The sequence below is a fragment of the Pinus tabuliformis genome, chromosome 1_2 (assembly GCF_031772625.1).
Source record: "Pinus tabuliformis cultivar Carrire ecotype Pingquan chromosome 1_2, CPIR1, whole genome shotgun sequence".
NCBI classification, from domain to species: Eukaryota; Viridiplantae; Streptophyta; class Pinopsida; order Pinales; family Pinaceae; genus Pinus; species Pinus tabuliformis.
In genome coordinates, this window is record NC_142298.1 from 1,282,042,134 (window position 1) to 1,282,114,222 (window position 72,089).

A 72,089-nucleotide genomic window follows, 5' to 3' on the forward strand; every position below is an offset into this window, starting at 1 on the left:
TTTGGTGTGACTGTCTATTTTCTTTATTCATGCTCATTGTTTTATGGTACTGATATGCAAGAATATTTCAAAAGATCAAATAAGGAAGATTTGGTAAATTGCTAGATAATACTGATTCCCCCCCCCCTCAGTATTATTTCCAACAAGAGTTATCATTGTCGTTAGACTCGTTAAAACATCAAATAGCGACAAACTTGTCCATCATGACAAGACCGAGTTTCACCTTCCCTAGACTCGTTAAAATGTCACATAGCGATGGATTCACCTGAAGGGTGGAATTATACAACAAGCATATGTTATCCTCCTCAAACTTGATAAAAATAAAGAGGTACTTGTTAGCAATGACTAGGAAAATGGGAAAAAGGGTAAACCACTTTATGGCAGTAGGTCGCTCTTGAACATGACACTTTCACTTCATCATTGTGACTATTTGGGTTGGGTTATTTTCTTGATGGTCATCATACCTTGGTCTATCATACCATTCATTACTTTTGTTTTGGGTCAATGTTGCCAATCCATTCAGTGTCATTGACATGTTCAAGAGAAGTAACTTAGTTTAAAATTCATCCTTTGAAATACTCATAAAACTTCATTTTCATGATCGCCATTCCTGAACATTGTGTTGTCAGTCAAATTCCATCTCCAAAATCATTACACTCATTTCATGTCATTGATGTGGGATACATCAAGGCCCTCCTGCAATGAGTCGCTTCTTGTTGACATTAGCACATTATCCAAGAAGTTGACTTAGAAACACCCTTCCAGTACCTTGAGGCTTGCATCCATCAATGACAAGTTTCTCACTTCTGGTGTTCAACATCAGAACATCCATTCACACCATGCAAAATGGACTGTAGTACCTTGAGGATCATTATCATTACCAGTGATTTCTCTCGCGTTTTTCAACGACTTACATCATTGGATGGTAATCAGATGATGTCTTCCCATGTTCGACTTCAGATCACATATTCACATGGTTAGACTCATACTTGAGTGAATGTTTGAACGAGATAGAAGACCTTGGATCTAGTTTCATCCATCCAGGCTGCAATTTCAAGAAATGTACCAAATCATTCATATAGTGGCTTTACATTGATAGTCATCCTATAATGGGTATATATCTATAGATGACTATCTATGTACTTGTAATGAAAGTTTATATACTGAGCATGGGTATGCCTTCCCTTAGAAATTCATGAGAAAAAATAAAAAAATAATGATATTATGTATTGTAATCGATGCGAGTCACCATACACTTTGGAACCTCCTCATCACATCGTAAAGCATATCACTTGACATTAACATTTTTTACTTCATGCTTTAGGGGGCAGCTATTATAGATCCATTTGGGAACATCACTCCCATCATCTAGGTTAATACTATTAGGGCTCATCAAACCCTAATTTAGTTGCTACATGCCCTAGACAAGTCAACACTTTGAATGCCTCCTTCCCTGATAGTTTCATGGCTTGAAGACATCCTGAAATGACTCCTTGAAGGACCAGTGCAGGTAGGCCCATGTAAGGGTGCTCTGCAGAGCACTTAGGCCCACTTTGACCTGCGCTGGGCGAGATTGAGCGAAATTCACATAGGATTCTGGGAATATTCTTATCTTCTGGAGCCATCTAGAAGATTCCCAGACTTATCATCTCCTATGAGCTCGAAAATGGATGAGGAATGAGTTAAATAACTTCCTATCCTCTCATCCCTTCCTCCATGGAAACTAACTCCAAGTATGGAAGGCCATTCAATACCCTCATTTATGACAAAGCCTCCTCCATCTGCCTATAAATTGAGCACTCAGCTAAGTGATCAGGGGCTGGACTTTGAGAATTTGTAAGGAGATGCTGTTGGTGTGAGAATTGAGAGTATAAACAAGTAGTGTTATGCTGCTGGAGTGCTGTGCTATTGATGTGATGTTGGTTGGAACCCAAGCTAGAAGAGTGGAAATGGATCAGACTTCATGGTTGTAATTCTTCCTTCTACCTAATAAAGTAGTTTACACCTTTTTCCATATGCTTATCTTGATATATGATGTTTATATGTGTGAATGTATATGATTCCATTTACTTATAGTCGATAGATCTCTTGCTTTGATTGGTTATATGTCTTCTGTTTATGCTTGCAGGTACTTTTTGAGTGAGTTAAGTTTGAGAAGGAGCGACGACGGTCAAACAGAGGAGACAAAAACAAAGTGAAAGAACATGTAGGTCCTTTGATTCCCTTTGTCTTATTTATCGTCTATAGAAAAAGGATAAGTGCTTTAAATATGTTGTTCTAGGTATAACTACCTACCTAGGGAATTAGTATTTATTTGTAGATGAAAAATTCATCATAACACCCAAAGTGAAAAGACTTTAGCCCCCAACCTAACCTTGACTCCTACTACAGGTTTATTGAAGGAGGTAGGGTCATACCTCAAAAATTTGCTATTCCACTATTCTTCGAGCTTGAGAAGGAGAGAGCTAGAACTCACCGATGGATGCAGATTGCCAAATCCAAGGGGGTGGAAGACATTGGGCACATGGAGGAGAAGCTCAAGGAGATGGGCAGAGAGCTAAGTAGCTTGAGAGACAGAGAGGCCATAATGAAAAATCAACTAGAGATAGAAAATACATGGTTGAGAGGACAACTGCAGGAAAGAGAGAATCAATTGGCATGTATTTCCGGTCTCCCTTTGGAAGCAATCCAGTGTAGGATGCCAGCTAAATCATATTCCCTATTCCTCAAGGAATAATCGCTGCATTTCCAGATCAAGACCCTAGCATAGATAGGCACCATGCCATTTCAGGATTGCAGGCATTTCATTGATCTATGTGATCATAACACACTAGAAGATAGGGCCAAGATGTCTGAGTTTTATTTGAACAACATGGCTGTTACACAACAATTTGTCACTGCCTTCCTGTCAGTCACCCTGCTGTGCCAATCACTAAGCTTCATGCCTTCTGAACTGGCCCAAAAACCCATTTTCCTAAAGTTTTATTCATCAGCGCGTCTGTTTGCAAAATACCCGCGATGACTGGCGCTCCATAGTGTATTCCGTGCGCTGCCAGCTCGGAAGGACATCACTTTTCCGCGCTGGTCGCCAGCGCGCCTTTCCCGTGTTCTTCCGCGCTGACATGACTGTCCTAGTTATGTAGACGCGGCGACATCGCGTCAGTTGCCTCATAATCCGCGCTGATCCAGTTTGGGCGAATTTGTTCGAACAACCAGCCTTCCAGATAACTCCAGGCTTGGTTGTTAGCTTTGTGAATGTCGACTCCCTTCTATGGCATGTCTGTTCGACCCTTTGCAACCATTTCCCTCAAGGATAAGCTCATCCTTCCACCCTTTTAGGAGGCTCCTTCTCCTACATATACTTCCACCATTACCATGAGCAGCTGGTTAGACATAGCTTGGATTGCATAGAGCTTATAGTGCTCAGATTGCTGCTACTATAGGTGTTTGGTGTGCTAGGTGTGGAAGTGATTGATTGCTTAGGGAAGGTTGTTTTGTGTTGCTTGTGTGTGAGAGAGAGTTGTTTGTCTTGGGAGAATCATCCTCAAAGGTGAATGCTTGAGATACATGCTGACTGGCCCCTCCTGAGAAGGTTACCGACGTCAGAACATTTGGTTGTACTCTTCTCTATTCTGATTAATAATAGATGACTGCTATTATTGTTCCATTCTCATTTGTACTTGCAATGGTTAAATGTGAATTACATCTTTTCTGACCGATGTATGGCTGCTTTTACTAGATTTCACGCTTGTGTTTGTTTCCTCTTCGTGTGTGCAGGTATCTATTCGCAGAGATCGCGGAGGATTGTGACCAGCCAAAGCGAAGGAGCGAAGGCAACATCTCTTCGTCAAACAACAGCGCTGGAATCCAAGTAGGTGCTCTTTACCTCTTGTTTAATTGTAATTAGGAACATGCATAACAACATTGTTTGATTGTTGCTAGACCCTTGCTGGGCTAGTAGGGATCGCCTCTATCCGTAGAGGGGATTTACCTCTCCAACAATTTGGCGACTCCACTGGGGATCAGCCTTTTTGTCTCTTGAGTCCACTTTTGTGTTTGACTTTGATTGGTCTTTTTTCTGAGATTTTGGGATTGTCTCTCTGCTTATAAACTTTTTGGGTACATCTGGGAAGTGTCTTGATTGTTAGAAGGTTTTTGCTTTTGGTTTGGGAAGTTTTTGCTTTGGCTTTGCTTGTTTTTATCCTCAGCGCGTTTTAATTCAGAACAGTCGCGCTGACATCGCGCCCCTGTTCCTTTGGTATCCTTTTCATCGCGCCCTTACGTCTAACAGTCGCGCTGACCTCATTTTTAGAGATAGCGCGTTTTATTCGTGTCCTTCCGCGCTGGCATCGCGTCCCCGCTTCTTTGTGATCTGTGTCATCGCGTCTGTGTGGTTTCTTTCCGCGCTGACCTCGTTTTTCTGAGACAGCGCGCTTTATCCTTGTCCTTCCGCGCTGACGTCGCAAAGTTGCTACAGGGCTCCTCCTGTCAGCGCCGAGTTGCTGAAGGCTACCCGCGCTGGTCCTGTAAAGTTCATTTTTGACCAAATTAGCCTCCTGAACCTCTTGCTTTGACTATCCCTTCTTCTCTCCACCTGCTTTGTGACTTGCTTTTCACTGTCTGAACTCTGAACTCCTTGATTGCGAAGTCTGGATCCATAGGGTTCCGTTTTTGCTTAGTTTTTGGTTTTGCGAACACCTTCCCTTTTGCTTTCGCTGCTTGGTTTGTGTTTACACCGTCACTTTTTCGATTGCTGAATGGTTTTGAGTCTCTAATTGACTGGTTGTAACTCTCATCCTTCGGGTGTTTGCCCTTTTCTGTTGATTTTGCACTCTAGCCCTAGGGTATCTAGTGGCCGTGTGTGTGTCAAGCCTTCCGTAGGGATCTTGTTTGCTTGTTTGATCAGCCAACTTCAGATTCGTTTGTGCACTTGTTCAGTGATTGTTGAAGTGCTTTGGGTTGTGTTTCCGAGTGTTTTTCGCTTTCTCCTTGCTTGCAATCCTTGCTTGACTTGCCGAGCTTAGATCACATAGCTCGTGCAGAACTTGATTTTCTCGTTGATTTGGAAATCTTTGTTGGGTGTTTTGGGAACTTTGTGTGCTTTCATTAGGCAATTGCATTTTGCTTGGTGTTCTGGTTCCTCCAAATTATTTTAGATGCTTTGTGTCACTGAAAGAAAATCAAACTAGTGGCTTTGCTTTTAAAAATTGAAAAGGAAAAGAATGTTTCATTGATTTGCATTTTCAAAAGAAAAAGTTCCCTTTCCTCGCTTTTAGTTGCATTAGGCTGTTTGATTGATTGATTGTGTTCGTTTTGTTTGATTGAAATCTCTTTACCCTTCCATAGCTAGAGTTCATCGAATAAAATGATTTTCTTTGGCATGTAGTTTGCATCTAGGTAATTGTGAGAGAACATACGATAGGACCTGAAATCGAAACTTAATCTCAAGATCAACTGTAAAATGAACCGAATGAATCTAAAAACGCATTGGAACTAAACGCAAATATCTAGAGGTCTAGGTTAGAGACGTGTTCCGGCGTCTTTAAACATAGTCACTGTTGTTTCACATTACGGTTGGGTGATTCCTCCTTCTGTGACTCGATAGTGGTCTAACACGGATTGTGCTCCCACGTACCGTCGCGTATATAGGGAGACCCCACTAGGCTTTTATCCTTGATCCATAGGAAGCTGAGTCTTCCGCCTTACGATTCGCAATGCAGTGAACACAGCATTCACGAAGATTGACCACCCGTACCCTAAAAAGTATTCTGTGGTTTTGCGAAAAGTCTGGCACACCTTTTACCTAGAATCTCCAGAGCAGTCACTTTTGATCCTTTTCGGACTCCCTAAATGAAAAGGTGTAAGTGAGCGTCTTGTCACTTCGTTCTTATTAAACATTCGAAGGAGACTGGAGTCATCTTTTCGTCCTTTTCTCGACTCCTGAAACATGAAAAGGTCAAGTTTGGTTCTTGTGTCTTAAAATTAATTCGGCCACGATAACATCACCTAGTTAGATCTTGTGTGCGTTAGCTTGAGTAGGTTTCGTTTTCGTTTGCTATGGCAACTTTTCCGGGATTCACTAACCCGGGTTCCCCCTCTGATGGGAATCCAGGACACTTCCCTCCTCTTGGGAATGTTGGTGCTCCTTATATGGCAACATTATCCCTCCCAGGTTTAACTGTTGGGTTGCCTGTTTGGTTGTTTCCAACCTCTTTGGTCCCTACCGTGTCGGCTGTTAATTCATCAGTCCCTCCACCTGAACAACATCACGTTGATCCTAAGGTGGACCTCTCCCCTTCGACACCTACTTCCACGTCCTCATCTTCTACTTCGCCTGGTGAAAGTCATGATTCGACTAGTCAGGTGACTAAGAAGAAGAAGAAGAAGACCAAGAAGAAGAAGTCCCTTAAGGGCGAGGCTTTAAGCACAACTGTTATTCCCTCAAGTACACCTGAAGTCGGGCCCCCTTCTGCCCCTCCGCGGAAGGTTAAGTTTCCTTGTCGATTATGCAAGGAAGACCATCTTCTTCGCGATTGTCCTGGCATTCCCAGGGTACTAGAAATATGGTTTCGTGATCCGGCCCACCCCTCATCGTCCTCTGAGGCTCACGACGATGCTCTCTTATCGGTTGGGAAGGGCAAGGGCAAAGGGAAGCTTCGAGTCCCCTGTAGACTTTGTGAAGGCAATCATCCCCTTCACCTTTGTCCGCTCATGGATAAAGCCTCCAGTGTCTTGGAAAGTCTCCCAGCTCCTTCACCCCAACTCCCCGTTGGATATCAACGTCTTTCTGCAGCTGCAGATCATCCGCCTCCCGACAATGAGATTGATTCACATTCTTCTCTTGTCCAGGCCCCTCTTCCCGAACCCGACTATGTCCAGCCTGTTCCAGACCAACCATTGGTCGGAAAGAGTGTCGACTCGAGTCCATTTCCTGTCAACCACTCTGTTTCGGAAGAGCAAAATTCTCATGTTCTTCTCGTCTCGTCAAATTCTCCTGAGCTTGATAATGGTTTTTCCACCTCACTCTCTCCGGAGAATTCTGATTCGTTTCCTTGTGAGCAGGGGGGCAACCATATGTTTCCCCCACCAAGTAGTTCGGTCATTTCCTTCGATTGGAGTCGTTTGACTACCCCTCCCCTTCCATCCCATGTGCCTTTCTGGGTCACCACCTATGCTGCCCAAATGGCGCTGCCCGGCACTGTGTTGGATGAAGGTGCATCGGTTAGTCTCATGCCCGTTACTACTTGGCAAGCCTTGGGTTCCCCATCGCTTGTACCTGTCGCCCCGAATCTCACTGCTTTTGATGGAGGAACGAGTCAACCATTAGGGATCCTTCCACAGTTTCCTATCACTTTGGGAGGCAAGACAGTCTATATAGACGTCTCGGTTACCCAAGGTTCTTTAGACTTCAGTCTTCTCCTTGGGCGTGATTATGTGTATGCCATGGGAGCCCTTGTTTCTTCACTTTTCCGTGTGGTTTGTTTTCCACACGATGGAAGAATAGTGAAAATCGATCAATTATCGTTCATTCGTCCACAAGCCCCTCCGGCACAAGTCTCCTTCCCTCTTGGTTCTCATCCACCAGTTGCATCTGTCTCACCCTAGATCAACTACGTGGCCACCTCTCCCGTGCCTATATCCAGCAATGCCGCCGTCGTGCATAGTGTCCTGGGGGCATTGGGTCCTGACTTCCGAGACATTGACCTCCCACCGGGAGCGCCACTCTTGGAAGCCCCGACTTCCTGTTCATTATGATGAAGTTCGATGGAGCATAGTTCACTTTCCTATGTCAAGCTCCCTAAAAAATGAAATTAGGTCTCGATGGAGCATAGTTCACTTTCCTATGTCAAGCTCCCTAAACAATGAAATTGTGTCTGTCTGGAGCGCAGTTCCTGGTCTTGTGTCAAGCTCCCTAAAAAGTGAAACATGGAATCCCGAGGATAGTTCTGATCTTGTGTCGACCTCGTTAAAAAACGAAACAAGGAGTGGAGCATAGTTCCTGATCTTGTGTCAAGCTCGTTAAAAAATGAAATAAGGGTTATGAGGATAGTTCTTTTACTGTGTCAACCTCATTAAAAAATGAAACACCTCCATTTCCAAATCGAGTCTTTTGATTAAGATCTCGTAAAATACAAGTCGAGTCTTTCCTAGATCTCGAGAGTGAACCTTCATTCCATCCACTTTGTTGAATGCAATGAAGCTTGGGGGGCATGTACCTTGATTTGCGTTATTATGCTGGGGGCATGCGAACTTATAACAAGCATAGTTTTTCGTTTCAAGCTTGTGTAAACATGAAACCGAATCCAAGCAGAGTTCTCCATGGTTCAAGCTTGTGTAAAAATGAACCCATACCCGATTTACATCTTGTGATTGCCATTTTTATCTGCTGAATTCTTCTAGATGAGCCTTGGTTGTTTCATTCCATTGCTACCATCTCTTTGGCCGATCATATGCTCTCACTTGGTTGTTTATCCTTTCCTGAGGAACCGCAGCGATGAGTGGTTTTGTTAGCCAGCCTCTTGACCATTACATGTTTTGAGCAATTCCACCATTGCCGGAACCAGTTGCTACCTTTTATACCACTCGTTCCTCTAGGATGAGTCACCTTTAAGCTCTTTTCTGACTCGTAAAATATGAAAAGATTGCCGAGTATTTTTCTTTTTGACTCGTTAAAGAGAATAAAAATGGAGGTCTGCTTTCAGCTCTTTTCTGACCGTTTAAAGACGAAAAGATTGCCGAGTTTCCCCTCTTGACTCGTTAAACGTAAATAAGAGGCGGTCGCCTTTAAAGCTCTTTTTTCGACCGTTTAAATTAAAAAGATTGCCGGGTGTTTGTCGTTTCGCACTCGTTATTGGCTCCAAAACGACGTACTTCTGACCGCCTTTCTACTTTTTCGGGTCGAGGTCACTATTTACGAAAAGTACTCCTCGATCGTAATGGTCGGGCGGTTCTTTCGAGCATTGTTTTATACTTTTTCGGGCTCGAGAGACACAACTGTACGAAAAAGAACCCCCCTGGAGTTTCCTTTTCCGCTGTCTTTTCAGACTCTCTAAACAGGAAAAGACGCCGAGTTCTTCCTTTGTTAGGCTCGTTAAAACTTAATGACATCGGATATCGTCGAAATGACATTTTCCAAGCATATGCTATCCCCGTCAAGCTTGTCACCCAAAAATAATCGGGGTACCTGTCAGAAATGGTGGGGAAAATGGAACTGTAATCATAGTCGTGTCGGCAGTATGTTGCTCTTGAACATGGCACTCCTCTGCTTCGTGTCTGGGTGGGACCATCTCATCTTGCTTTTCACTGGCCTCCGTGGGTTTGGGTTATCTGATTTGACCTCTCATTCACTCATTGCCTCGTCATCATGACCTTTGATACATTGATGTCAAATACTGCCAAGTCCACTGTTGTGCCGCCGATCTGTTCAAGAGAAGTTGACCTCTGCAGAGTTACAATCTACCCCTGACGTCTCACATACTTCTGATTCATCACACTAATCTTCCTTTGTCTCGTGTCGATGATGTGGGAAACATTATGGCCCACCTTCGATCAAGGTTGCCTCCTGTCGACTTCAGCTCATTATCCAGGATGGTGACTTAGAGACCCCTTCCAAGTACCTTGGAGCCTGCATGCCTCAATGGCAGGTTCTTCGTGTTCGACGCGAGGTTTTCATCATTGGCCTCCGATCGAATGATTCCGCGGGTGTTCGACGCCAGCTCATTGATTCGCATGCCGTGGATTGTACCTATAGTACCTTGAGGACCATTGTCATTATTGGTGGCCCCTCTCGCGTCTGTTAACAGTTTTCCTCATTGACTGGTAATCAGACGATGTTCATGCATGTTCGACTTCAACTCATGTATTCACATGCTTGAACTTGTACTCTGTTCGGATTGGGATGGAGCGCAAGACCCTGGTTCTAGTCTGTTGTGAGCCAGGCTACGATTTTTGTGGATTGATATTACATGACTCATTGATGGATGGCTGCGATCATACCTGAGTCCTTTAGGATGGCTGCGACCATACCTTGTTATCATCATGGTCTCTTCAGCTGGGTGGCTACGTCCATACCACAGACCTTTCTTCATATGTCTTTTGGATGGCTGCGCCCATGCCTAGACTACATGTAATCAAGCTATCAGTTGTACATACGTGCAGGTCCTTCCTGGTGGTGTTCCAGTTCGGCAGTTTTGTAAAGCATTTCACCCCTCCCACTCTCTCGGGCTTCATGCTTTAGGGGGCATCTATTACACAACAATTTGTCACTGCCTTCCTGTCAGTCACCCTGCTGTGCCAATCACTAAGCTTCATGCCTTCTGAACTGGCCCAAAAACCCATTTTCCTAAAGTTTTATTCATCAGCGCGTCTGTTTGCAAAATACCCGCGATGACTGGCGCTCCATAGTGTATTCTGCGCGCTGCCAGCTCGGAAGGACATCACTTTTCCGCGCTGGTCGCCAGCGCGCCTTTCCCGTGTTCTTCCGCGCTGACATGACTGTCCTAGTTATGTAGACGCGGCGACATCGCGTCAGTTGCCTCATAATCCGCGCTGATCCAGTTTGGGCGAATTTGTTCGAACAACCAACCTTCCAGATAACTCCAGGCTTGGTTGTTAGCTTCGTGAATGTCGACTCCCTTCTATGGCATGTCTGTTCGACCCTTTGCAACCATTTCCCTCAAGGATAAGCTCATCCTTCCACCCTTTTAGGAGGCTCCTTCTCCTACATATACTTCCACCATTACCATGAGCAGCTGGTTAGACATAGCTTGGATTGCATAGAGCTTATAGTGCTCAGATTGCTGCTACTATAGGTGTTTGGTGTGCTAGGTGTGGAAGTGATTGATTGCTTAGGGAAGGTTGTTTTGTGTTGCTTGTGTGTGAGAGAGAGTTGTTTGTCTTGGGAGAATCATCCTCAAAGGTGAATGCTTGAGATACATGCTGACTGGCCCCTCCTGAGAAGGTTACCGACGTCAGAACATTTGGTTGTACTCTTCTCTATTCTGATTAATAATAGATGACTGCTATTATTGTTCCATTCTCATTTGTACTTGCAATGGTTAAATGTGAATTACATCTTTTCTGACCGATGTATGGTTGCTTTTACTAGATTTCACGTTTGTGTTTGTTTCCTCTTCGTGTGTGCAGGTATCTATTCGCAGAGATCGCGGAGGATTGTGACCAGCCAAAGCGAAGGAGCGAAGGCAACATCTCTTCGTCAAACAACAGCGCTGGAATCCAAGTAGGTGCTCTTTACCTCTTGTTTAATTGTAATTAGGAACATGCATAACAACATTGTTTGATTGTTGCTAGACCCTTGCTGGGCTAGTAGGGATCGCCTCTATCCGTAGAGGGGATTTACCTCTCCAACAATGGCATTAAAAGACATGAATGTATGAGACCCTAATGCCAAGCTAGGAGATTTACAGTTGATGGCTTTGGCATCATGGATGAACCATGAGGAATCAAGGGCTGCAGAGATGAAGAAGATATTAGCAAGAGAGAAAACTGAACCTCTTATGATCAGAGCTGAACAGTCAGATCCCATGGCCCTCATTAGTACCTATAATTTGATTGTAAATGATCCTCAGCTTGCACCTAGATATCTTGCTACCCAAGGGCAAGCAATTTCACATTTTGAGGACATGTTCAGGCCATTAGGGGATGGTAGAATACATGCTTGACTGAGGAGATGGAACACATTTCCATAAAACTTAAAGATAATAGAGTACCACTCTCCTCAAATATTGAGAGAAGCACTAAATAGGACACCCATGTACAAGAAATCTATGCAAATGCTGAAAGTTGATTGGATTAGCCTAAAAATCAGTCCACCATTACTCTTAGGAATGCTATAAGGAAGGAAGGAAGAAGAAGAAAAGAGGTAGAAGGAGAAGGTAGAAAGGAAAGCAGGCTTCTATGAACAAGAAGAGGAAACCACAACAGATGCATGGGATCAGGGAGGCCACTAGAGCTATGAAGGATATGGATATTGATTGAGTTGCTCAGAGGATGAGCAACACTTTCAGTAGGGGGTGATGATGAGCCTCATCATTGGGTAATTATATGGGCCTTAAATTCACCTCCTATCTTAGTCAAACCGAATTTTATCACAACTTATTACATGTTTTTGATTATATTTTGTTTATGAGATGAGTTAGAGTTGGATATTATGCCTAGTGGACTAATATGCATTGAATGTAGGATTGAAGGAGAAAATTTCAAATACTAAGGTTAAAACTTGAATGGGACAAGGGAGAGGGATTGTAGAAGGTATATCCTCCTCATTTACTTATCCCCCATTCAAATATTCCTCCATCGATCACACCATGTTAGAGTGCAAGCAGCCAAGCCATGAGGATTAGAAGGAAACCGAGCAAGTGAGAGAAAAATATCTAGTTTATCTCAAGTTCGGGAGTCGAGCCTCCCTAATTTTAAGGAAGCCGTTGGGGACTTCATTTGTATAAGTAGAGAGGCCTAGAGCCTCACTAGGATTCGAATTTTTGTTGAAAAACTCTAAATTATTTTCGAGCTCCAGACTTGTGAAAGTTTTATTGATGTAATTTTCTATTTTGGTAATAAGAATGAGTTTTGTTTTGAGCCAGCACTGAATTAACTCAGAGGGTTGAAGCTCTTGGGCTAGGAACCAACCCTAGCAGCCAAGGCTCCTCTTTCTTGTATATGTATGTTTAGTTTAGTTTCATAACTTCATTGTTAATTTTATTTTCGATGCATTTCCATTGCAAGTAGTGTAGATTGGATTGGTTGTTTATTAGTTTGCTTCCATTTGTGCCTTACTTCAGTAGAAGGTTAGTAGGGATAAAAGGAGCACCACAAGGTTGTTAGCAGGTGTCTCGGCCTCACTTCCTCCCTCTGGGATCATGAGGTGAGGAAGGGACCTTTAAATTAGCATTTGGTCAGTTTTGCAAAGTAGGACTTCATTCTCATCTTTTTCATATTCATTTTTGCAGTAGATCTCATCCATGCTTTCATTCCTTTCAACAACTTTCCTCATGCATAATGTAGGCAGTTAGTTCATTAATTCTGCTTTTCTAGTTTATGAGAATGTTTCTTGTTTACATAGATTTTTGGAAAATATACATGTTTTATGCAGAGCAGGTGCTTTAGGAGGAGACAAAGACTTATAGCTAGCAACCACCTTCCACTCCATCCACCATAGTCATTCCTTGTTTTCACAGTCACCTTCACTAGTTTTCATCATTTTTCATAGAAATTCTTCCAAGCACATTGAGCGAATCCAACCATCTCCTATATTTGTTGTTGACTTCTGAGTGATCCTAGACCTTCTCCCACTACATTCCACCCATCAAACACCTTTCCTAAGCCTTCCCTTACCTCCAACACCTCAAATTTTTCTCTCTTCTGTATCCTATAGGTTTACAGGGAATCCTGTAGGTTTTTAGTACATCCCGTAGGTTTTCCTGAAATGGCCTATTTTGAGGCCGAATTGAGGGAAAACCTCTATGAAGTCACCAAAAGCCTCCCAAGGGTCTCCCACATGATCCAACCATATCCTAACGCTTCCATCCATCCTCCAAAATCCTTAATTCACCTGCCACATCAGTAAAAGAAATTAGTTTGCATACTTGATTTTGCATGAAAAGATAAAAAGAAAAAAACAACTTTATTTCAGTCCCTTTACATGCAAATTAGTGATGTTTGATGCTTCTTACTTCCATGCTTAGATAGTAGCATTTGGTTCATGATAATTTAGCATTATTGCAAAGCATAGTTTCTTGGTAGTTAATTAGGAAATGGTGTGATTTCGCATTGAATTTCGGTCTTTTCCATTATTGTAGTAGAGTAGCTCTCCCTTAGAGAAGATTTCCATTTCTTCCATCAAGAAACCAAGCTTCTTTTGACTCCATAGAAGTCTTTCTTGAAAACCCCAGTGGTCTCTCACTAGTTGAACCATGGCAAAAGGCAGAACCATCACTGTTACTTGTGTATACAACACTACCACCTCCAAGTTTGTACGAACCCCGGGTTGATAAAGTAAAGCTGGTAGCCCAGGAGTTGTAGCATTCTTGCTGCAATATAGGCGATCATTAGCAGCACAATGCTATAAGTGTGGAAGCTAATTTTCTTATCAAAAATCTAAAATAAAACCACAAAAACATGAGAAGAAAGTTACTATTAAGGAGGAGTCTTATTCTTCTTCTTCTAAGGTAAAGCTTGACACTCTCATCAAAACAATGGAAAGAATGATGGACAGGATGAATATTGTTGATATAAAAGTGAAGCCTTTAATAAGGAATCCAAAATACAGGGGAAAACAACAATCACAATTCCGAAACAGAAGAATCAAGATCCTCAGGGACAAATCAGAACACCATTTCAACAAAACTACAAACAAGGCCTGAATGATGAAGAAGAAATTGCTGAGGATAATCATTTCTTTGAGGAAGATGAATTACCTACCTTTCTGACAGAGGAAGATTAGTTTTCTCAAGAATCAATAACACCAAGTGATCAACAACTTGCCCTTGCCAATGAGGATTCATGGGACATGCAGACCAACGAGTATCAAAGGGCATATTAGAATGCCCTCAATCATTTGCAGAAACAATACAAATTGAGGAGCAAAAATGTCCCAGTCACATTACATTAGAAAAGGCAGAATGTTTATAAAGATACACTGGATAAAGAAGCAACCCCTTCAGATCAAGAGAAAGAAAAAGAGATTGTCATTTTAAGTCGCAATAAAAACAATGAAGCTTCTACCAACAATGTGAGGAAGGAGAAGGAGGTTCAAATTGAAAGTCAGAAACAGGAATCTCAAGCCAAAGGACAACATGAAAAGAAGGACATCGCAGCAAGAGAGGTAGACAAACAATCAAATCTGTTTAGCTTAGAGAATGAAATTTCCAAATTGAAGGTTTCAATTCCTCTAACTGAACTAGTAAAAAATGAAAAGTACAAATTCCAGATTGCTAAGATGTTGAAAGTAGATCAAATGTTAGATACTGTCAATGTTGTCGATGATGAGCCTGCAATTTTATTTGGTCCAGCTGTAGAGGGAAGCCTTGAGGATAATGAAGTTCCCCCTTTCTATCTTAGTTTGAAATTCCATGAGTTTATACTCCATAATGCCATGTTAGACTCTGGTGCCTCATATAAACTGATGCCAAAAGCTATTATGGACAAATTAGGATTAGACATCACTCGACCCTACCATGACTTGTATTGTTTTGATTCAGGGAGAGTCAAATGCCTTGGCCTTATCAAAGATCTAGTAGTGTCCCTCGACCAAATTCCAACCAAGGATGTGTTGATGGATGTAGTGGTCATCGATATACCTCCACGGTTTGGCATGTTGCTTTCACTGTCTTGGGGAGAAAAGTTGAAAAGAACCTTGCAAATTGATTTTTCATATGCTACTATATCGGTATTTGGGCAACTTAGAAAACTATATTGGGAGAAGAAGATGAAATTCATGATTAGTAGCAAAGAAAGACCAAATAACCACCCTATCCATGTTGTACATACCGATCTAGAGTCTTTCATTTTGTATAGTGATATAAATCTAGTTGATGATGATAGCCAAATTGTTAAGATTTCATAGGTTTCTGATGTCATAAGTAGTGTACAGGAAGATTTGATTGCAAAAAAACAGAAAAATGATGTAAAAAGTTTGCAGCTAGAAAATTCACCCAAAGAGATTTTGAATCGACGCTAGAAACTCAGGTTGTTGAGAGAGTAAGTCCAAAATATCATAAAGATCAATCTTCCAAAATTCAGTTTCCCGATGAAGAAGAAGGTATTTGGACCATGGAGTTTGATGGTGCATTGGGGAAAGAAAGAGCTGGGATCGACATGTGGATTCATGGCCCCTTGCATCAGTTATGTAATTAGGTGGAGTACGAAGTTCTGATTGCTAGCCTTAAAATTCTGAAAAACCTGGGAGAAAAGAGAATTTCAGTTTATGGTGACTCCGAGTTAGTAATTAAACAGGTAAAAGGGGAGTACCAGGCCAAGCATCGAAGGATACGAGTTTATTGAAATGTTGTCCTTGACATTCTTAAGACTTTTTCAGAATATACTTTGTCTTGAATCCTAGAGCTCAGAATATTATGGTTGATTCCCTTGCTACTGTAGCAAGTATGGCTAAGATTCCTACCCGTTCAAGTAAGAAGTATTCAATTCATGTCAAGCACCACCCAACTATCCCTGACAATCTAAGATATTGGCAGGTGTTTTGGGATGACAAATAGATTAATAAATTTTTGTATATGGAGGTTGAATTTCTAAATTCTCATATTGATGATACATGTGATGAGGATGATCAGGAAATTGAAGCAACCGAGATGGAAGTGTGGGAGTTGAAAGATAATAACATTCCATGAGGTCTTGTACCTTTTGAAGAGTTATTTGATCATGATGATGTCACTAAAAAGCCCACCATGGTCCCTACAAAAAAATGTGTTGAAGATGTAAACATTGGTATAACAAACAAGCCCAAGATAGTCAAATTATGAAATCAAAAGTGAGTATATTTCTTTGATGACAGAATTTTCTGATGTATTTGCTTTGTATTATTCAGATTTAAAGGTGTATGATAAGAACATCATTCAACACACTATACCGGTCAAACCTAATCAAAATCCATTCCGCTAGAAGCTGAGGAGGATTAATCCTAAGTTGCTGCCATCCATTGAGAAAGAGGTAAATAGGCTTTATAAATATGGTATTATAGTTCCTATTTGTTTTTTTGAATGGATGTCAAATCTTGTGCCAGTGAGAAAGAAGACCAGGGAGATTCGCCTTTGTATCGATTTCAAAAATTTGAACAAAGTGTCCTTAAAGGACAATTATCCCTTGCCAAAGATGGACCATATCCTGCAAAGGGTAGTTGGATCTTCCAGGATGTCATTGCTTGATGGATACTCAGGCTACAATCAAATTTTAGTGCACAAGGATGATTAGTTGAAAACAACCTTCACAACACCATGGGGTACATTTATGTATGCCAAAATTTCATTTGGATTAAAGAATGCAGGAGAAACATTTTAGTGGGATATGGACATTGCTTTTTCCAACAAAAAGGATGTTTTTCTAGTTATTTATTTAGATGATCTCACAGTTTTTTCTAAATCTGATGAGGAACATTTACATCATCTAAGAATTGTCTTTCAGAGATGCAGAAAATTTGGCATTTCGATGAATCCTAAAAAGAGCCTTTTCGACATGGAGGAAGGTAAGCTACTGGGGCACATCATTTCCAATGGTGGCATCTGGATTGACCCTGCAAGAGGTTAAGCCTTTCAACAGTTAGATTTTCCAAGGAATAAAAAATAAATTCAGTCATTTGGGGCATTCTACCACTTATTATCTACAAGGAAATGGGTTGGCTAAATCCTCTAATAAATATCTGATCAATATCATTAAGAAAGTTTTGGAGGTCAATAAAATGAACTGGAACAGAAAGCTCATTAATGCTTTATGGGCGGACAAAGTTAGTACTAAGAAATCCATAGGAATGTCTCCTTTCCAGTTGGTGTACTAGGTTGACACTGTTTTTTCTTCATCCCTTGCTGTTCGATTCATGAAACTTTTGTAGGAAGTGACCAATGAACTAAATGATGTACATCGAAGGATAAATCAAATGATCCATTTACAACAAACTAGGGAAGAAGTATTTCAAAATACTTCCAAGCTTCAAGAAAGTATTAAAAATATTTATGACCACAAGAACAAAAAAGATAACTTCAACATGTGTGATGTGGTTCTTCTTTGGGATGCACGGAACAAAGAGAAGGGCAAACACGACAAGTTTGAAAACCTATGGAAGGGACCATATATATTCTTAGCCTTCAGGGGGAAGAATTCTTATCTATTGGAAGAAATGAATAGCCATAATTATTTGGGAGGAGAAATCAATGGTAGGATTCTCAAGCACTACTATACCTGAATAAATTTTTTCAATTTTTTATGATCATTTTATATACCAATTTACATTTCATGTCATAGTTTGTAGCGGCTATTTTAGGAGTTTTAAGCCCAAGGAGAAGGCCATAAGGCTTCTTTGATCTGCTGCTGGTTTAAAGTTTTTGTTTTCTTTGTTTATTGTTTGTAAAAGTCAGTCAGTAGTCAATTTTTAGTTTCAAGTTAGTCTTTGCATTTTGACTCCAGCCTCGATGAATAAGGCTACTAGGTCTACGGTGTTCTTGACACCTCCCATGGAGCCACCATCCCCAGCTAGAGCCAATGTTAGTGTCAGTTAGTTTTTCGTGTCACCAGTGATCAAATGTTTTGTTTCAAAATGTCCATTAGGGTTTAAGGTCAAGTTTTTATCATTTCACTAAGTCTTCCATTCAAAAACTTTGGTCACTGGTTAGTGCGTCTAGGTTGTCAATTATTCCTTTACAAATTGCCATGTTTTGGTCAATGTCATTATGCATTTGGATGTGCCATCCATGAAAATATTTATGGTCATATTAGTCTCATTATCATGATCATCATCCAGTTTCACTATCATCCATTAGGTCACTAGGGTTTCAGTCATTGAATTTCTCATTCCATTCATAAAATTGGCATGTAAAGGAAAAGTGTTACAAAATGGTTCAAGAAGGTTTCATTTCAAAAGAATATTTTGTAATAAGTTTTAAATAGTTTCAAACTATATTCAAAGGGTTCAAAAATACATAATTTCCAAAATAAAAGTAAGAAAAATATATTGTGGGCCACCCCACTTCTCAAAGCTACAAAAGATCACTTTTCTTTTATTTCTCTCATTTATCACTTTGCTAAAGAGCTTTCATCCATCATCCATCATTTCCTCACAATTTTAGTGCCATAAAATCTCAAAAATAGTATTTTTCCCCAGTCACTATGTTTTTTCCCTAAGTCGTTGCGCTTTTCTCAAGTCGTTGCGCTTTTCCAATTGCAGGTTATGCTTTTCCTTCTTTCACTGCGCTTTTTGCAATAGTGCTAAGTTTTGTGGTAAAGGGCTTCTAAGCGATTGCAGAAGGCCTCCAAGCCTGCACAATGACCAAACAAGTAAGTTTAATCCTCTCACACTCTCTTTGACCCAGTTTATCAAATTCTATGGTGTGGAAACTTCTCATTGGCTCCTATGCTATGATTTTCATCAAGACTGTCTTTCTCAATTTTTAAACCCTAGCAATCCCTCTTGTCATGCCCCCAGGCCAGCGGTAGTCTTTCAAACACGCTTGGCGAGGTGCGGCACCACCGAACACTTTCTTTTCACCAATACTTATGTTCATGGACTACGCCTAACCACTTATCCTACTTAGTTTGTGGTTTCACAACCAAGTAATTATTAATGTTCCTTTATACCAATGAACACCCATACACATTCATTATCATCAACAATTATACATGAGAACACAATTGCACAGTGTAAAGGGAGGGGCAACTCCCTGAACAATGAGTTTGCTCGAATAATATATTATACAGTCTTTCAATATTACAAAGCTTTACAAGTATACTTGGAAACACCAAGTTTCATACTTAGCCAATTTTACAACTTTGTCACACCACCATGTGACAACCAAGATTTCCTTGCCCAAGGCAGGTGGGCGCGCCCTGACATGAGCTGCCTTCCACTCTTCACAACCGAACCTTGTTCTCATGCATGATGGGCCAGTGACTCCACCAAGTCACCAAGACACCTCCTTTGCACAACCGGCTTCACCGTTCACCAACTTTGCACCGGCGGGTGACTCCACCAAGTCTCCACCATTTATCCTTGTATGATGGGTGGGCACTCACCTGAGCTACCCGAGAACCCGTGCATGCCTTTGCACAACTAGGCACCCGACGCCTTCACCGCGTCCTCAATCAACAACCAAACTGGTGCCGTGTGCCTTGCCCAAGAATGGGTGCATCTATATCTACGCCTTCTTCTCAATCTGCACCTCACACTTTTTACCTTCACATCAACAAAGAGCTCGTTCGTATTGCTTGATCGAATGATGATCCAAATGTCTCCATGCCTTGCTTACTTATACGCCTCCATGGAATGGTCGTGCCACCTCTCGACCGACCTTCGTTTTACTTCAACCAACGCCTTTGTTTATGTTTGTGGTTGGTTGGCCCATAGACCAACGCCCCAAACACAATCCTCCATCGTCATCTTTGCTAAGTGAATGCCCACACTCATCCACCACATAAACACATGGTTTGCCTTCATACTGTAGGAATTTACAGGGTAAGTTCCTCAGAAAGAACACCAAAAGGACACCGCTCACAACCAGATCACAGATCAATACACCAGTATTTTTGACGTGGTTAAAACCCTCAAAGAGGGAAACAGTCCACGGCCTGAGCCAACGCGGCCACTTCAGGCAATTTATTAATCAAAGAATGAAAATTTACATAAGCTTCTCTCATGCACGGATTACCCTACAAATGACCCTCCATGTGCTTTAAATAGAATTCATGGACCAATCGGGTGTCAAGCCACGGATCAAGTGTCAGTAATACCGAGGAGAGAATGAACCGTCGGATCACTACATATCATGACCGTCAGATTGTAAGTTACAAAATGTACAACGGTAAAGAAACACACTTTACCTAACTCTATACCTAACTCTACACTAGACCAAGTTGTACTTAACTATTTCCTATGTGTCGGAATATCATAACATCCCCCCTTAAGAACAACTTGGGATAGGATTGAAGGATTTACAAATATGACACAATAAGAGAAGGAAGGAGGCACATCCCCCCTTAGTGACAACTTCCTGAACTCCAACCATAAATCGAAGTTTAGTGAACTTCGCCTCTGTGAGAGCCTTTGTGAAGATGTTTGCAACTTGATCATCTGTTGAACAATATTGCACGTCAAGAACATGGTCGTGAATGAGCTTTCTGATGAAGTGCATGTGCAGTTCAATGTGTTTGCTGCGCTGATGTTGGACTGGATCTTTGCATAGCTGAATGGCACTTTGATTATCACACCAAAGTGTAGGCGGATGCTGCTGCTGAAGGCCAAATTCTGACAAGATTTGACGAAGCCACAAGGCTTCCTTACTAGCTTCTACGGCACCACGATACTCTGCTTCTGCTGATGAAAGAGAAATGGCAGCTTGTTTCTTACAAGCCCATGTAATAGGTCCTGAACCAAGAGTGAACACATAACTGGCAGTAGACTTCCGATCATCAGGGTCAGCAGCCCAATCGGAATCAGTGAAACCAACCAATAGAGGAGATGCTTTGGCACTGTAATGAATCCCAAACTGAACTGTACCTCGAACATAATGAAGTATTCTTTTAGCTGCTTTCCAATGACTTTCACGGGGGTTTTGCATGAACCGAGCAACATGGCCAACAACAAAGGAAAGGTTAGGACGAGTATGGGTTAGATACAAAAGTTTTCCTACAAGTTGACGGTATAAGGTAGCATCAACTTCAGGAGAAGTACAAGTGACTGAGAGTTTGACTCCAAACTGAAAGGGAGAAGGGGCTGGCTTACAGTCTTCCATGTGAAAATGACGTAGAATATCACAAGCATACTTGGACTGGGAAAGGGAAATACCCTCCTTGGATTGCAAGACTTGAAGACCGAGAAAATAGTGTAAGTGTCCTAAGTCTGTCATTTCAAATTTCCTTTTGAGGCTAGACTTCACATGGTTTATAAGGTTGGGATCACTACCAGTAAGGATAAGATCATCAACATAAAGAACAAGGATGATAAGAGAGTTTCCCACTTTCTTGGTGTAGACAGTATTGTCAGAATGACACCTAGAAAAGCCAGATTCTAAAAGAAAGCTATCCATTTTGGCATACCAAGCTTGAGGAGCTTGCTTGAGACCATAAAGGGATTTCTTAAGTTGACAAACAAGGCTGGAGTCTGTTTGTATGAAGCCAATGGGTTGTTCCATATATATTTCTTCATGCAAGTCCCCATGCAAGAAGGCAGATTTATCATCCATCTGATGGACTTCCCATTTGAAAGAGGCAGCAAGGGAAAGAACAAGGCGGATAGAGTTCATTTTGGCAACAGGGGAGAAGGTTTCAATGTAGTCAATGCCTTCAACCTATGAAAAGCCCTTAACAACAAGACGAGCTTTATGTTTATCAACTTTCCCATCTGGTCCATACTTGGTTCTGTAAACCCATTTGCATCTAACAAGTTTTCGTCCCTTTGGTAAAGGAACAAGATCCCATGTATCATTTGCCAATAATGAATGATATTCTTCATTCATAGCTGCTTCCCAATATGGATGGCCTGAAGCTTCTGCAAAGGTGTCAGGATCATAGTTTACTGGAGCTTGAGCCAGTAAAGAAGAGGCTCTCTCGAACTGAGAACGTGTGCGTCGCTGATTTGTAGGATCAACGGCAAGATCACCTGCTGCATCTCGAGTAGCACGAACCCATTTTGGAAGCTCAGGAGCTGAAGGAGGATCCTGAGATGGTGGAGGAGGATTGTCATCCTCACTTTCATCATCTGAAGAAGAAATGTTTTCAAAGGTAGAAGAGATAGGGAGAGGTGGCACATCCGCCAGACTAGGCTCGCAGGCCGATATATTTTCATCAAATTTTACATCTCTTCTAATGATAACATTTTTGGACTTAAATGGAATAAGTCTATAGCCTTTGACATCTTCAGAATATCCAACAAAAGTACATTTTTCACTCTTAGGTTCTAAAGCTTTATGCTTTTCATCTGGAATATGGGCCCACGCTTCACTTCCAAAAACACGAAAGTGACTTACATCTGGTTTGATTGAGCTCCATGCTTCTTCTGGAGTGATATTCTTTAAAGCCTTAGTAGGAGTGCAATTTATTATGTAATTTGCACAGTTAATTGCTTCTGCCCAAAAACTAAGACCAAGTCCTTTAGATTGTAGCATACAATTAGCCATTTCCTTTAAGGTGCGATTCTTCCTTTCAGCTACACCATTTTGTTGTGGAGTATATGGAACAGTATGTTGCATTTGAATTCCATTCTCAGTGCAATAGTTGATGAATGTGTTTTTAACATATTATCCGCCATTATTAGATCTTAACTTAAGAATTTGATGTCCAGATTGTTTTTCAACAAAGGCCTTGAAGGCCAAAAAAGTGTTAAATACTTCACTCTTGAGTTTTAAGAAGTATACCCAAGTGCGTCTGGAGAAATCATCAATGAAAGTTAAGAAATACTTGTAGCCAGAGAATGAAACAACAGGAAGTGGACCACATAAATCAGTATGCACAAGCTGTAAAGGGGCTGAGGCGTGCCAAGAGGCACATTTTTCAAAACTGTCCCCATGATGTTTTCCGAGTACACATCCGGAACAAACACCATCTCTTCAAGATACCATAGGAAGACCTGTCACCATATTTTCTTTACATAGATGCTGAAGGGAGCGATAGTTTAAGTGACCAAATCGCTCATGCCAAAGTTTGCTCACTTCATCGTTATGAGCAACAAATACTGAGGGAAGATTTGATGACCCAAAGTTGTGAAACTTATACAACCTTGTAGAATCATCAGCAATGCCAGTAGCCAAAATCTGTTTAGGATCTTTTAAGTCCTTGATTACAACATCATGAGGTGAAAATTCAACGATTTTACCTTCACCTGAATGAGTTATCTGATATACAGATAGAAGGTTGCAGGATAAGGTTGGAACACATAATACATCATTAAACTGACCATTGTCTAGATGAACAGTTCCAGTCCCTACAACATTAAGAGATCTATCATCACGAACATATATATTTTTGGTGTTACAATCATTTAAAGAATAAAACATGGCTTTGTTTTTGGCCATGTGATAAGAAGCTCCAGAATCAATGAGCCACTCATGAGAATGAGAAGAAGAAGATACATTTAATGCATAGCCAGACCGAGATGCTTGACAACCACATGCAGAAAGTGCCATTCCTGAAGATGAAGTTGAAGTTGAAGATTGCCCCAAATGGATGTTATGCTTCTTCATTGCTGCTTCCAAGGCTTCCATCTTTTTAAAGCATTTTGATTCTAAGTGGCCATCTCGATTACAAAAATTGCAATGTCTGTCAGTCTTCTTCCATTTGTTTTTATTGGTCTTATCATTTTGTTGAAATGATCTTTCATTTTGAGGCTGAGTTTGCTTAGGACCCTTGTTTGGTTTAGGACCATTCTTTTTAGGATATGACTTCTTAGGATTCTTTGAATTTGGTTGCTGCTGGGCGGCTAACGCTTTCTTGGAAGAGTTTCCAAGATTAAGAAGACCAAGGTGTAAGAGTTTTTCTTGTTCTCTTATTAAAGAATCACAAAAAGAGTCAAAGGAAGGGGGCTTGTAGTCTTTTCCTTGAGAAATGAAGGCTTCTCTTGTAGAATGGAAGGTGGAAACAAATACAGAGTAGGCTGGTCCCAACTTAGTAAGGATGGAATAAATAAGGTTACTATCTTCTTTCTTAACCTTAACACCTTCCAAAAGATATCTAAGGGTCTTGAACTTAGACAAGAAATCTTCAATGTAAGAAAAATTATTAGGGTCCAATGTAAGCAACTCATTTTCAAGTTGATGGGCTCTAATTTCATTTTTAATCCCAAAAACTTTATTGATTTGTTCCATTGCTTCATGAGGAGTTTCAAGTTCTGCAATATGGAATCTAAGATCTGCAGAAATAGACATCCCTATCAAACCACATGCTTGATCTTGTCTATTTTCCCATTTAGCAGCCTTGTCTTCATCTTTCGGTTTCTTTTCTTGGCCTGTGGCTATTCGGTAGAGACCTTTACTTCTAAGTAAATCCTCCATGTAGGACAACCATTGGAAGTAGTTGGTGCTGTCAAGGGTAACTTGGTATTGACTTTCCATTTCAACAGAAACTGAAGCTAAAGATGTTGAAAGTAAGTGTTCCAATGGATAGATCTCGAAAAATTAAGCTGGTTTTAAAAAAACGGCTCTGAAAAAGGCTTCCGGATGAAGAATTTATGGCTTTTTGAAAAAAAGTTGTTGAAGTTGCCGACGAAGTGCGGGAATGAAAAAGTCCGCCCCCACAAAATGGAGACTTGAACCCAAGACCTCTACTCTCTTAAAATAGCTTTGAACCAATTGATCTATACAAAAAATTTGAGAGAGAGAGAGAGAGGGGGGGGGGGGGGGGGGGGGGGTTGCGTGCTTGCTTTGAGAAAGCTCTTTTTCCCTACAAAACAAAAAACACAAAACCCAACACGGACATGCAAAGAAAACGAACCTTATGGCTCGAAGTTAGCTTTACCCAAAAAACTAAATATTTTCAAAAATTGAACCTTGCGGCTCAAAGTTAGCTTTAGCCGAAAAACTAAATATTTTTCTCAATGTTTCTGATTTTCCGAGATCACACTAAGGTGCAGGGAAAAGAGCATACGCATGAGAAAAATCCTTCCTTTCTGTTTCTGATTTGCCTAGATCGCATAGAGTCGCAGGGAAAAGAGCATACGCAGAAATGAAAGGTATAGATCCGGTTAAAAAAAAACTAAATAAACCGAAACCGAAATAAGCAGAGAGAAAATAACAGTAAACTGCAAATAAACACTGTATACCTCCAGATCTTAAAAATGACGCAGCTAGGGCTACCGGAAACCTTTTTGCGTGAAACGAAAGGGGTTCCTCACTGGAACAGATGCTCCGAACACAACAGAGCAGTCCTCTCGGCTCGAAAGCAGTCAAAAACAGAAGATCTAGGAAACGACAGTCGGATACAGTTCTACCGGCTTTAGATTTGGATCACCAACGGACGCGGCCCTCAAATAGCTCTGATACCATGTAGGAATTTACAGGGTAAGTTCCTCAGAAAGAACACCAAAAGGACACCGCTCACAACCAGATCACAGATCATTACACCAGTATTTTTGACGTGGTTAAAACCCTCAAAGAGGGAAACAGTCCACGGCCTGAGCCAACGCGACCACTTCAGGCAATTTATTAATCAAAGAATGAAAATTTACATAAGCTTCTCTCATGCACGGATTACCCTACAAATGACCCTCCATGTGCTTTAAATAGAATTCATGGACCAATTAGGTGTCAAGCCACGGATCAAGTGTCGGTAATACCGAGGAGAGAATGAACCGTTGGATCACTACATATCGTGACCGTCGGATTGTAAGTTACAAAATGTACAACGGTAAAGAAACACACTTTACCTAACTCTATACCTAACTCTACACTAGACCAAGTTGTACTTAACTATTTCCTATGTGTCGGAATATCCTAACACATACTTCGCACGCATGCCTTCAAGTATTTTGCTCTGCCCTGTTTACTAGTTCGTGCGCACTTTGTCTCTAGCCAACCTTCGCACTTCATGTTTTGTTAACTCGCGTGCCCAGTTGTTGAACCAACTCATCGCACTTGCCTTTCGGTTATGCCAAGGACAGCGGGTCCTTACATCCTCCTCCACCTGAAATTGTTTTCGTCCTCGACAACATACCATCCTGGTAGCCATCCACCAAGATCAACATCAACAACTGTCTCATCCTTGGTCCATAATGTCAACTCCTCCACATACTGCAAACATCCCTGCAACATATGTAGAATTCCCATCTCCATCATCTGTTGTCCCATCCTATGAATTGTCCTCCTTATCTGCTTGATGCCAACATCTCTCCATGCACTTCCGGACCCCATGTTTGAACTAGTTGGGTAGCTAATCCAACTATCACTCTCAAGCCATGAGAGTGAACATCCTTATGTCTTTACCAATCTGTCTCGGATTCTGCCACATCCTGGACTCACTAAGAATCTTATCAATGCTCAGGTCCATGGAAACTCCATCCCATCTACAACATGTCATGATGCTTGATTCCAAGCCATCCCTGTACCATCTGCCATACCTGCTCAACCTGTTTTAAGGACTCACTGCCATGAGTAGCTAACAATGAGCCCCATCTTCTTTGTCATCTAAGAAGATGTGGAGGGAGTAGAGCCTGAAAGCTCACCCTCACTAATCATATCAATCCATCTGTCAGGATTCTCTATCTCCATCCTCTGTAGATAAGTGACCCGATCCTCCTCCCAGACATTCAGCCTCACATATGCCTCATCATCATCATTGTCATCCTCAACCACTTCTAGCCTTCTTGAAAAATCCAAGATACTATCAGAAAGTGTCCAGATGACCAATGACTGCTTGGTAAGCTTTGTCTCAACCATAGACAACCGCTTACTCATGTCTTCCATTCGCTTCTCATCCTCCATTTGCATTACTACCACCTTACAATTAGGCTTTGTAACACCAATGGTTGGAACACCTATGGGTACATCTTCCCTTCCATCGTAAATGTACAGCCTCTTCAAATGTGGAACAATCATAGCATCGAATTGTTTCAAGAATTCCATTCCCAACATAGCTTCATAGTCATCTATCCGCACTATATTGAAGTCGACCCTCCCAGTCCACTCACCTAGTGTTGTGTCCACTTTTTCAGCTACACCAAGAACACAATCAGAAGGAGAATTGATTGTCTTCATTTGTGCCTTCACTGGTACAAATTTCAGCCCAATTCTTCTCGCAGTATCTTCACCCATGAAGTTGTGAGTAGCCCCACTATCCACCATAGTGAGTATATCAGCACCCTCAACCTTCATCCGAACATACTCCAACTTGTTCCTCTCAGGATCCCTTCGAGAGATCACCTCTGTAGCAGTAGCAGCACCAAGTATCTGCATCATCCCCACAGAAGCTTCTTCATTCTTCACATTAGATTGTGCTATAGCAGCCACTTTCGGTTTAGAAGGACAATTCTTCACCGTATGTGGTTCAACACATATCCAACACTTTAAGGCTTTCTTCGTCTTCGACTTATCATCCAATTTTGAAGCATCATCCTACTTCTTATCTTTCGGTTTATTGGACTTCTTCTTCCTATCATTAGAAGTCTCATCATAATGCTCCACCAACCTATCCACAGTAGCAAAAGCTTCCTCGAATGTTTTAATCTTCGGTCTCTTCACTTCATTGAGTGCCCAAGGCTTCAATCCAATGATGAAGTTGAACACCTTTCCCCTCTCTGCCATGTCAAGAAGTTCCAGAACCACACTTGCAAACTCCCGCTGATATGTCTGTAGGTTCCCTATTTGCTTTATGAACTTTATCTTCATCCTTGTTTCCCACATTTCATCTTGAGGACTGAAATGGGTATGCAAAGCTTTCTTCATTTCATCCCACAAAGTAATGTCACCAGCACTGCCATTGGAAATCTGATCCATCCTCCTTCACCACCACATCTTAGCATCCTTTGTCAAGAACTGAGCATCTACCTTCACCTTCGTCTCATCATCAGATAGACCCAATCGTTCCAAGTATTGCTCCATGTCCCATACAAAGTTGCCAAGAGTTTTTGCACTCCTTGTACCATCATAATATTCTGGTTCTTTGACTTTCACATGAGGCACTCCTCCACCTGAGTTATGCCTCACGACCTTCTTCAACACCGCGATCTCATCTCTGGCTTCGTCAAGAGATTTCTGCAAGTCCACAATCTCTGCCAAGCCTCTGTATCTTGCCTCTTCAATCTCCTTGACCCTTACTTCAAGTTGTGTACACAAAAGATCAGTGTACTCGTGTTGAGTCCAGAGTTCATCGAGCTCTTCCCTCATCTTCGAATTGGCCTCTTAATCTTTCATGACCAGGTCCATCTTCTTAGTCCAGTAAGCCTCCAAGTCCTCCATCCTTTCCAACACCTTTTCAATGAATGCCATAGTAGCATCCTTCACACCGTGACTAGACCCAACTTGAGATTCACCTGCCATTGCTAATCATTTCCTTCTTTGCGATCTAGTTTCAACCATCCAATAGCTTCACCAAGATTCTTGCAACCATGAACCAGCTCTTGTTCCACTTGTATGTGAAATAGCTTCCTTCACCCGCAAGTACTTGCTTCACTGTCACCAATTTCCAAGCTTTGACCAGCTTCTTGCAAGACTCCAAGTCTTCAGACTAGCTTTGATACCAACTGTCACACTCCTAGGCCAGCAATATTCTTTCAACTACGATTGGCGAGGTGCGGCACACTGAACATTTTCTTTTCACTAATACTTATGTTCGTGGACTACGCCTAACCACTTATCCTACTTAGTTTGTGGTTTCACAACCAAGTAATTATTAATGTTCCTTTATACCAATGAACACCCGTACACATTCATTATCATCTGCAATTATACATGAGAACACAATTGCATAGTATAAAGGGAGAGGCAACTCCAATGAGTCTGCCCGAATAATATATTATATAGTCTTTCAATATTACAAAGCTTTACAAGTATACTTGGAAACACCAAGTTTCATACTTAGCCAATTTTACAACTTTGTCACACCACCGTGTGACAACCAAGATTTCCTTGCCCAAGGCGGGCAAGCGCGCCATCACACGAACTGCCTTACACTCTTCACAACTGAACCTTGTTCTCATTCACAACGGGCGGGTGACTCCACCAAGTCACCAAGACACCTCCTTCACACAACCAGCTTCACGGTTCACCAACTTCGCACCGGTGGGTGACTCCAACAAGTCTCCACCGTTTATCCTTGTACGACGGGCGAGCACTCACCCGAGCTACCTGAGAACCTGTGCACGCCTTTGCACAACCGGGTTCCCGACACCTTCACTGCGTCCTCAATCAACAACCGAACTCGTGCCATGTGTCTTTCCCAAGAACGGGCACATCTATACCTGCGCCTTCTTCTCAATCTGCACCTCGCACTTTTTCCCTTCGCATCACCAAAGAGCTCGTTTGTATTTCTTGATTGAATGATGATCCAAATGTCTCCACGCCTTGCTTACTTATACACCTCCATGGAGTGGTCATGCCACCTCTCGGCTGACCTTCGTTTTACTTCAACCAACGCCTTTGTTTATGTTTGTGGTTGGTCGGCCCATCGACCAACGCCCCAAACACAATCCTCCATTATCGGCTTTGCTAAGTGAATGCCCATGCTCATCCACCATATAAACACATGGTTTGCCTTCATACTTCGCATGCATGCCTTCAAGTAATTTGCTCCGCCATGTTTACTAGTTCGTGCACACTTTGTCTCTAGCCAACCTTCTCACTTCACGTTTTGTTAACTCGCGCGCCCGGTTGTTGAACCAACTTGTCACACTTGCCTTTCGGTTATGCCAAGGACTGCAGGTCCTTACACCTCTCCTATCATACCCTAACCTCCTACACACCTAAATACATCCCTAAAACCCTAAACCCTATCATTCTCATTCCCTAACACCTGTTCCCAAAACCTAGACCTACTAGTTGCGCTTTTAGCAATTTTCTCAATATAGATATGTGTAAAAATTCCCTAGCCTTATTCCCTCATCCTTTCAACCTCCCTCCACTTCCCTAAGGTCCCTAACATCTCTCCTCACCTCCTAAATTTTTCTTACATTCATTCCTACTCCCTAAACCCATCATCCCATTCCTTTTTTCCCTTCCCCTGTTTTTCCTCTAGGGTTTGCTGTCACAGTCTACTATGGAGGAGGAGAAGAGAGCTTACAAAAAGGGTGTGAAAGTGTCAAGATATGAAACATCAAATACTCAGGAGCTAATGTCTTCACCAATTACCAAACAATTCTTTCAACATGTAGGGTGTCTTGATTTTTGGAGTTGGTGCAAAGGGTTCAATATCATGCTGAATTGACAAAGTTATTTGTCACAAACCTCAGAAAGGATAAAGTCACAATTGGAGGTGTCACATTCTCTATCTCAGCTGATATCATAGCAACAACTACTGGGATACCTAACATTGGTGAAAAGTGGTTCAAGACTCAGGAATTTGATGCTCAACTATATCAACCCTACCTCAAAGCTCCATAAAAAGATGACATCAAGACGATCTTTCCTTTTGGCCAACTCCTTAACAAGTTAGCATTCTTGATGAAGATCATAATGAAGTATTTCACTTGTGAAGGGAGATACTCTAGACTCTATGGCTATCACATAATATTTCTTATGCATTTCACTAGAGTAAAACTGCTCAACATACCCTATTATCTTTACAGGGGTGTAGAAAAGATGTCATACAAAGTGCAACATAGGAAAAGTGAGCTACAACAAAATAACCTCTTTCATCACTCCCTTATCAAGATTATTGTTCTTGATCATCTTAAGTAGCTGAACATTGACTGGGATACATTCATTGGAGAAGATATATTTTTTCCTTCTTCCAACCAGCCTGCTAGACCTACTTAAATCTTAGAACCCCCTGCTCAAACAGAAATTGGCTCATCAAGTAGGTCTGCAATGAAAAGGAAGAAAGGCGAGGATAAAGTAGTGAAGACTTATCAGAGAGGAAACATGCTTATGTTTTCTCCATAGGTTGTGGAAGGGGCCAATCCTTCTAATCAGCACAACATGGATCACTTTTTCATCACGAGACTACTTTAAAGGCCAATGAGGACCCTAAGGTAGTTGAGTTGCCTATAGTGAACAAGGAGAATGAACTCAAAAGCTTGTAGGACAAATTGACAGAGGCAAATTCTTTGATAGCATGCCTACAGTAGGAAAACATGCAACTAAAGGTTGACAGGCTGCTTCAAGAGAAACATATCATGAAATTGCAAAATGAGACTAAGGGTAAACAAAAATCAAAGAGAAAAGGCTCTAATAAGACACTTCAACAACCAAGGAAGCAGATTACGGTGGATTAGCTTATTGACAGGGAAATTGATGAAGACAAGAAATACTGGCTAGGAAAAGTCAATGGTCATTTAGAGAAGCTTCTCAAGAAGGAAAACGGGGACAAGAGACTTCAGAAACACATGGCTTCCCATTATTACAAAAGAAACATGGTTCTGAAGGTCAAGTCAAGCAAATGAAAGCAAGGCTAAATGAAACACTAATCAAGAAAAAAGGGAAGGAAAAATTATATTTTATTGCTGATTCCTCCCTTGTAGCATAGAAGACCACTTGATGACCTTACATTTCAATTTTGAATAATTTTGGAACAATTTTTGTTATTTGAGCATTTTTTGGAGTTTTGGTACAGTCAGCCTGTAAAAAGCGTAGCATGGGCCACACTATGCTTTTCCTGGGGAGCTTTTATGGGAAAAATATTTACATGGCTGGATGGAATTTGACCTTTACATCAGATTTGGACTCTTGGTTGCCTCATTCATCAGCTTTTAAATGGGAGAAAATGCCCAAAAACCACCTAAAAATCACATTTCTGCCCTGTTTTTGGAGGCCACGCTATGCTTTTTGACCAATATTGGGAGAATTGACTTTTGAGGGGTAATACTTGGTATTTTTCAGTGCTTGAGTACTCCACTATGTTTCAGATAGGAAGATATTTCAAATGAGCTATCATGAGCTCAATTTGGAGTTCAGGAAGGTCTCCAAAATTTGTCGGCAAGATCATGCTGCACTTTTCACAGAATTCGTTGCGCTTTTTCTAGGAGGCTGAATTTCATGTACAATTTGACCTGTTTTGACTTTTTACCTATGTAAAGATGTAATTGAGCATAAAATTATGTAGCTAAGATGGAATTATGCTAGATGAAAGTCAAATGAGGTGGATACATGCTAGTAAGTCTTTTGTTTTGGTCAAATGAATCAATTTTACTATATGGAGGGTTTGTTTAAAACTCCCTAGTCATTAGGGATTTGGTTGAGATATTTGAGGAACAACTCCACAAGTCATGGATTTGACTCCTGAGTGCAGGGAAATTATGTTTTAGTCTATATGTATCATTTTCTAAGTCATTTGAATGGTTTGACTTGAGAGGAGAGAACTATTGTAGCTTGTACTTAGACATTTTCTAGAAATCAAAGGATATAATTTGCAGCTATTATCTAGGAATTCATGTGCGGTGAGTTTGTAATGTTGTTTTTCCTCTGTTATTACTTTATATGAATGATATTAATATTATCTTTCCATTCATAATATTTTCAATAGTTTTCCTTACAGTTTATGAACAAAATTCTTTTCACTAAGCTCTATTTTGATGGAAATTATTATATGTTACTTTCACTCTTTCTTAATGAATTCATGTTTCATGCTCATTAAGACCTTTATGCTTCTTCTCAACACTATACTACACTGACAAAACCTAATATCCATCAAAATGGTACTGCTACCTTGCTCCTTCATATCTTTAAGCCGTAAGGCGTTTTTACGCCGTAAGGCGTTTCCCTCTGGAAACAACTCCCCTGGCTGTTGTGCTGGCACAATCTGCACCTTATAATCGATTGTTAGACGATTAAAACATTTTACACCGTTGGATCTGGACCGAACTGACTCCTTAGTTTATGCCTGGCCACTGCTAGGGAAAACGCCCATATAAACCTTCCCAAATCCCCTGGCGTAATACATTTTCGTGCCTAAATCCACTGGTGGCGATGCGGAGTTCCTTGTAAATGAATCTATGGGGCCAAAAAAATCTTGCTCCCATTCTTCGATCTTTTCTCTGTATTTCGTTTTTTTTGAGAAACACAGCGGCAAACGCCAGCGAGAAGAAAACCAAATCTTCCACTGTAATGCCTGGTATGAGCCCTACGCGCGGACGCCTGGAATTCCTTTTAGCGAATGATGGTAAACTTGAGATATTGGCTTTCCTTACCTTTCCCACATTTGCAATAATATCTGCAAATATCTGCTCTGAGTATTTTACTGGATTTTGGTACACCCATTCTGTACATTTAGATAGAATTGTTTTGCACTGGGGATTCAAGCTAGGTTTGTGGATCATCCTATTTTTGTTACAGATCATGGCTGCCGCTGTTGGAAGGTTTATGGGTGCTCAGGGGACTTCGTTCTTGAGAAACGGAGAGAAGAAAAATTCGCCAGCCAGGAGGAATGTAGCAGTGATGGCCTCTGTTGGTCTGATGGAGGTGTTTTCTTGATTTGGGCAGGCGATGTGTTATCTGGAACATCATCAAATGGCGTGCATCATGCTGGTATACTTGAAGAATGGTTTGGATTTCATTGGTGGAATGAACGTGTTCCGATCCTAGTTCTCACCATAGTCCTTATTTTAGCTCCGTTGGTGTCTTTCAAGAGAGTGGGTAAGTCTGCTTTCTCATCCTAATAAGCATTTTTTAGCGCTGATTTTCAGATATGTCATATTTCATTTGGGCCTTTTCACAGCTATCAGGGATTTAAATGTCTAGAGTCTTTCAAGAGAGTGGGTAAATCTGCTTTGCTCATCCTGATAAGAATTTTTTAGCACTGATTTTGAGATATATCATATTTCATTTGGGCCTTTTCACAGCTATCAGGGATTTAAATGTCAAGAAACTGTTGTAATTAGATGAGGGGATTCAACATATCTTATAAAAGTCTTTTTATTTGATTACAGAATCATATACTGGGAACAAATTATTTCTTTCTCCTCTGTTATTTTTTTTCTGCTTCTGATGGTTTTTGAAAAAATCTCACTCCCTTTGTTTTTAGAACAGCCTATCATAATCAGTATTTTCACTCCCTTTCTATCTACAGTTTACTTTTTAAATCAAATGAGATAAATACTGTTCTCCAATTTTAAATATACATGCAAGAACAATTTTAAATATACATGCAAAGGAAGGCATGCATGTAAGATTAAAGAAACGCCTGCTGACAAGCTTCATGTAAGCCTGGCATTATCTCTGTATTGAAATTACCACCTCTTTTATTGGATGTTTTTTTGTTCTAGTTGGAAAACCATTCAGAAGATCTTTTAAATCAAATGAGATAAATACTGTTCTCCAATTTTAAATATACATGCAAAGGAAGGCATGCAAGATTAAAGAAACGCCTGCTGACAAGCTTCATGTAAGCCTGGCATTATCTCTGTATTGAAATTACCACGTCTTTTATTGGATGTTTTTTGTTCTAGTTGAATTGACAATAAGGCTTTGGATTTCTTTTGATTGAGCAATAGGCTCACTTATCCAATCCTCATGAACTCGTATTTGCACCAAGAGATGCAATGCACATTCTACAACCAAGGTGGGGTTAAGGAATGTAACATTTGAGATTATTATATTTTCTGAATTAACAAATTCAACAAGGTGACCTCTTGTGTCTTGCAGGGTCTTATTGAACCACATATCCCACCACATTGATCCTTGGCCATCAATAGTCCCATTTTCACCTATACAAGCCAATCATATTGGAAACATGAGCCCTAATCAATCCAGAATCCTTTTCTGAGAACACACACAAACACATTGAGAGATTAAAGTCATGGCTGGTCACCTGTAATCACAACATTTTCAAGATTTTCCCCATGAATAAGGCTGATATGCTTTCCTCCAGGTCGTTCTCGGCTGCGACCATATGATGGGAGTGGCTCTATAAGAGGCCAGTCTTTTGGATCCTGCCATATAGAGGGATCAACATGGCTTGAAATTTTAACATGTAGAATTATAATCAGCAAAAGGAAAACCATTCAGAAGATCTTTTAAATCAAATGAGATAAATACTGTTCTCCAATTTTAAATATACATGCAAAGGAAGGCATGCATGTAAGATTAAAGAAACGCCTGCTGACAAGCTTCATGTAAGCCTGGCATTATCTCTGTATTGAAATTACCACGTCTTTTATTGGATGTTTTTTGTTCTAGTTGAATTGACAATAAGGCTTTGGATTTCTTTTGATTGAGCAATAGGCTCACTTATCCAATCCTCATGAACTCGTATTTGCACCAAGAGATGCAATGCACATTCTACAACCAAGGTGGGGTTGGGGCGATCTCGTCATGTGTCTGTGCTCATGCGTGTGTAATAATGCATTGAATCTAAGGGTGCATTGAATATAGACGCTGGCACAAACCCATCTAAAGCCAGGTTTAGTATTCATCTCGAGGTTGCATGTCTCAGGGTTCCAATAGTTGATATTGGACCTTAAGCTTCACTTCACAATCTCTGAGATATTGGACCTTGAGCTTTGCTTCACAACCTCTTAGATTTTGGACCTTGAGCTTCTATTTGCAACCTGGATGTGCATAACAGGCCTGGGTTTAGAATCTAGATGGGTTTGTAATGGAAGTAGTCCAGTCCTATGGACTCGTTCTGTGAACTAGGCCCTTCAACTGCTTGTTGAAGTCTGGCCCTATATATTTGTAGGGTGATTTAGTCCCCTCAACAGCTTGATTCAAGCAATGATCTAGATTATATTATTTAGGTAATCTAGTCCCTTCAAAGCTTGATTAAAGTAATGATCTAAATTATATTATTTATTTTGGCTTTGTTTAACTATTTTATGTTTTGGTATTTTGGTTGGAATTCAGTTATATAATCGTCAGTTAGATTGTGGTCTGGAGTTATCTAACATGTGTATTTGATTACATAAATAAATTCAACATCATGAAAACTCTCGGAGCTCTCGAGTCAAACTTTTAATTTTCACCAATCTGTATGAGATTTAGAGCAAAACTGATCGGAAAATAAGTTCGCAAAGCTTCACAACGTAAAAAAGTTAGACTATTGCATTTATAGTTAGAGTTCTTTCAAAGATACATTAGAATCCAATGATGTCTTACCTGAGATCCCAGAATGAGTGCATCTTTTCCCAAGTACAGAGTGATGTTGCTTGTGAGATTAAAACTTCCTGTGACCCACTTCCCTGAGGTAACATTAAGCTGTGCCCCACCCTTGTCTGCAAATAATTTCAGATAACCAATGGCCTTCTGAAAGGCTCTGGTATCCATAGTCTTCCCATCACCCACACCTCCAAAGTCTTCAATGGATACAATCTTCTTCCTTCTGCCATTCATCCTAAGAAAACCTGAACAACTCTGCTCTTCTGCTTCAAAAAATCCATGATCCCTCAAGTCCTCAGGCTGATTGACCCACGAGGGAAGATCCATTCCAGTCTTGGTCTGAACCAGCAGCACAACTAGCAACGTCAATAAAAGAATAAAGAGAACCCGAGGTGCCCTTGAAACCCATTTAAGCTTGCAAACAGTCTGTATTCCATCGTTATAGGAGCATGGCTCTTGTTTCTCTGAATCAGTCGTCATTATCTCCTGCCACGCAACATATAAAAACCTGGGTATCTCCATAAAAACATTAGCTAGAAATCACAAATCTCCATAGCTTCTTTGAACGATCAATAAACATGAAACCCATGCAAACAAAATCCCCGTATTGCACTCTATGGTATGATACCCATTCGTCAAACCCCTGTTATTCTGATGGTGCAGAGATGTATTTGTTTGTTTTAAAGGGAAGTTACAATATATTATTTACATTGAAACGGTCTGAATTCATAGCTTGAGACGTGAAGCAAGGCGCTGTCTGCTGAGAACGGAGAGAAATCGAGGCGGGCAGACCAAATTAAGTCCGCAGGTGGCGGGTGCCTATATTGATGTGTTCATTTCCATGAATTTTCAGATTCTTTGAGATTCACTTCTGCATTATCGGTTGCACTTGCTGTTTTATTTGTTGTGATTACGGCTGGTATTGTGATTGTAAAGTTGTTCAGTGGCACTGTCAAAGCACCAAGATTGTTACCAGATATTGTGGATTTTACTTCGTTCTTGAAGCTTTTCACTGTGGTACCAGTTATTGTGACTGCTTACATCTGTCATTACAATGGTATGGATTATTTTCCTCCATCTCTGGCCCTGCAGTGTAGTATCTTAGAGTTCAGTAGTTGAATTTGCATTTAAAATTATGTTATAATGAATTGTGATGTCTTTGTGCCATGCAGTTCATTCCATATACAATGAACTTGAGGACCCTTCAGAAATGCAGTCCATTGTTCGCACATCATTGGCATTGTGCTCAATTGTATACACAAGTACAAGCTTTTTTGGCTTTCTTCTATTTGGAGACCAGACCATGGATGATGTCCTGGCAAATTTTGACACCAACTTGTGAGTTCCCTACAGTGTTGTGCTGAATGACATTGTTCGTGTGACCTATGTTATACATCTGATGGCGTTCTTTCCTCTCATTTTTTTTGCCCTAAGACTTAATCTTGATGGGCTTGTCTTTCCAGCGAAAAAGCATCTTGTTTTGGATAATAAGTGGTTCATTTTGATCACTGCTGGGTTAATTGGAATCGTTTTCCTTGGGCATCATTCATACCAGGTATCTGGGATGCATTTCAATTCACAGGGGCCACAGCAACAGTTTGTATTGGGTTCATCTTCCCAGCTTCCATTGCTCTCAGGTAGAAAAAAAGTTGTTTTTCATTTCTGGTTTCGTCTTTCACCTTGCTTGTATGTAACTTCTAACCTCAATTATTTTTTAATTGCAGAGACACCCATGGAATCTCAACCAGGAAGGACATATTCATCGCATTGTTCATGATTTTTCTGGCAGTAGTTTCAAGTTCAATTGCTATAGTGAGTGACATTAATTCTTTGTTCAACAAAAAGGAGGAAGGCCCTCCACGATCTTGAGAATGATTTTTTATGAGGAGCAGGTGGTGCACATACATATAAAGATTATTTGGAATAGGACAGAGAAAAGAACGCTGATTTGGGAATTTGCTTGTAGAATTGTGAAGAGTGGATAAACTTGTGTAAAGCCTTGTATCATCCTGCCATGGTTGGTCGGCCTTCTAGTTAAAGATACTACTGTATTTGTAGTTGTAAACATTGAAAAGGAATATAGTTGATCTCGCATCAATGATTGAGCGATTCAACTAATCATGCATGAATAGTTGAGAGCCTGTCAAGCAGAAGATTGAAGGTCTGGTTTCTGTCAATAATACTCAACCGCACATAAGTTTGAGGTGCGCCAAAATGCATCCCACTGTGTGTGATGATCCCATTGCTCTTCAATAACTTATCACAATCTTCATCCTCCCTTCCTTCACATTTTAGCCCTGCAAAAGCTGCATTGATACAGACAGCCAGAGTAAGAGTAATTAGTCCATTTTGCCAAGTATTTTCATTTCAACCATTTAAAGTAGAGACATCAACTCAGTTCCACCATTCATTGATGTCTCTACTTCAACAGACAGATAGACTCATTTGAAATATACATACCTTACAGCTATTAGGGATTTACATGTCTAGAAACTGTTGTAATTATATGAGGGGATTCAACATATCTTGGGAATGTCACATACTGATGGCATCTACTTAACGATTTGTATGACTTTTCATGTTGCCCTCTTAGAAATGGCATATGGAATATACATTCAAGGATGTGGATCATGGGTTATTCCTTAGGAGTTGTGATGTTCAAATCTTGATGCCTATATTGATGTGTTCATTTCCATGAATTTGCAGATTCTTTGAGATTCACTTCTGCATTATCAGTTGCACTTGCTGTTGTATTTGTTGTGATTACGGCTGGTATTGTGATTGTAAAGTTGATCAGTGGCACCGTCAAAGCACCAAGATTGTTACCAGATATTGTGGATTTTACTTCGTTCTTGCAGCTTTTCACTGTGGTACCAGTTATTGTGACTGCTTACATCTGTCATTACAATGGTATGGATTATTTTCCTCCATCTCTAGTCCTGTAGTGTAGTATCTTAGAGTTCATTAGTTGAATTTGCATTTAAAATTATGTTATAATGAATTGTGATGTCTTTGCGCCATGCAGTTCATTCCATATACAATGAACTTGAAGACCCTTCAGAAATGCAGCCCATTGTTCGCACATCATTGGTATTGTGCTCAATTGTATACATAAGTACAAGCTTTTTTGGCTTTCTTCTATTTGGAGACCAGACCATGGATGATGTCCTGGCCAATTTCGACACCAACTTGGGATTTCACTACAGTGTTGTGCTGAATGACATTGTTCGTGTGACCTATGTTGTGCATCTGATTCTGGTCTTTCCTCTCATTTTTTTCCCCTGAGACTTAATCTCGATGGGCTTGTCTTTCCAGCGAAAAAGCATCTTGTTTTGGATAATAAGAGGTTCACTTTGATCACTGCTGGGTTAATTGGAATCGTTTTCCTCGGGGCATCATTCATACCAAGTATCTGGGATGCATTTCAATTCACAGGGGCCACAACAACAGTTTGTATTGGGTTCATCTTCCCAGCTTCCATTGCTCTCAGGTAGAAAAAAAGTTGTTTTTCATTTCTGGTTTTGTCTTTCACCTTGCTTGCATGTAACTTCTAACCTCAATTATTTTTTAATTGCAGAGACACCCATGGAATCTCAACCAGGAAGGACATATTTATCGCATTGTTCATGATTTTTCTGGCAGTAGTTTCAAGTTCAATTGCTATAGTGAGTGACATTAATTCTTTGTTCAGCAAAAAGGTGGAAGGCCCTCCACGATCTTGAGAATGATTTTTTATGAGTAGGTGGTGCACATACATATAAAGATTATTTGGAACAGAACCGAGAAAAGAACGCTGATTTGGGAATTTGCTTGTAGAATTGTGAAGAGTGGATAAACTTTTGTAAAGCCTTGTATCATCCTGCCATGGTCGCTCGGCCTTCTAGTTAAAGATACTACTGTATTTGTAGTTCTAAGCATTGAAAAGGAATATAGTTGATCTCACATCAATGATTGAGCGATTCAACTTATCATCCATGAATAGTTGAAAGCCTGTCAAGAAAAAGATTGAAGGTCTGGATTCTGTCAATAATACTCAACTTCACATAAGTTTGAGGTGCACCAAAATGCATCCCACTGCGTGTGACGATTCCATTGCTCTTTAATAACTTATCACAATCTTCATCCTCCTTTCCTTCACATTTTAGCCCTGCAAGAGCTGCATTGATACAGACGGCCAGAGTAAGAGTAATTAGTCCATTTTGCCAAGTATTTTCATTTCAACCATTTAAAGTAGAGACATCAACTCAGTTCCACCATTCATTGATGTCTCTACTTCAACAGACAGATAGACCCATTTGAAATGTACATACCTTACATGACATGCATAAGTACCAGTCAAACTCCAGGCCATTGAGTACACACATACACATACAGACCCAGAGAAAGAAGGTCTGCCAACATTCAAGTTACAAGTGAGAAAGAAGAGGTAGCACAACAAATTGCATATAATTGTAAAAGAATCAACATTACTTACCCAATCCGACTTCCTGCATGACCTGTACTTTTAGATACCGTGAACAGCATAAGATCTTGATCTGCAGGAGCAGTGATAGGGGTGTAATGTGGCCAGTAATAGGCTAAATCGTAGAGAAAAGTGGATGTTGGGTTCAAGCAAGCTAGTAATGGAAGAGAATAACAAAGCTAAAAAGTTGTGAGGTAAGAGACAAATGAATGTAAAAAAAAATAGAACTAATACAAAACTAACTGACCTGAAAGAAATTCAGTGAAATCTTAGTGGGAATGCCAAGATCCATGGATTAGATCTGGTGAAGTCTTTTTATCGAAAAAAGGGTTCCAAATCAATTCAAAATTGAAATACGGAGGCTGAGGAGAGAGTGCCAGTCTAGATCTAGGTGGGAAGGTATACTCCAGAGGAAGCAAATCTGAACTTCAATAAAAAAAAAAGTAGTGAGTGATCCATTTAGCTTAGAAATAAATAAAATTCAATGAAGAAACAAGTCTAAATCAATACTCTGAAAAAAAAATGATGTATTTCTAATCCTCTCAACAAACGAACCTAGTTGACAAATGCAACAACCTGAAAAGAAATTAAACCAAAAACAAATGATAATTAGAGAATACAATTACATTAAGGGAAAATGACTTACTTTGCTGCAATGGCCAAATCTGGGTTTAATTTTTTTTATCTCACGTAAGTAACAGAGATTATTTCTCTAAGAAACATTATGGTTTCATTGACAACAAAAAGAGGTTGGTGGAGAAATGTATTATTTACCAATAAACGAGAAACGTGTACAGAATCACATTATTGGTAACTTAACAACCAGGTCGATGCAATGAAATTATATTGAGATCCATGTTTGATATCCAGCACTCATATCGCCTCATTTTTGGTGAGTTTTGTTTTTCCACGAGTCAAAAGTTCCACTCTTTTTTATTCTTTTTTTGAAAAGAGATAATCAACTAAAACTCCAAAAATAAATTCCACAGGCAAAGTTCACCTCCAATAAACAGAACTCTGACTTCCGTCATAATTCAAACTAGATTTAAGGCCAAATTTACTCAGGAAAATAGGGCAGTTTGATTACTATTTACCTTGAGCTCAACAAACTATTCCTTGACTTATAACTACCCACTAAATCTATTTAAATATATAAAGGTGGCTTGTGTGTGGTAAGAAATATGAAGAAACATGACATTGGATTGTCTAGAAAATATCTGTAAGGCAATCTAGGAAGAAACATGACATCGGATTTGTCTAAAGAAGATATGTTCGGCACTTATGTAAGACTGAAGAGGTGGCTTGTCTGTATGGAAATCTGATTAGATTCAAAGCATTGTGATCAGACTGGATCTTATTAGCCATCCACAGTTTTAAAGTTTGAAAGTCTGAATTGGTTAATATGTAGATATGCATGGCTTAATCTTTCAGACAAGCATATGACTATTCACAAGATTTAGAGAGATAAAATTCCGAGATTTATGAAAAGCAAATTCATGAAATCATTTGCCAAAGGTGTTTCCATTAATCAAGAACATGATATTGGAAGGCTCGAAGACGATATTAGAATACAATTTAGCAAAAAAAACATGACATTGATTATATCCGGAGAAGATCTGTCCAACAATTTGGGAAGAAATATGAGATTGGATTCGTTTGGAAAAGATTTGTCCAGCAATTCAAGCCCTAGGGGAAAAACAAGATAACTAAGATGTTTCAAGAAGATAAAACGCCAGTAGAGAAAGATGTCATCAGACATAGGTTTGAGTCAAGTAGAAAGGAGAGTAGATGTGGTGAACAACGTCCCAGTAGAGAAAGATGTCATTAGACATAGGTTTGAGTCAAGTAGAAAGGAGAGTAGATGTGGTGAACAACGTCAACGAATGTGCCCCCACACAATGTAAAAGCCGAAGAATCAACCAAGAGGCAAGAAACGATACCAAGGTAAGTGAACATATTAATTATGCTACTTTGCTATTTCTATTTGAATAGAATTTATAGAGTTTTAATACCTTTTTATTTATACACTCTATAGTAGTCCTTTTCTTCTTAGCTATTTGAATTTTGTTATTTATATTTTTATAAGTTGAAGGTTGAGTCTAGGTTGGGCTGGTTTCATGTCAGGTTCAGCTTTATGTTGGATGGAAGAATAATCTATTCAATTGTGTGATGTTGTCATTGAAAGTATCTAATGTTTGATCAAGTCTGGATGTTCCATAGGAGAGTTTCAATCCTCAACTCTTCACCAAGAAATTTAAACCTAGAGCTTGATAAAGATTAAACCCTACAAACAAACAAAAATAATTTTCACATTTAAATATGTCATGTGTTTTAAATTCACATAGACATGGTGAAGTTTTCCTTCTATTTGTATATTTTTCAACATCACTTGATAGTCACGTAATGCTAGGGAAAATAGAAAACCATTAATCAGCATTAGAAAACCATTAATCAACATTTGTAAAAGTCAGTCTGCAATAAAAGAACAGGGTGGTTCCATGAAGATAATGAATGAGGGAACTAAACAATTGTTTAGACAAGTCAGTGCAGCTTGACAAAATGACTCTCCCTGCCCTTGAATGTGGCAGAAGATTGTATATTTTTCAACATCACCTGATAGTCACATGATGTTATGGAAAATAGAATACCATTAATCAACATTTGTAAAAGTCAAAGCCTACAATAAAAGAACAGGGTGATTCCACGAAAACAACGAATGAGGGAATTAAAAATTTGTCTAGACAATTGAATGCAGCTTGACAAAATGGCTTTCCTTGTTCTTGATTGTGGAAGAAGACACCATAATCAAATTCACCATGAAGTCACTGTCCTCTTCAAATACACTTAAAAATGTCTATTATCTGCTGAAACTGGTGATGTGGATGGATTAGAGTACATGCATCACTTCAGAGTAACAGTGTAGCAATCCTCATTTCATACTTCAGAAGATAACTGCTCCCTGTCATCTCTTTCACTATCCTGCCACAAGATTAATCTTGTGAATAAACATCTCTATATAACATGAGAGGATTAATCTTCTAAACAATAAACATCTCTGTATAATACAAGATATCACATAGTAAATCATAAAGGGTTTGCTTTATCTACCTTCCTTAAACTGTCTTTGATTGAATCTACTGAACCTCCCCAAAGTTTAATCCGATCTTTAGCTTGTGAAGCCTGCAATTTATGGGTAAAACCAGCGATATACTAAATTACGAAGCCCAGGAAGAATGTTAGTAAAGAGTAGATTTGGAATTACAGGTAAATAACTCTCTGTCCCAGTGAGTCCTATACGTGATAAACATAAGAATTAGAGTCTGCAGCACTGTTCCTCCAATCATGCCACCTAAAATACCTCTATACTCACTAGGGATGGGCATTGCCTGCGAGGTCGGCATCAATCCCATGGAATCACAATATAACCCAAACAATTTTACATAGAGAGGAAGCAGTTTGGGGATGGGACTCTTGGATCATATGCCCATTTCATATGGAACGTCTACTAAGTGGTTTCAGTTAATGGGGCATTGATTTCAGTGTTCAATATATTTTTATTCTTTATCAAAGTATTTTTTTGTTCTATTTGCTTTTTTCAATTTATGCCTTACGGCGTTTCCTTTGCAACATCTGGTGCAAATGCTAGTTATTTTTGTAACCCTTTGACCCTCTGACCTAGCTACCTGGTTTTTCTCCCTTATCCAGCATCAAGAACCCTAAATTCCCAAAACTCACCTGAGCCTAGCTGTCTAGCCTAAAATACTTTATATCTCAGTCATATTTGACTGTAATTTCATAGAGAGAGCCCTCTCTAGTTTGGTAGGGCTAGCTACCAAACTAAAAGCTTGGTATGTGGTTACCTCTGTCGATCTCCTATTAGCCTGGGACATTGTGGAGGACAACATAGGTATTGTTGGGTAGCGGATCCCCCCCCCATAACATATTTTTGGGGCTTGAAGCCTGATTTTTGGTCAAGTGTAATGTAAAGACCCCACGAAATGTGGGCGCGGAGTGTGAGAGTCTAGGGTTGTCCACCATAAAATAATGTAATTTAATGTAAAGGGTGTCGGCCTACCCATGGTCCACGGACCATGGGATTGTATAAATAGAGTGAGGCTCTAAGTGTAAAGACAGTTATGAGTTTTTGGCAAGGAGTAGATAGATGCAAAGGCATGGCTATAGGATAGAAATAGATATGAAGGTATTGGGTCATAGTAGTAGGTAGAGGCTCTGCGGCTGAGTGTGTAGAGGCCTAGTAGAGTCCGCAACTGAGTGCGCGGATCCCTGTAGCTGAGTGCACAGGGTGGAGTTGGGTCTGTATTGTACTGAACTTGAAAAAGATGATTAATAAAGATAAGTTGGTTTGGAATAATGTGCATATAATCCATAGATCTGTATTTGAATATTATGTGTTGATTGTATATATTTATTTATATGCGCGCACTTATATGTATGATTATGAATGGAAACCTTATAAGGAATTAATGAACAAACACTAATTAAGGAAGACTTGGGAAATTAACATTGGTCGCATTGCGGCTAGAGCCGCGCGAAGGACGTTCCATAGAATGCCAAAAGCTTGCTGGTACACATAATCTAGTAAGCATGAAGGTTGAATCGGGTACCCATCTCCCATGTCAAACATCCCAGGGTGCAAAAACCTGGTTCTAGAACCCTCCCATACTACTTTGGGTGAGACCTCAGTCTGCACCCCGTAGACTGTTGCCAAAAGAGCTAGTAGTACCGAGATTTTATTGGCTAGACTCACTGTTGAACCTGGGTCAGGCCCCATGTAGCCAACAAATGGATTTATTAGCGGGACCAGGATCTGTCTAATGGATGTCTGATGTGGTACCACTAGAACCCAAGAAAGAAGGAAATTGAAGAGTGGTTGGACAAGAATATTCATGAGTTCGCGACACAGGAAAACAGAACTCCGCAAGTATCTGAGCAAAGGTGGCTGGATCGGTACATATATACAGAAATCCACAAGATTTTCTTTGCATCCTTTCCTTCTGAGTTGTATGAGTGGATCGCGAGGTTAGCCGACAGCCAAGGAAGGTGTAAGCTCAACAACCCATAGTGTGGACTCCGGAATTAGTGCGTAGACTAGAGGCATCAGAAGACAAGATCACGTGAGCTGTGGACCACTGGCTCGACCAGATAATAGGGGGATTCGTCACTGAGTTTACAGTAGACACGAACGTCAGCTATAGTGAATTAGAACGATGTTTTCTCAAGGGACCGTGCGGTTAGTACATCAAATATTTGAATACCTAGATTAAGATGATGTTATGTGAGAAGAGGGTTATGCGAATACATTAATGTTTGGGAAGACGCGGAGCGAAAAGATCTACAAAGGTAGCAGAGAATTAGAAAATAGTCCCCTGATTTCACCTTCGCGAGAGAGCGAGGAAGAGCTCACTCAGATCTCTCCAAGAAGTGCGGTCAGTTTGATAAAGTAGTGCATTCTACAGTTACCACCTCCACCCATGCCACCACCCGCTTCACCTCCCTCAGCTCCATCTCCACCCACTCCAACTCCATTAATGCCATAATTCAGCATGGTGAATGTGATCAAGCTACCCATATTCAGAGGAGTAGGAAATGAGGACCTAGACCAGTTCTAGTTCGTGGTAAGAATAGTGTGGGAAGTGTAAGGGGTCACGGATGACAACATTAAGAAGGCTACATTGGTAAGCGCACTGCAGGATTGCACATTGACATGGTATATTAAGCACTCTAACGACCACCCAAATGCAGGGATAACAAAGATCTAGAATGCGTTGAATAGAGAATTTAGCTGGCTGAAATTTGAGACACAGTCAATCATCAAGTTCAAAGAGATCGCGATGCTCCTAGGTGAGACCCCCTGGGATTTGGATTAGTGACTGAAGAGTACAATCGGTGAGGCTAATATGACACTCACATATGAAAAGCATTATGCATGGTTTGTGGCATCCCTGACGTCGTACCCGAGGACGGTGCTGTCACAACAGAAGCTTTCAACCCAGGCCGAAGCATTGGAATTGGCGATGAAATTGCATGAGACCCTGATACAAGATCCTGGGTTGGGAGTTCAACAAATCCATGAGCAACTATAGAATCTATGTCTGGAGATGCAGAGTTTGAAGCAAGATAGGGCACCTCGGCCAGAGGTGTGCGATGAAGTATGGTGCTTAAAATGCAAAAGCCAGGGCCATGATAAGGACCACTTTCCAGTATTGATGAATTACTTGGCAGGAGGGGGACCTATGCCGTTGATACCAGAAGCATAGACAGGGCCAAGTGCGACACCCGCGTTATGGTGTGCAATCTATCAGATAGGAGGAAAACACATGACAGACAATTGTCATCTGTTGTAGAAGTATACACAGACTCCCCTGCAGCTATTTTGTAATTTTTGTAGGGTGGTAGGCCACGAGGAGCACACTTGTTGCAGCTATGAGCTAATGATGGATCAGACCCCAACCTATAGGATGCAGATAGAAACTTGAGCCATTGACCCAACTGCAGGGATGGCGTGCATTGGATTTCAAGGGCAAGGTCGAGGACGAGGAGGAATGGGACCAGGAAGGGGCCACAAATAGTTAATTTTCTACAATTGTGGAGGACCAGGGCACTATGCCCGCAATTGCACCAACCTGACGAGGATATCCTATTCATATTGTGCTCAGTTTGATCATGAAATGATAGATTTTCCTACATTAATCACATAGATGCACGAGAAAGGGGTACTTCAGTCTCCTCCAACTCAAAATATCCAAATGATGAGTTCTGAACCGCGCGAAGAAGACCCAAATGTGAACATGATGCTCAGAAGCGGCGTGAATAGATGGGAAGACAAGGGGAAGTAGCCTGATGGAGATACATGGGGTTGTAAGGCTCCTGCAAAGGAACTTGAGTTTGACTTGGAACACGCAAAGGAGACATTTATGGAAGCTAAGAAGAGCTTCACGGAGGCCTCCACTTTAGGTAGTAAGGATCAACCAGAGCCGGGAATGGATCCTTCCATGCTTACTACCTTTCTGGAGACATGCATGAAATTACTGCACGACAACAAGGCAGTTAAGGGACTCTAAGAGCTGATCACTAGGTGTGTGGGGTTAGGAGAACTGTGCATAGTCTGGAAACTGGGAAAGCATACATTGCGCATTGGGAGGGAAATGAGATTGATGGCGCAGATTGGTGAATACGAAATGGATCAAGTAAACCTAGATCTAGTGTCAGACGCGAATGTGTTACCAAAGCAAACCTAGGAATGCATGGGTAGGCCCATGTTGTAGTGGTCCCCTATTCAATTACGAATGGTGAACTAACAGAAGATTGTGCCCATGGGGAGGTTGCAAGGAGTAACAGTTGATATCGAAGGTGTGAGCACACAGACAGACTTTGAAGTAATAGATATTTTCAATGACAGCAATCCCTATCCCGCATGACTAGGAATAGACTGGGTGATTGATATGAATAGATTCATAAACCTGAAGAAGAGGAAGATGATATTCGAGAAAAAGTCACTATGCGTAGTAGTCCCATTAGACCCCGCCGAAGGAATGCGCTACACTGAACCAGTGTGAAATGGTGAAAGCGATGATGAGATGGATTGTATTTACCAGATAATGGCGCAAGACTAGGATCGGGTGCACCTAACTGTAGATGGGAGAGTCTCATGGGAGAGCGATAGCTCCTGTACTTCGGATTCAGATGAAGAAGTGGAGCGCTGGTAGAACCAGTTGCATGAAGTGACAACGCTGAATTGCAACATGATGATTAGATCACTGTGTTGCGTAACCACAGAGGTGAAGGAACTGCCAACATATGATGGGGTGACAGCGGTAGATGAATTCCTAGAAAAATTTGAAACAACAGTACCGGGACAGCAATGGTACGGTGCGCTGGAATGGGCACTACGCACAACACCCGCATGATGGTGGAGTACACATCAGGAGACCATTGTAAGCTGGCGTGAATGTAGAAAAATGATGTGCATACAATTTGGAAAACCCTGGTCACTAATGAGCACTGGTTGTAAGGGACAAAATAACTTGCGTGCACATCTTTCCCGATGGGTACAGACGTATAACATGCAGTTTGTTCCAGTGCACACTAGTCTCAGGATTGAAAGCCAGAACAAGGCGCGATGGCCAAAAAGGAGGTTTGCGCTACCAACTATCGATAGAGAAGTGTTCACCAAGGTATGCAACGTCATGAATAGAGGACATAAGCTACAGTGTACAAATTGGGACCTGTGCATTCCAGTGATCAAATGGGCCTATAGGACAATATGAAAAAACATGGTCGCTGAGCTGGTTCCGAGGTTGTGGAAGGAAGAAGGGACTGGTATTTCCGAAAAACCCCCACATAAAGCTCCACATAGAGTAATCCCAGCAAAAGGGATAGTGTGTGAAGACCTACCAGAAGGAATTATGCCACCATGCGAAATCAACCATATGCAGCTACAGGAAGCCATTTGGTGAGGGCACGTGAAACTTTGAGAACTTGAAGAAGATCGAGTACAGTTGAGGAAGAAAAGCAGGATCTTGGACAAAGAAATCAACAAACTGGAAGCCAAAATCACACAGGCAGGTTGCGCCGAGAAACTAAGCATGACAGGACAAGAGGTAGGCAGCCATACTACTACATTAGAAGAATTTGGGGCTCTGCTACCATGGTTGTGGCCGCACCTTACTAGACAAAGAAACCAACGGAGGGCACCATATAAGGAATAATGTGAAGCGCTGACTGATGCGAGGGTAAGTGGGGGGTGCCTGCGAACTATGCTAGAAGGTGCCAGGGAGCCTCGCACGGGTGGTGTGACCACCTGACTATCCGTAGAAAACATAGTCTCAATGCTCCAAGTAGTTGGAAGAGAGCACGAGACTATAAAAGAGTCTGTGTGGGAGCGGCGTGATAGGGGGACTGTCCACAGGGTCAGTAGGTCACAAGGGTTGTGCCCGCACATGGGAGGTTGCATTGCTACATGGGTAGACTGGGAAGTGACCATTGGGGTCACTGTTCATGACAAGATATCCCATTTAAGACAACGAGGAGTGGTTGGTGGGAAATTAAGACACAGAGTCAGAACTAGATTTGGAACGATCTACTGCCAATCTCGCATTAATGAGCCGAATGAGGGGGGAACGGTCGAATTTCAATTCTGGCAGGCCTATAAATCACAGATGGTCATCCACCGAACAACCCTTGGCATCTTGAGAATTCAGTTATTGTGCTATCAATTGGGTATGGACCTTACGACTTTAGAGGCTTTGAAAGCAAGTTCAGTGTTTGAAACATTGCCCAAAGAGACACAGGACCTTCTGAATAGAGTGATGTCGACAGCCAAGGGAGTCGCGCCGAGCCCTATGTCATCGGTGGGGGATGCACTAGAAATTCCAAAATTGCCCCGAACATCGAGGCCCAAAAAGGACCCACGGGTTGCAGGACCGGTCCATATGTCTTTGCGAAACCCGCGGTTTGGTAAGCTGTCTATGGAAGATAAGGGCAAGTTGGTTAATTCGGAGACAGATGATGATGAGGAGGATCTCGAGGCCTTCGTAGAAGAAGTTGAACCAGATATAGAAATGGATGAAGACGTTGAGCCAGTGTGCACCACAACAAATCTACCCAAGTATGTCCCTCCGCGAAAAGGGAGAGTAAAAGTACCTAAAATTTGGATGCCGTTAAGAGCGCACTCAAAACCCTGTTCCTCTGAGAGGGAATTCTATTTGAAGGTTCAGCTCTGGGCCTCGTGCCCATGATGAAATTTGAATATTGGGACCTCATGGACAGTGAAAAGTTTCTCCATTTGGAGACTAACCAACTTATGAAACAGAGCAAGGAGGGATTAGTTACAACACTACAGTAGCAGAAATGGCTGTGCAGTGTGGAGAAGGCCGGGCTACTCTACCTACTGTGGATTCCACACTTTCACCGGGCACCAATCAAAATATTTGTCATCAGGCAACTGCTTTTCTTGGTGCATGATGGGTACCTGTGGCTGGAGGAGCCTATTCCTATCATGACAGAGCTTATTCATAAGATTTCGTAACTTTCCTATATGGGAAGGGACCCCGCGGAAATTGCTGGCACAGGTGGAGACTTGGTGCTCGCAGAGGCCATGAAAAAGAAATATAAGTTGGAGAAAAAGCAGAGGGGCTACGTCATTACTAACATTCAGGACAAAGGGGTGTGCACAGCCACCCAGTTGTTGGCAGAAAAAGTGATGAGAAAATGTCGTGGCAATGAGGTACCTATAATGGTCATTGCGTTGGCCGAACAATGCGCAAAAGGGGTACGGTTCAACTGGGAATAGTTCCTCTGTGAGGAGTTCCCGATGAAATGAAAGGAGGCTTAGGAGCAGAGTAATACCTTCCCCTACACATGGTTTCTCTTATCCATCCTGTTGGTTGCAGGGGAATTGCCTGAGGATAGTCAGTTTCCTCTCCTTGACTAGGACTTGCAAGAGGCAACAAAATACACATCGCTATGGGCGACGAAGGACACTACGTGAATCTATGAGATAAAGATCTTCTGGATAGTTATGGAGGCAAGCGTACGAATGTGGATCAAAAAACGGTCGTGCCTATCGCCCATGGTATACGATAGTTTGTGGAGCTTTGCAGATTTTAAGGTAGATATGCACAATGTGTATATCAAGGCGCGGAAGGATCTAGAGCAAAAATGGACCACACTCCCCTTCATCGTGATTAATGATGCTATTTTCGCAGTGCTCGACTCATGGCCACTTGAATGGCATGCCCCAGATCTAGCCGCATGTGACGAGACAATGATCTAAAGACAAAAAGATGCTGCCAAGCTGTTGACACAACAAAAGCGCAACGAGCAGTTCACTGAGGAGGTAAGGGCTTCTCGTGAGGCAGCAAAGGTTGTTGCAGAGCTGACCAAGTTCGTGAAAAATGTAGCAGTAGCACGGATATATGGGGCAACCATGATGCAGGAGGAAAGAGGCCCGGACTTGACCACAGGATAGGGGATAGATGACACAGTGGAAGGCGGGGACCCACACACATCCTCGACGTAGCTAAAATAGCCACACAGTAGGGAATGAACAAGGGCCCGGAAGAAGACCAAGGCTTCCAAATTGGATGGGGAACCTATTACAGTGACAAAGGGTGACCTATATGACATCGGTGACATAGTTCGCAAGGTCACTAGGGAAGCGCTCTAGGAAGAAATGACAGAGCAACAAAATGTGTTGAGGGCACTCTACGGGGCTACGGGTACATCAGCAACAGAGCAGTTTCTGTGGGCCAAAATGGCTAATACCATCGCACTACCAGAAGGAGCACTGACAGCAGACAACATGGAGGAATGAGCTGTGGTAGGCCGGATCAAGGGACTTCACCTAAACTTGGTTGCCCTTCTATGAGAGATATTATACCAGCTGCAGGATGGAGTGACGACAGAGCTCCGCACTAGGGCAGGACGCGCAGTGCAAATGATCTATGAACAGTGAATCAACATCGAGCAACTGAGCCTCCAACGTGATGAAGCGGTAGCACAGAATCAACAACTAGAGCAAATCATCAAGGAAGCATGTCGCCGCGTCCTAGAGCTAGAGATTGCGATAGACCTACCGGTAGGAGTGCGAATCCACAAATTTTCCAGTGGATTCCGCAAGGCAAAGGAGGAACTAATGAGGATCTAGCTAGACCTCAACCTGCAGATTGCTAAACTGCTTTTAAAAGCGCAGTCATCCATGTCCTCGGAAGTTCGAGAACAGCGCGCTGGCCATGTCCAAACAGGGCTGAAAGAAATTGAATAGGCAGTGCACAGCTGTACCACTTTGTTGGAAGAATCTTTCAGGGTCCTCATAGCCTTACACGAGGACCCCACCATACAATGGTTGGAAGCAGAAGCCCAAGAGCTTCAAATGAAATATAATAGTGTGCGTAGGACAGCGCAGCTAGTAGTCCTGACCCAGCAGCTCACGTGGCTACAACAGGCGAAGGCATTGAAGGAGCAAGTGGATGCAGCGCGCCAAAAAGAGGCAGTACTTAAAACACACATCTACCCTTGGATTGATGAGGCCTTCATCATCACCACCACCATTGAAGGAAAGTTCGCACAAATGAAAGTATTGCATGCTCTCAGACAAGAATTTTCCCAGGACAGTGAGTATTCAGCCACGCGGGTAGAGCAAATCCAACAGACGGAAAAACAGTGCGCTGCGGACCTTCACACAACTCAGGAACAATTGGAAGGGCTTTGTGCCAAGATCATTGCACAGTGAATCGGGACGAGTCATGATGATTGTGTTGGGGGCCTGTTGGGTAGAGGATCTCCCCCCATAGCATATTTTTGGGGCTTGAAGCCTGAGTTTTGGTCAAGTGTAATGTAAAGACCCCGCAAAATGTGGGCACAGAGTGCGAGAGTCTAGGGTTGTCTGCCCTAAAATAATGTAATTTAATGTAAAGGGTGTTGGGCTACCCATGGTCCATGGACCATGGGATGGTATAAATAGAGCGAGGATCTAAGTGTAAAGACAGTTTTGAGTTTTTGGCAAGTAGTAGATAGATGCGAAGGCATGGTTAGAGGATAGAAGTAGATTTGAAGGTATTGGGTCGCAGTAGTAGGCAGAGGCTCTGCAACTGAGTGTGTAGAGGCCTAGTAGAGTCTGCAGCTGAGCGCACAGACCCCTGTAGCTGAGTGCGTAGGGTGGAGTTGGGTCTGTATTGTACTGAACTTGAAAAAGTTGATTAATAAAGATAAGTTGGTTTGGCATATTGTGCACCTGATCCACATATCTGAATTTGAATATTATGTGTTGATGGTATATGTTTATTTATATGCACGCACTTATATGTATGATTATGAATGGAAACCTTCTAAGGAATTAATGAACAAACCCTATTTAAGGAAGACTTGGGAAATTAACATTAGTCGCACAACGGCTGGAGCCGCGTGAAGGCAGTGCCACAGAATGCCAGAAGCTTGTTGGTACGCATAATCTAGTAAGCGCGAAGGTTGAATCGGGTACCCATCTCCCATATCAGACATCCTAGGGTGCAGAAACTTGGTTCTATCACCCTCTCATACTACTTCGGGTGAGACCTCAGTTCGTGCCCTATGGAATGTTGCCAAAAGGGCCAGTAGTACCGGGATTTGCTTGGCTAAACTCACTGCTGAACCTAGGTCAGGCCCCACATAGCCAATAGGTGTCATCACCCTGCTATATATACAGTAGGTCTCGATACAATTTTTGTACACACTTGATCTCGAAACCTCTATGTATATTGGAACAAAATACAAAAGGATGGTCTATGCTTTGTAATTCATAGCACATGCTCTGCGATGTATGACTCAACAATATATATATCTATATATATATATATATATATATATATATATATATATATATATATATATATATATATATATGTATATATATATATATATATATATATATATAGATATATATATTGTTTATGGTCGACATTTTTTTATCAATCTATGGAGGAAATTTATTTATACGACATCTCAAGTCAGCTCATTGAAAGCACTACATGTTGGCTCATCTAAGGCTAATTAGCCCTAATGTATCCACTATAAATTGAGTATCAATCACTCCCATTTGGCACATCTCAAGCATTACGATTTGAAGGGTATTTGACCTTCTACTTCAGAAGAAGAATTCAAGCTATTTTTGACTGTAATTTGGTTTCAAGAGTTCGATGCTACAAAAGGTAGGGCTCATGTGTATCTCTATTTTGTCACACTTTACCAACAAGTGTAGATTGAAGCTTAATCCTATACTATATCTTTGATGTTGATAGAACTGATTTTGTTAAACACATACACGACGAGTGCATAATATGAAGGATAAGCATTTAATTGCGTCTATTATTCACGTGATATACTTTTATAATACATTCTGCTGACCCTTGGTTTCCATATACCAAGTGGTCTCTTTGAATCCCTTTGACTGTTTACATTCCACACCAACCCTTAGAGGATTAGGTGCCAAACATTCCCCCCCTTAATCTGAAGGTCTATGTATGAGTCAAAGAAGGGAGCTGTAATAAAAAATGTACAAAAATGCATGGTAGCACTAAACTGAATGTGCTCTCTAAAATGTTGGTATAAGGGGGTGGTTTAAGGATGACCACCAACAATGGAATGCTTAGTGAAGTTCCCGGAACTCTTCCAAGTCTCGAAAGAAGCTGAAATCGTTTGCAAGAGGAAGTGTCCCTAATGCTTTGGAGAGGGAGACCTTCTATGCAAAAAAGGGAGGTCTACAACCTACAACGGTTTAAGGATGACCACCAACTTTGGAATGCTTAATTCAGTTCATGGAACTCTTCCAAAACTAGAAAGAAGCTGAAGTCTTCTTCTAGAGGAAGTGTACCCAATTATTTGAAGGGAAATCTTAACCCCACATAGATGGTTTAAGGTTGACCACCAATCGAAGGCATGCTCAGTGGTATCTTTGTCTCTGGCTACAACTCTGAATATGTTATGGAAGGTTGTGGCTTAGGCTCACTTGAAGTGGCTTTGAAACTTGTAGATGACGATCACTTCCCCCCCTGCCAGATACAAGGTGAGAAGATGGAGAAAAATCAACTACAGGACCTTTTAATAGTCTAGAAGAAATTATGACATATGACTGAAATATATTCTTGGCTGTTGAAGCCCATTGCTAAGAAGTGATCCATCCAAGATGAATCTTGTTCTTGTAGGAGGCTTGTTTTTGAAGAATCTGTGTGAAGAATGAGTATGTTGACCACAATTCTTGCACATATGAAGATCAAAACAATGATCTTTCACATGGCCGACTCTGTCACAATGTTGGAGTTTAACAATCGATTGTGGATGTTATGGAAGAGGGCCAGAATCTGAAACAACTGAAGGTGAACTATCATGAAGAAATCCAACACTCTGAGACTAGATGGGCTTTGAGTAATCTAGAATGTGAAAGGAAACCTCCTTATCATATCCAAGACCTATTCTGTGCTTGTTATGGACAAGCTCTTCCCAAGGTTTGATGACCGACTTGGGAAGTGCAAGCTGAATTTCTGCATCTTCATGTAACTCTGTTGCTTCATTAGGCACTGGATCTGAATCAACTGTAACATTATTGAATTTTTGTTTATGGGAGTCTGTTTCAATGTTATGAAAGAATACAATCTGAGAATGATGACTCCACTGTTGTAATTTTGCTTGCTGAAGCTGGGATTCAATGGAATGTATTAGAGTTTTCAAGAACTCTAATACTTCAGTAATTTGATCCATTTTCTAGTAAATAAATCTCAACTAATGGTAAAATAATGAGGAAAATATAAACACCAACTTCTGTATTATACAAACAATGGCAATAAACTTCTGAGAATTTGTGGCAGCTCTGCTATATAAAAATGTTGAGTAGCAGTCAATGTAGAATCATGTTACCAAGTTCAATCATGTAGAGGTTTTATATGGCCCTAGTCCATCTATAAATATGGACCACCACCTCTCCTTTGATCCTCAACCTTTGCTTTTCATTTCTGTGTTTGTGAGGACCGTGCAAAGTAGTTTCTGCATTTCCTTTTTGTTACTTGAAAGGAGGTCCAACAAGCCTTATCTTTCCAAATTTTTCAACATAATATTGTCTGAATCAACCTGAATTCAAAATATTTTCTAAATAAACCCCTGTAGGTTTTAACCCTGTACAGAAATTACCTGCATACGAATTCTTAAACAAAGAAAATAAACAATGCGAGAGCATAACCCATAAAACACATATGCACAAAGATTTTTACCTGGATCCCAAAATCGGGACTACCAGATTGATTTTTCATTATTTTCCTTTCAATGTTACAATACATATTTATACATGCCGAAGCATCCAATACCATGGACCGAAAACCATTGCGTCCAATACCATGGACCGAAAACCATCGTGTCCAAAAAACATGTGCGAAAATCATGCACAAAACCATAGGTGGGTCCGCCCAACCTAACATATGGTCCAAAACCAAAATTTTCCGGGGCGCTGCCCCGAACCCCATAAAGTGGGGTTACGGGTGCCCTTCAAACCCCCTATTAACTAAGTGGAAATAATATAACACAACCCAACAATCTCCCACTTGTTGTTTTCTTTCCATAGGGGGCCACAGGAGAGCTTAGTCATTTTTTCAGCCCTGAGATTCCCATTGCTTCTCTACACCAAGAGAACTTCTCAGAGCTCACAGTTTTTGTCAATGCATCTGCAGTATTCTTCAAAGTGTCCACCTTTACCAGCAACACCTTTCTGTCTTCTATCATATCCCTCACAAAGTGATACTGAACATCAATGTGCTTTGTCTTTGAATGATAAGCAGGGTTCTTTGATAAGAAAATTGCACTTTGGCTGCCACAGTCTATTCTTATAGCTCCCTGTACTAACCCCATACTTGAACACAATCTCTGCAACCACACTACTTCCTTGCTTGCATGAGTGGCTGCCATGTATTCTGCCTCTGTAATTGATAGTGACACTACAGATTGTTTCTTACTCATCCAACTGACTGCACCTCCAAATAGGTTAAACACATAACCACTTGTAGATCTTCTCTGATCCAGATCTCCAGCCCAGTCTGCATAAACAAAGCCATGAATATCCAACACTCTGTCTAATCCTGGTCTTCCTTGGTAGCACAAACCATAATCACTAGTGCCACGCAAATACCTGAAAACCCGCTTCACTGTTGTCCAGTGCTCCTTCCCAGGTTTTGACATAAACCTGCTCAATACTCCCACTACATGTGCAATGTCTGGTCTAGTACAGACCATTGCATACATCAGGCTAACCACTGCACTTGCATATGGAACACGGGACATGTCCTCTTCCTCTTCTTGTGTCTTGGGACACTGTTCAGCAGATAACCTCACACCTACAGGAATAGGAACCTTCACTGGTTTACTATCCTGCATATTAAACCTCTGGAGTATTGTCTCGACATACTTCCTCTGGTTTAACCAGAGCTTCCTCTTTGACCGATCTCTTTTAATTTCCATGCCCAAAATATAGTTTGCAGCACCAAGATCTTTCATGTCGAATTTGGAGGACAATTGGGTCTTCAAATCTTGGATAATTTCTTTGTCATTTCCAACCAGCAACATATCATCCACATACAAGACCAGATAAATAATACGATCACCAATTAATTTAAAATACACACAATGATCTGCTTTGCTTCTGGTGAAGCCAAGTCCCCATATAAATGTATCAAATTTCTGATACCACATCCTTGGTGACTGTTTTAACCCATACAGAGACTTCTTTAACTTGCATACCAGTTCTTTCTTACCCTTCACCGCAAAGCCTTCAGGTTGCTTCATGTAGATTTCCTCTTCCAAATCCCCGTGAAGAAATGCTGTCTTCACATCCATCTGTTCTACCTCAAAATCAAAAGCAGCAACAACAGATAAAAGTAATCTAATAGAAGTCACCTTGGCAACAGGAGAAAAAATATCACCAAAATCAATTCCCGGCACCTGGGAATAACCTTTTGCTACCAACCGAGCTTTGTATTTCTCCACCTTTCCTTCTGCATTTGTCTTCTTCTTGAACACCCATTTGCTGCCAATGAGTTTCCTTCCAGCCGACAACTCCACCAGATCCCAAGCCTCATTTTTGTGCAAAGATGCCATTTCATCGACCATGGCCTTTGTCCAGAGTTTTCCATCCTCTAAATCCACTGCTTCCTTCACAGTTCTGGGATCATTATTAGTGACAGACAAAGCAAAATTTGAACTGAAAGCAGATGGACTATACCTTTCTGGCTGCCTTCTTTCTCGAACTGATCTTCTCACAGCTGGAGTTTGTGGCTCTTCATCTTCTGATTCCTCCTCTTCTGCAGAGTCTGATTCTTCCTCCTTTGGCTCAAACTCTATCTTCTCAGGTTCCTTTGGTTGGACTTCATGTTGAATAACATCTCTTACCTCTCTGACCAACACATCTCGGCTGTACACAACCTTCCGTGTGACTGGGTTCCAAAGCTTATAACCCTTTAAACCATCCTTATACCCAATAAAGATGCACTTTTCAGATTTACTATCCAACTTGGTTCGTTTCTCCTTTGGAACATGTACATATGCATCACATCCAAATACCCTTAGATGTGAAAGAGAGGGTTTCTTACCAGTCCATACTTCTTGTGGAGTCTTATCCTCCAACGCTGATGAAGGTGATCTGTTGATTAGGTAACATGCAGTATCCACCGCCTCTGCCGAGAATTCCTGTCCTAACCCAGCACCACTGAGCATGCTTCTTGCCCTTTCCATCAACGTCTTGTTCATTCTTTCTGCGACTCCATTTTGCTGAGGTGTATATGGAGTAGTCTTCTGCCGTGCTATAACACACTTCTTACAAAATTCTTCAAATTCCTTGCTGCAAAATTCTCCACCATTATCTGTCCTCAGCACCTTTATCTTCTTCTCTATCTGATTTTCCACCAGAGCCTTAAATTCTTTAAACCTGTCAAAGACTTCAGATTTCTTCTTAAGAAAATATATCCATGTATTCCTTGAGAAGTCATCTATGAATGATACATAGTACACAGACTTACCCAGTGATGGAACCTTCACAGGTCCAAACACATCACTGTGCACAAGCTCTAATATCTGTTTCATCCTCTTTCCACCAGAGGGGAAACTCACCCGATTCTGCTTCCCATATACACAATTTTCACAGAAATCAAAATCCAGAGAGCTATTATTCATACCTTCTACCATACCTTTACCATGAAGTATTTGAAGGCCCTTCTCTCCAATATGTCCAAGCCTTTGATGCCACAACATGGTCTTCTCTCCAGAGACCACTAGATTCTCTACTCCATTTTCAGGAACCATAGAACTATTGCACCCATCAACAACAGTGCTACCTTGCAACTTGTATAGAGTTCCAATCCGAACTCCCCGCATTAATATCAGTGCTCCTCGAACCATCTTGCAGGTATCTTTCTCGAACACCGTCTTTACACCTACATCATCCAACTTGCTTACAAAAATCAGATTTCTGGCCAATGCAGGAATATTTAGAACACCCGGAAGTGTTCTAACCCTTCCACCTTGCAACTTCAACTTTACTTTTCCCCGACCAATGATTCTAGCCTTCCTATCATCTCCTAAGAAGACATCACCACCATCGTATTTCTCATACCAGCAGAACCACTCTCTATGGGGAGTGAAGTGAAAGTATGCACCTAAGTCAATCAACCATGCCTCATGATCTACATGTGTACTTGAAGAAGCCAAGTACACATCCCCACCTTCATCTGAGGTGGTTTTCGCCTCTGCAGAAGGAGCATCATCAGATCCCTTTCCTTTATCAGGAGCTTTAGATTTACAATCCCTTCTGAAGTGCCCTTCCTTTCTGCATTTCCAGCACACCACCTTTATAGGTTTTCCTGGAGATTTAGATCTCCCTCTAGATTTAGATCTCCCACTCGATGACTTATTTTTGTTTCTGTTCTGGGACCATCCTCGTACAAACAAGGCATCACCATTCTGGTTGTCCATATTTTTCCGTCTCATCTCCATCAGCAAGGCTGAGACTATTTCATCAAACTGCAAAGTAGTTGCATTGCTACCTATTGCAATAACCAGACTATCCCACGAATCTGGTAGAGAACACAACAAACTGATGCACTTATCTTCATCTGAAATTTTAATATCAACAGATAATAACTGACTTACCACAGTATTAAACACATTCAGATGCTCTGTCACTGAGTCTCCATCTTTCATCCTCAGGTTATACAACTTTTTCCGTAGGAACAGTTTATTCACCAGAGACTTAGATTGGTACAAAGTCCGTAACTTGACCCACAAAGCCTTTGCCGTAGCTTCCCCTGATACATTCAGCAATACTGAATCCGAGACACACAATCGTATTGTGCTCTTTGCCTTCCGATCCAATTTATTCCATTCTTCATCGGTCACTCCCGATGGTTTAGTACCCGGATCTACCACGATCCACTGATCTTTATCCACTAACAGATCCTCCATCTTGAGTTTCCACAACTCAAAATTCTGACCATTGAACTTCTCAATCTCTATCTTTCCACTGCTCGCCATCTTCTTTCACCACCAGAATCGATCTCGCAGATCTCCCACTGAACAGGGTCTACCACAGGCCCGAGCGAAACCCCTCAGCAACAAAGGCGTCCCCTTGAAGCCAAAACAGCTCTGATACCAAATGTAGGTTTTAACCCTGTACATAAATTACCTGCATACTAATTCTTAAACAAAGAAAATAAACAATGCTAGAGCATAACCCATAAAACACATATGCACAGAGATTTTTCCCTGGATCCCAAAACCGGGACTACCAGCTTGATTTTTCATTATGTTCCTTTCAATGTTACAATACATATTTATACATGCCGAAGCATCCAATACCATGGACTGAAAACCATCGCGTCCAATACCATGGACCGAAAACCATCATGTCCAAAAAGCATGTGCGAAAATCATGCACAAAACCATAGGTGGGTCCGCCCAACCTAAGATAAAGTGGGGTATGGGTGCCCTTCAAACCCCCTATTAACTACGTGGAAAGAATATAACACAACCCAACAACCCCGATCTTTTTGGAATTTCAAGGGAAAACTAAGATACCCAGCTCTAGATTTCAAGGCCTTATCTGTGGGCTGTTGGGATTTAGGCTCATCTTATCTACAATTTGTAGTGTATGGTCGTTAGCCTGAAGTCACAAGCCTATTCCACCAACGTTATTCCAAAAAGTGTATAACAAAGGACTACGAATCTGAGTTTAGTTGTCTAAGGTTAAGTTGTTGCTACAACAACACTATACTCTGGTCTTGCTATGTGGGGTATATCGCTTAACCGACCGCTTCCAGTTGTCTCCAATGGATAGAGAGAAGGTCAGATCTTAAAATAGACAGAGAAAAGTGAGGAGAGATGTGTTTATACACCACATAGAGAATGGTAGAACTGTCAGGTCCATTGATAAATATCATGATTAAATAAAAAAAAACATAGATTAAAATGGAAAAGGTGTTACAGATGGTGTCAGCCAAAATGAAATTTGTTAGATAGATAGAAATGTGGAATTGGCTGAGAGAATGTTAGGCATAGTAATGGAAACTCTTACAGGTCAGTATAGCATAGGAACAACTATGCGTATGGCTAGATGAATTAGTCTTTCACCACGATAAGAGATCAGAGGTCTAGAATCATGAGGCTCCATGGATTCTCGTCACCCAATGAAACCAATCAACTCACCAACAAGTTCGTAGTCATCTTCAAGATGTGTAGTTGCTCGCTTTAGTTCACCTTTGGCTGAACACCTTTGACATGGATGCGGAATCTTCCTAGGCTTATGACACTACTTCTATCTCTCTCAGAGGTCTGAAGGCAAGATGCTCTACCTCTTCTCATTAAACAACACAATAACATCAGTTTATTATCCTCTTCCCGTTACCTTCACGAACAAGGTATTCTTGGAATCTTCTCCCTCCGCTTCAGTATGAGAAAATATGACACAACTCTCGATAGGGTGGTCAAAGGAAGACTTTTCCCACCATTTCTCGCCTGACCCATTGACAATGCCTCCACCCTAGATGGTTAATCTTTGCAGATTGTTGAATTGAAGCCATGCAGTTGCGTTCCCATGATTCCATGAAACGCTTGGGGAAATTATTATCCTAGATATATGAACAGTCAAACCAAGATCCCTTCTGTCATTCTTGGCAATGGAGAATAACGTTGTACCAAAAAGAGGGGGGTGAGAGCGGTAGGTAGGACTAGCTGCCAATCATTGGAGCTTGGAAACACTTAAAAGTTGAGTGTAGGTTACCATAGTGAGCCTTGGCAGGCAAGGGAATCAAAAAATTCCAAGTGGAGGGATGGTAAATGTGAGATAGCGCATTAAGAAAATGGCCATAATTAAAGAATAACGCACTATGATAGTTCATACGAGGGGCATTTTTTTTTTTCACAAAGTCGGTTGTTGTATTAAGATCTGAAAAAATAAAAGAGGGAGCTTGGACTCCTGAGATACAAGAAGTGCCATGAGGTGCAAGGAGCAGAGGAGTTACAAAGTGAGATATTCTCCTTAGTCCTGCCTTTTTTGGCTTTGAGGAAGTCTAAACAGAAGTAGATTCTTACAAACTGAAATAGTAAAAAACAACATTTGCAATACATAACTACTCTATATTAATGTGACTGATGTGTCGCACTGTGGATTCCTCCGAATTGTTGTCTGCACCATTTTGCTTGGCGCTTGAGGTGCTTGGGGAAACTGTGTTGCACTTGTCCAGCATGTATTTCGGTATTTCTATGGACTCTTCCACATGGCTACACCTGTTAGACAAGTGATTGAACTACTCTTGTAAAGAGGAAACCCCGTGAAGAAACAAATTGATTCCATCTTGATACTTATCATTGATGATGTGGTTTTGGCTGCTGATTTTTGCGTCTAAGATCTTCTATTGAGCTCTTATTTCTTCCAGTTTAGCTTGAAGATTAGCACAATGGAGGCAATCCTAGCTACAGGCCATTACTACAAAAGCCGGATGAGACAAAAAGAAGATGGATCTCTGAATTGCGGATGAAAAAAGCTGCTCTTGAGGGCGGACAACAACAGAGGCAACTAATGCAAGGGTGGTTAAAGAAAACAAAGGTTTAAAACTTATATCGGAGTCCAAGACGAGAGGGAACAGAGGGGGTCTCAATGAAAACGGTTCGATCCAAAAGTGCAGAAGGACATAGAATAGGCAGGGCGTTGAACAACGAAGGGAAAGGATGAAATATATAGATGGGCAGGGGCGACGAGGGGTAGTCACATGAAAGGAGGGAGGAATAGAGGAGGGGCGCGAGAATTCCAAATGCCTGTCCAGGGGAGTCTGAAAAGCACGGTTGAAAAGAAAGAAATTGGCTAGATTACTGATTGAAGTGCAGAGAATGAAAAATTCGATACTATGCCGGATCCCAAGGCTGATCAAGATCTTGTTGCTGATTTGAAGGACCTGTGTCCAATTCCACCTGTCAGATTTTGTAGATTTGCTGCAGATCAGACTGATACGAATCATGGTAAAGGATAATGAGTCTCCTCGGTGTTACATAGAAGGCCGCTGATTGATCTGTCGCAAGCCTTGTTGGCATGTGTCTCAGGTTGCTTATTGAGTGAGCGAAGGATATGATGAAAGCTCAAATTTGTCATTGTCTATTGTAAAAATTGACATCGTTGTATGACCTGCTATAGGAGAACATTAGGGGGTTCTCCAATTTGAGCCATTATACTAATAACCATTGCTGAATCTCCAAAGATTTTTTTTGTTCCTATACCAAGTTTGTTGAGATGGATGAGCCCTTGATATAGGGCCATCGCTTCTACCCTGTTGCTAGAAATTTGTCCAAGTCCCCATTCATAAAATAGGATGTAATCCCCATTGGCATTGAAGATGACTCCCCCTACTCCTGCAACTCCAGGGTTTGACTTTGATGCTTCGTCGAAGAATAGGTAATGACTGTTGCAGTTTTGTAACCATTTGGCAAACTCATCATCTTTTAATTTGATTTTCCACCTGTGGAGTTCCTTGCTATGCTGGCCTTTAGCTACATTGCCATTCTGACTGCTATTATTTTTATCCAGTATGTAGCTGATAAAATTCCTTTCTTCCATACTGAGCATGGTTACAACTATATTGCTTTGAGTTTTGGTGGAAATGGTTTCCAGGGTGAGGCTCCTTGCCTTATTGCAGATATTTCTTATAATCGAGTCCTTGTCCTTGAAGACTTTAGGATTTCTAGTCAGCCAGATGTTCCATAGCATAGTGTAGGGGAGGGTATCCCAGACCCTTTTCATAATATTTCCCTTCTTATGTTGTCAAGGAAAATTCTTTTTCCAATGATGGATCACTTCTCCTATGGAATTCTGGTTATTCCAAGGGATATTGTCAATATGGGATAGATTTTTCCAACAGGTGATGGCAAAGGGACACGTGATAAAGAGGTGATGTGTGGATTCTTCGGCAACTTGAAAGTTGGGGCAACGAGAAGAGCCATTGATACCCCACTTTTGCAAATTATCTGTTGTGAGAATTTTCCCTTTTAGAAGGGTCCAAATGAAGAATTTAATTTTTGGAAGTGCCTCTGATTTCCAAACCATTTTCCAGTGATTCCATATTATTATAGGACAATTTATGTTGCAGATGTGCTGGTGGGTAGCTTGAACAATGTAATTTGATCCGGTTGGGTCCCATCGAAATCCATCTGGCTCATTCCTTTTTATGGGAGCTTTACTGTGAAGATGAGACTGAAGCATGGATAGGCTTGCTCTGAGGTTATTGGGGATGATTGGGAAGGACCACCCTAGCCATAGATGGGAGAGTGGATCCCAACAAGAGATTTGATCCAAATGATGGATACCTAAGTTGTCAAGGAAGGTAAGAATAAGATTGGTTCCCTCATGACTGTTTATTGGCTGATATCCCATTATTTTATCAGCTCCAATATTAATATTGGCTCCTCCCTTGGGAACTTTGGAAATACTCTGAGCCATGAATGGTATTGCTCTTTTGCATAAATGCCATATTTTAGAAGAGTCTCTGTTAGGAATATCGAGGTCTAAAAGCTGCTGTCTGGGGAAGTTCAGGTATTTAATTTCCAGCACCCTTTTCCACCAGGCAGAATGACCAGTTATAAGTCTCCAAGCAATTTTACCTCCAAAAGCAAGGTTTAGGAATTTGGGGGATCTGATACCAAGACCTCCTCGGTCTTGGGATTGAATGACCTGCTTCCAATTGACCAACTTGAATTTCTTTTTGTCATTTTTCCCTCCTTGCCAGAGAAATTGGCGGAGGATGACTTCCATTTTGTAATGAAAGGAAGCTGGAGCTTGGAAAAGTGAGAATTGATATAAAGGAAGAGAAGAAATACCTGATTTAAGAAGGATGAGGTGACCTGCTAGATTGAGCTAGATGGAACCCCATTGCTGCACTTTCCTCTTCACCTTGTCAATGATGATATCCCAAATTTCTGCCTTCAAAGGTCCCAGACTCGCCGGCATGCCCAAGTAGGAGAAGTGAGTCCAGTCATATTTGCAAGGGACTCCAAGGTTATTTGCAATATTGTGAATGACCTGAGCTGATGTATTCCATCCACAAATGCAACTTTTCATCTGGTTGACGAGACCACCAAAATACCTCATATATTTGTCTAAAAGAGTCTTGAATCTCCATGCTATTGTGATGGAAGCTCCTCCAATTAGAAAGGTATCATCTAAAAATTGCGAGTGGTTTATATTCTTGACTCCATTCCCAAACTTAATTCCTGTGATGAGGCCCACCCTATGGTTGAAATCCAATGCTTTACTGAAGGATTCAGCCATTAGAATAAAAAGATAAGGAGAAAGAGGGCAACCCTGTCTAAGACCACAAGAGGATTAGAAAGCTTCACCCGGTCTACTATTAACCAAAGGGGAAATCCAGGGTCCAGAGATGCAAGCTGTGATGAGGTTTAGAAAGGTCGAATCAAATCCCATCTTCTTTAAGACAACTATGAGATAGGAGTGCCTTACTCTGTCAAAGGCGTTGGCCAGATCAAGTTTGAGGATGAACCCTTTCTCCTTTCTAGATTGACTCGAGTGAATGGCTTCTTGAACGAGGAGTATGGAGTCAGTTATTTGTCTATTGGCTAGGAACCCTCCTTGGTTTTCAGAGATAAGAGAGGGGAGGAGGGGTTTGAGGCGGGTAGCTAGGATTTTGGTCAGAATCTTGTAGGAAGAATTGCAGAGGGAAATGGGTCGGAAATGAGAAAAAGAAGTGGGATGATTTTCTTTAGGAATGAGAGCAAGATGAGTGGCATTGGTGTATCCTCCAATCTTACCCTTTCGCTGGATCCATCTGATCATTTTTGTTAGGTCTTTTTTAATAAATCCCCAGAACACCCAATAGAAACAGATGAGAAAGCCATCAGGTCCTGGAGCCTTATCAGGCTGGAGAGTCCAAATCGTTCTTCTGATTTCCTCCTCATCAATTTCCTTGTTCAGGCTGTCATTCATTTCCTTGCTGATTCCATTAGGCAAATATTGGAGTAGATCGGCATAGTCCTCTTCTCCTTTTGTTTCGGTAAGGAGATCTCTGTAATGCTCTGTGGCAGCCTTTCGGATGGCCTCTTGGGTGGTTTGCTGGTTGCCCTCAGCATCTAAGATAGAGCTTACATTGTTCCTAATTTTTCATGCAGTGGTCTGTTTGTGAAAGAAGGTTGTATTCTTATCACCCCCTTGCAACCAGAGTTGCCTTGACTTTATTCTCCATTTTAATTCCTCTTCTCTATTTGCATGACACAGCTATGAGTAGAGATTGCTTTCTTGTTCCTTATTCTCCTGAGAGAGGCCATGCTCTTCTATTGTTCTTTGGATACAGTCTAAATTATTCTTGATTTTCTTTTTAATCTCCTCGGGCTCCTTGTAGCTAGTTTTTGCCCATTCTTTGATAGCCTGCTTGGTTCTTCTTTGTTTGGTTTCCCATATGAAACCAGGAGAGCCTTCAATGTGCTGATTCCAAGTTTGTTGTACAATCTCTTTGACTGTTGGTATACAGTTCCAGAGGGGGTTGTATTTAAATGGAATGGGTCCAAGGGGGTAGTAGGATTCTAGAGTGAGGGTCATATGGTAGTGATCAGAGGCTGAAATGGGGAGAATGCTAGCATACCCCATAGAAAAAGAAGAAAGAAACGAAACATTAATTAGAATCATGTCTAGCCTTTACATTATGTTACCTATGTCTATCCTGCGATTTCTCTAGGTGTACCTTCAATTTTTTGGAGCCACATCCACCAGATCGTGATCTTGCATGATATTTTCTAGACAAGTTCTGAATGGATCAGGTGAGAAACAGCCTCCTCATTTTCCGTTGGCATGTAGAATAAGATTAAAATCGCCTCCCACAATAATATTAGAATTTTCTTCACCATCAATACTTGCCTGGATATCATCCCAGCAATGTTCCTTTTCTCTGAAGTGATTGGGAACATAAACGTTGTATATAATTGCGATCTGGTTGTCTAATCTGTTTTCCAAGACAATTTTGATCCAATGCTGATGTAAAATTTCTGATCTGTAGTTCCACTTGCTGTAATTCCAGAGGGTGGAAATTCCTACAGATGCCCCTCTTGATTCACTAATACTTCCTTTGTACCACTTCTGCTATTCTACAATTCCTCTCATTTCTTGCTGACCTTGGTTTGTTTCCTGAATCAAAAAAATATTTGGTTTCTCACTATGTATGAGATCTCTGAGGGCTGAAATCTCGGAGGGGTGCCCTCATCCCCTACTATTCCAAGACAAAATTTCATCATTGGGTATTTGGGGTATGGAGAGGTGCTCAACTGATCCGGATTTAGACAGGAACACAATAGATTATAGAGATAACCATAAATACAGAGATGCGACAACCATAAATACAGAGATGCAGCGGAAATAATACTTCATTTCATTAATGGAAAATACTGAAATATGCTTACAAACAGAAATGGAAAGAAACCAGCTAGGGCGATGGTAGCTTATCTCTGAGAAGAGATGTGGCGGCTACATGCCTCTGAAATGTTCCAAACTGTGTTTACAATGAGGCTCGAAGGCCTATTTATTATTGAGAAACAATGGAAAACCCTTCACATTCCAGAACCTAACCCTAGAAGATGAAACTCCAAATTGGGGCCCCGTTTTGGGGTAAGTTGGGCAGCGAACTTCCAGGGGTCGCGAATTGGTCGTATTATCTCTGTTTGACGCGCATGATAGCCCGTTGGAAAGATCTCTCCGAGGACTACGACGGAAAAGATGATTTTTTTCAGAAAAATCGCTGTCGGTAGAGTTCCCAAAAAACGTCGTTTAGGGCCTCAAAACAACTCCGGAAGTTCAAGACCCGAAAAACTGCTAAAAATAGTAAGTTGTGCTACAATTAAGGAAACTGAAAATGCTAAGAGTAACAATGGTGGGGGTCCAGGTGGACTTGGCAGGTGGCCACCAAGATCCACCTGGATCATTCCTCCCCCCTTAGGAAGCAATGGTCCCCATTGCGTTGAGTTCCTCCATGAGATGAGGAAACTTTTGCTGAACTTGGTCCCTGGTGAACCACTTGCCCTGGTGAAGGAGTTGGCCTGCTTTGACAACTCGATACCGTTGGATATTATGTTGGCGAGTGTTCTTGACCTGTGTGTCCATGATCTGATCAGTTGTAGCTTGTTCCATGCAATCTGCATTTAATTCTGTGGGTGTGAGCTGTTCTGCAATGTCGGATGTGTCTAGCAATGGTGGAAAGTATGGCCGAAGGCGGTCCACATTGAACACTGGGTGTAGGCCAAGGAATGGGGGAATGCTGAGCTCAAATGCATTGTCTCCCACAGCCTTAATAATGGTGTAAGGACCATATCGTAGTGGTCTCAGTTTCCGATAGGCTCCAGTAAGGCGTTCCTTCTGCAAATGCAACCAGACTTTGTCGCCCACTTGAAACTTGTGTGGCACCCGATGTTGATCATGTCGCTGCTTGTACTTGGCATTTGATTTTTCTAGAATGTCATGGACCTGCTGGCGAATATGTTGGATGTGCTCAATGAAGCTGGTTGCCTTATCTGTTTCGGACTGGACATGAGCTGAATCTGTGTGAGTAGTTGCAAGTGGCATGGCCACATCAATGGGGCATAGTGGCTGGAATCCCAGGCCCACCTGAAAAGGGCTGTGGCCCGTCGAGCTATGAAGAGCTCAGTTGTAGCTGTGCTGAACATAGGGGAGGCTCTTGTCCCATGTGCGTGGATGCTTTGAGTTGTACATGCGTAGAATGTGTACAATCATCCGATTGACAACCTCTGTCTGGCCATCAGTTTGAGGATGGAAGGCTGTGGACTTAGTGAGTTTGGTGTCCAGCATTGACCAGAGATTGGACCAAAATGTAATGAGGAACTGACTGTCCCGATCTGAGATGATAGACTGTGGGATCCCAAAGTGCACCCAAACTTGTTCAAAGAAGAGTTTAGCAGTGGTTTCTGCTGTGATATTTTTCTTGCAGGCCGCCATAATGGCCATTTTCGAGAACTTGTCGACGACCACAAAAACACAATCATTTCCATGCTTAGTGGAAGGAAGGCCTGACATGTAATCCATGGAGATGGATTCCCAAGGTCGACTAGGGGTAGGCAGCGGGGTATAGAGGCCTTGCTTCTTGATGGTTGGTTTGGCAATGACACAGGCAGTACATGATCTGATGTATTTCCCGACATCTTGTCGAAGATTTGGCCAATAGAAATAATTTTGCAGTACCGCCACCGTTTTCTCGACCCCGAAATGCCCAGCAGCTCGACTGTAGTGTGCTTCCCAAATCATCTTGGCATGCTCGCTTGAAGGAACAAAAAGGTGACCCAGGTGGCATAACAGGGCATCTTGGAGATGAAAATCTGGAACATTCCGACCCCCCAAGAGTGTCTGGTATGTGTGGCCAAATTCTGGGTCGCTTTTGTAGAGAAGTGGCCAATCAGAAGTCTCGTGCCCACAAGAGTTGAGCACGGTGGTGTTGTGATCTACAACAACCCCCCATTTCATAACATTTTCATTCACACAAAAAATTAACATATGGAATGGGTCCCTTTTAAAATTTAATTGGCATCAATGCTTTTGTGTTCAAAAAGGTATGATAATCAAATGAGTTTATGTATTTAATCCTTTTTGAATAATAATGTTCCAATAATAAAACAATCTTTTGTTATTGCGATAAAGCGATCGCAAGATCTCATATCGCAATGACATGAGAAATATATTAAAACGGCACCTTGTTCTCCGTCGATGCGATATCGCTGTCGGCAATCGGCGATATTCCATGCACACCTAATAAGGGCACATAACTCACGCCCCGACGCGACGCGATATCGGCGATCGGCTATCGGCGCTGCCTCATGTGGGAAAAAACGCTTTAAGTTATAAACCCCGACCCGATGCGATATCGCTATCGGCCGTCGGCAGAATCCCATGCACTTTGATAAGGCGCTCGGGTCTTACCCCCGATGCGATGTCGCAATCGGCACTCGGCAGGATCTTTTTCTAATGATTGTGTAGCATCTATTCCCCGATGCGATGCGATATCGCTCATCGGCGGTCGGCATTCTCAAAAAGTCATCGCTTGAAGCCTTAAAGTTATATTGATATCCGGTTGATAAAGCACAAATTTCAAAATGCCGTTAAATGCAGGGATAAGGTAATGCATGTGTATTTAAAACTTTTCCCCTTCGATTAACGAACACTTGTGTTTAACCGCCAAAATATCTGTTGCACGCTTAAGGGGGTCATTCAGCCGGATAACGGTGTAATAGTCATTTAAAGGGTAGCAGGCCTTAAATCACCATTAATGCATCTGCAATATCTTCCCAGTGATTGGATCCGTAGCCACTTTTGAGAATTAATCTCACCACGCTTCAAATGATATATCTTTCCCGTTATGGATTGTCATTGTTATTTCCTTGTTACGATTTCTCTTGCATTTGTGTAGAATTCATCTGTTGAGAGAAGCCTGAGCATGATGGGGAAGAAATCCAAGAGGACCGCAGGCTCTGCTGCTATATCTGTTGCAGGACAAGCTGCCGCAGATAAGAAGAAAGGCCTAATTTCAGACACTACGTGCACTGGTCTCACTAGGACTTCATGGCAGGGCACATATAATCTATTAGAGGCTGAGCAACCGAAAGTGACAGTGACAGAGGCTAGTGTGGATGTACTAAAGAAGTCCGATGCTACTCTCAAAGACTTGGCCGACTCCTTTCTTCACAGGATAGCAGCCAGAGAGCAGGTCCTTCCCTACACTGATGTAGTGCACTGTGCAATCGAGGAAATTCCAATCATCGATAGAACGTTTCATACAAGGGATGGAAGGATTTTCGGGTCGTTCAAGCCAGAGCACCTAAGGCAAATGTATCATTTGCCCGAGCCGGAGAAAATCTATAATAAAGCCTTCGTGGAGAAATTTGCAGCCGAAAATGAAGTACAATCTGAACCCATCCGGGATTGGAGGCAGAATCCGGCCAAACACAAGCACGAAAGCTCGGGTAAGTACTCCGTCGATTCTTTGGCTTCTCCCTATTGCTATGCGGGGATTATGATGTGTAGACTATGGGGGTTACATGACTCTGCTAATTTCGACATAGAAATGGTTCCCCTGATGGAAGCAGCTGTTCATAGTATAATCATGGATTGGGCCACCATTCTTTCTGATAAGTTGGCCGTAGCTGTTCGTGAC

At 41.4% G+C, this 72,089-nt stretch overlaps 3 protein-coding genes and 1 pseudogene across 4 annotated transcripts; 3 read left to right on the forward strand and 1 right to left on the reverse strand.

Annotated features, from left to right (window-relative positions):
* The first annotated feature begins 33,135 nt into the window (after positions 1-33,135).
* LOC149210911 (uncharacterized) lies at positions 33,136-34,361 on the forward strand. Its single transcript, XM_089396821.1, has 2 exons — positions 33,136-33,471; positions 33,645-34,361. The coding sequence occupies exons 1-2, from the start codon at positions 33,297-33,299 to the stop codon at positions 33,965-33,967; spliced, it is 498 nt and encodes a 165-aa protein (XP_089252947.1). The 5' UTR covers positions 33,136-33,296; the 3' UTR covers positions 33,968-34,361.
* Positions 34,362-34,678: 317 nt separating this feature from the next.
* On the reverse strand, positions 34,679-37,255 carry LOC149210912 (putative polygalacturonase). Its single transcript, XM_089396820.1, has 3 exons — positions 36,405-37,255; positions 35,119-35,239; positions 34,679-35,014 (listed from the first exon to the last, which is right to left on the reverse strand). The coding sequence occupies exons 1-3, from the start codon at positions 36,924-36,926 to the stop codon at positions 34,734-34,736; spliced, it is 924 nt and encodes a 307-aa protein (XP_089252946.1). The 5' UTR covers positions 36,927-37,255; the 3' UTR covers positions 34,679-34,733.
* On the forward strand, positions 37,245-38,273 carry LOC149210913 (amino acid transporter AVT6A pseudogene; annotated as a pseudogene). The gene is made up of 3 exons (XR_016253118.1): positions 37,245-37,461; positions 37,577-38,041; positions 38,129-38,273. The product of XR_016253118.1 is annotated as an amino acid transporter AVT6A pseudogene (transcript).
* Positions 38,274-38,999: 726 nt separating this feature from the next.
* Positions 39,000-40,077, forward strand: LOC149210914 (amino acid transporter AVT6A-like). Its single transcript, XM_089399142.1, has 4 exons — positions 39,000-39,027; positions 39,111-39,314; positions 39,430-39,662; positions 39,982-40,077. Exons 1-4 carry the CDS (start codon positions 39,000-39,002, stop codon positions 40,075-40,077), a joined length of 561 nt encoding a protein of 186 aa, XP_089255268.1.
* Positions 40,078-72,089: the final 32,012 nt, after the last annotated feature.

Coding starts and splice junctions, on each gene's coding strand:
- LOC149210911 (XM_089396821.1), top strand. CDS start 33,297: ATGAATCTATGGGGCCAAAAAAATCTTGCTCCCATTCTTCGATCTTTT. Junction 33,472..33,644: donor ATTCCTTTTAGCGAATGATG/GTAAACTTGAGA, acceptor TTTTTGTTACAG/ATCATGGCTGCCGCTGTTGG.
- LOC149210912 (XM_089396820.1), bottom strand. CDS start 36,926: ATGGAGATACCCAGGTTTTTATATGTTGCGTGGCAGGAGATAATGACG. Junction 35,240..36,404: donor CACTCATTCTGGGATCTCAG/GTAAGACATCAT, acceptor TCTATATGGCAG/GATCCAAAAGACTGGCCTCT. Junction 35,015..35,118: donor TGAAAATGTTGTGATTACAG/GTGACCAGCCAT, acceptor TGGCTTGTATAG/GTGAAAATGGGACTATTGAT.
- LOC149210914 (XM_089399142.1), top strand. CDS start 39,000: ATGGCATATGGAATATACATTCAAGGAT. Junction 39,028..39,110: donor TGGAATATACATTCAAGGAT/GTGGATCATGGG, acceptor ATGAATTTGCAG/ATTCTTTGAGATTCACTTCT. Junction 39,663..39,981: donor ATGTTGTGCATCTGATTCTG/GTCTTTCCTCTC, acceptor TTTTAATTGCAG/AGACACCCATGGAATCTCAA.